Here is a 72,089-nt window from a genome sequence, read left to right as displayed (position 1 = left end):
CAATGCATGTGCGCGAAAAGTGCGTTTCCTACGGAACCATATCATGCGGAAAGTACTACTTTTCCGCACTAGTGCTTTTTGTTTTCAATTTTTTTTTATGAATTTTCAAAAATGCTGAAATTATTTTTCTTATATTTTAATAACATATCTTTTCCCGAAGTTTCAAATTTGTAGCTTAAAATAAAACTTGAACCCCATACAAACTTTGAACCCTCATTTCATCCCCTTAGGGGATGAATTTTGAAAAACCCCTTCTTAGTGGATACTATCGTTATAAAAACTACATGTTGTAAAAAATTCAGCTCTCTAGGTCTAACGGTTTGGGCTGGGCGCTGATTTAAGTGAGTCAGTCAGTCAGTCAGTCAGTCAGTATAGATTTTGGGGTTGTCATCATATCATATCATCATATCATATCATATCAAAACATATCATATCGTTTTATTTATATAATAAGATTTTACAATCTCTTTATAGGTAGTTGAAATTATTTCCTCATAACGAAAACTATCTACATATCAAATTTCAACTAAATTGATTGGTTTAGCTGTTATTGGTTCCCCATACGAACTTCCACCCAAGGGTTCACCCCCTTAGGGGCTAAAAATTTCAAGTTTTTGAATTTTTTTGTTGTTTGTGTCTTACGTACCAAATTCCAAGTGTTATTTTAAGGTGATATATATTTTGTAAGTAGCTAATGAAGCTCTTTAATCAGACTCTAGTGTGTAAAGTACCTATTTAAAAACCCGACAAGCTGGCTTAAGGTTACAGTTGAATAGTTATTCAGAATCTTAAAGAATAATAAGCTTTGTTTCGGTGTACGAGGATCGCTTAGTTCAATGTTTTTCCCTACTAATATTGTCTTCGGTTACCGCGACAGTTACTCATGAAATAAAACTATGAAAACGGATTATATCGCGTATATTGAATTTATAATACATCCCGACGTTTCGAACCCTTTACAGCGTTCGTGGTCAACGGGTGACTGAGGAAAAATTACAAAGTGCAAAAATACCCACATACTAAAAATAATGAACAATCATAGACTATAAACTTTAAGGCTGGTTGTACATGCAAAATCGGTTCATAAGGCTAGTTATACACTACAATTATTTTCAATATGGGACCGGCAACAAACTCGGCGGGACACATCTTTTCAAAACATATTATACTCAGAATGTCCAACATCATCCAACACTAAGGTCTCACAGTCTATGTCTCGCTTGCTCCTTTATCAGATGGACTACAGGATCCCAAGCTGGTGGTAGAGAAAAGCCATCTTCCCTATTAAAGTTTGGATATTTCTTAATCTCAATGGCCTCGCGCAGCATTCTGGGTATGTAACGCTTCTCCTTGGCAAGAACCAGAGGCTTATCAAACTTGATTGAGTGATTGGCTTTATCCATGACATGCTCACAGACTGCAGACCTAGGTCGACGGTGCTTGACATCAGCTATGTGTTCCTTCACCCGAGTGGAAATGCTCCGTTTCGTCTGCCCGACATATGATGTTTTTCCCTACTCTTAGAAAATTTTAAATTATTAAAATAATGGGGCAATTCCTACGAGGAAACAGAGTTATTACGACCGTTACCCAGAAACCTGAACATATGCTAAATCATTTACTATCTAAACAGAGCAAAGTGAAGCTGAATTATATTGAACCATGTTCGCTCTTAGAAAATATAATAATTAGTTTATATAATATTGTCTTCGGTTACCGCGATAGTTACTCATGAAATAAAACTATGAAAACGGATTATATCGCGTATATTGAATTTATAATACATCCCGACGTTTCGAACTCTTTACAGCGTTCGTGGTCAACGGGTGACTGAGGAAAAATTACAAAATGCAAAAATACCCACATACTAAAATAATGAACAATCATAGACTACAAACTTTAAGGCTGGTTGTACATGCAAAATCGGTTCATAAGGCTAGTTATACACTATAATTATTTTTCAAGTAAAGATATATATATATACGCGATAAAAATAAACTATGCCGGCTCCAACCCTACACCACGGACCCGAGAAGATTTAATTCCCTCCTAAATTGTAGGAGGGTATCCCAATATGGGACCGGCAACAAACTCGGCGGGACACATCTTTTCAAAACATCAGAATGTCCAGCATCATCCAACACTACGGTCTCACAGTCTATGTCTCGCTTGCTCCTTTATCAGGTGGACTACAGGATCCCAAGCTGGTGGTAGAGAAAAGCCATCTTCCCTATTAAAGTTTGGATATTTCTTAATCTCAATGGCCTCGCGCAGCATTCTGGGTATGTAACGCTTCTCCTTGGCAAGAACCAGAGGCTTATCAAACTTGATTGAGTGATTGGCTTTATCCATGACATGCTCACAGACAGCAGACCTAGGTCGACGGTGCTTGACATCAGCTATGTGTTCCTTCACCCGAGTGGAAATGCTCCGTTTCGTCTGCCCGACATATGATAGGCCACACTCACAGTCCAGCCTGTACACTCCTGCAGTCTGTAGAGGGGTATTGCATTTTACAGGCCTCAGGAATTGTGACATCTTCTTCATTGGCTTGAAATATGTTTTTATAGAAGCACGCTTCAAGATGTGGCTGATCCTGTCCGTGACCCCCCTGACAAAAGGCAGAATGGCAGGCCTGCGCTCGACTGTGGGGATCTTAATGTGGGACCTCTGGTTGACCCGCGGTATCCTGAGCTCGTTTGCCTGGAGCGCGCGCCTGGCATGCTGGAGCTCCGCGGCCAGATGCTGGTCATCACATATCCTCTGGGCTCTCTGAAACAAAGATTTGCCTACTGTAACAAGTTGACTGGGATGGTGATGCGATTTGCCATTTAAGTACCTATCAGTATGAGTAGGTTTCCTATACACAGTGCGACCTAGGGTGTTATCAGGATTTCTTTTTACCAATACATCTAAGAAGGGGAGAGAACAGTCTTTTTCCAACTCCATAGTAAATTTTATTTTGCTATGGATGGAATTTAGGTGATCCAAGAAAGTTGAAACACTACTTTTTGGAAGTATAGTAAAAGTGTCATCTACGTATCTTTTAAATATCTTCGGTCGCACAGGAGCCAATGAGAGTGCCCTCTCCTCGAAGTCCTCCATAAAGATGTCAGCGACTACTGGAGACACCGGAGACCCCATGGCCACGCCGTCGACTTGAAGATAGAATTCACCATTCCATAGTAAGTAGCAAGTAGATAGATGCTCCCACATATAAATTGGCTCAGTACCTCGCGGGAGCCCTCTCAGCATTACGTGGTAACACTAGCACGCATACAAAGGATTCTTACCATTTCATCGGTGAGATTAAAGACCTAACATTGACTGATGATGAGATCATGGTCAGTTTTGACGTCCAGTCGCTATTTACAAGCCTACCGGTACAAGACTGCATTGAAATTGTCAAGAAGAGGTTATGTGAGCAGAACATGTCAGAGGAATATGCTAAGCTGTTGGAACATTGCCTTACATCTGGCTACTTGCTATGGAATGGTGAATTCTATCTTCAAGTCGACGGCGTGGCCATGGGGTCTCCGGTGTCTCCAGTAGTCGCTGACATCTTTATGGAGGACTTCGAGGAGAGGGCACTCTCATTGGCTCCTGTGCGACCGAAGATATTTAAAAGATACGTAGATGACACTTTTACTATACTTCCAAAAAGTAGTGTTTCAACTTTCTTGGATCACCTAAATTCCATCCATAGCAAAATAAAATTTACTATGGAGTTGGAAAAAGACTGTTCTCTCCCCTTCTTAGATGTATTGGTAAAAAGAAATCCTGATAACACCCTAGGTCGCACTGTGTATAGGAAACCTACTCATACTGATAGGTACTTAAATGGCAAATCGCATCACCATCCCAGTCAACTTGTTACAGTAGGCAAATCTTTGTTTCAGAGAGCCCAGAGGATATGTGATGACCAGCATCTGGCCGCGGAGCTCCAGCATGCCAGGCGCGCGCTCCAGGCAAACGAGCTCAGGATACCGCGGGTCAACCAGAGGTCCCACATTAAGATCCCCACAGTCGAGCGCAGGCCTGCCATTCTGCCTTTTGTCAGGGGGGTCACGGACAGGATCAGCCACATCTTGAAGCGTGCTTCTATAAAAACATATTTCAAGCCAATGAAGAAGATGTCACAATTCCTGAGGCCTGTAAAATGCAATACCCCTCTACAGACTGCAGGAGTGTACAGGCTGGACTGTGAGTGTGGCCTATCATATGTCGGGCAGACGAAACGGAGCATTTCCACTCGGGTGAAGGAACACATAGCTGATGTCAAGCACCGTCGACCTAGGTCTGCTGTCTGTGAGCATGTCATGGATAAAGCCAATCACTCAATCAAGTTTGATAAGCCTCTGGTTCTTGCCAAGGAGAAGCGTTACATACCCAGAATGCTGCGCGAGGCCATTGAGATTAAGAAATATCCAAACTTTAATAGGGAAGATGGCTTTTCTCTACCACCAGCTTGGGATCCTGTAGTCCACCTGATAAAGGAGCAAGCGAGACATAGACTGTGAGACCGTAGTGTTGGATGATGCTGGACATTCTGATGTTTTGAAAAGATGTGTCCCGCCGAGTTTGTTGCCGGTCCCATATTGGGATACCCTCCTACAATTTAGGAGGGAATTAAATCTTCTCGGGTCCGTGGTGTAGGGTTGGAGCCGGCATAGTTTATTTTTATCGCGTATATATATATATCTTTACTTGAAAAATAATTATAGTGTATAACTAGCCTTATGAACCGATTTTGCATGTACAACCAGCCTTAAAGTTTGTAGTCTATGATTGTTCATTATTTTAGTATGTGGGTATTTTTGCATTTTGTAATTTTTCCTCAGTCACCCGTTGACCACGAACGCTGTAAAGAGTTCGAAACGTCGGGATGTATTATAAATTCAATATACGCGATATAATCCGTTTTCATAGTTTTATTTAATTAGTTTATAGTTTTACTAATTATATTGTAATGGCGTGAGCATATTAATATTGTTGTTATGGCGTCTAGTTCTAGTGAATAATACTCTCCCCTCTAGTACTAAAGTAATTAAAATTATGTTAAACACACCATTCTTATTACGATGTTGTTAATCTCTATGGAGGAGCGGTGTCTCTTGACACAGGTGTTTTAATACTTAAGAGGCCGGTGTCGATTTTAGTCGCAAAAATATAAAGTTGATAGATTTAGTCGGTGAAATTGTACACCTTTTGTTACCTAATTGAAATAACAAGTACTGGTTTCTATTAGCACGTCTTCTTATCTTGCCTTTTATCAGATATTTTTTCTGAAAACAGACTCAATAAATTAGTAATGTTTTTTTTTTTTTCTGAGGGACGTTTAGGTAAACGCGCGTATAGCACTGATTTTGTCGCTCTTATATGTAAATTTCGTAAAGTTTGGACTGCTAAAAACGGTAAATTTGTATTACACATATTCTGTACTTAACCTTTATCAGATTACATTTTTGTTATATGACTTAGAGGAAATGAAAGTTAAACGAATTTAATTTTCTCCGGAACTTACTTTAAAACAAGTGACAATTTCTCTGAAAATCTACTTAATTTCAACATAATTTTGATACTTAAACAATCTACAACATTTGCTGAAACTATTCTTATACATCAATTTGTATAATTTACCACCAATTTTTTTGATGAATTTTTAAAAACTGCCCCTCCCCTTATATATTACCGGTGACGCACGCTCGCGACCTCATTATTAAAAGGCAAGATGAGAAAACGTGCTAAGTAATAGAAACCAATACTTGTTATTTAGATATTACGTAACCAAACGTGTATAATTTCAACGACTCTTATCAATTTTACATTTTTGCTCTAAAATCGATTACGGCCTCTTAAAAAGAGGCACCATGATTCACCCTGATTCTTGTTAAATAACTTGTGCTACTGAATAAAACATTTTTAATTTAAAGTTAAATCTCTAATTCTTGTTGGGCAAAAACCAAAATTAATCAGGTCAACAGGTATGAGAACTACCTAAGCAATGAAAGAAGTGTTAACATTAGTATTTGGGTGAATTGCAAAAAGATACATAGTTAAGGACCTGTAATTAGTCTTAATTGATTAAATTTTGTTACGAAAATTAAGCAGGTTCTATTTATGTTACATGAATAAACATGTACATATTGACATAAGCTATAAACTTATATATGTATGAATTACGTACAATAAATATAATAAAATACAAATTACATAGAATAATTAACTTCAGACTATTTACAAATTGTTAGCTACGCTTAACTACGTTTTTTTTTGCAATTCATCCATTAACATTAATAAATCTTGAATGCTTAAACTTTACTTATTACAACTAATTACTATTTTAATCAATGTCTTAGGGAACCAGTTAAATGACTACTAGAATACAACATAGTACCTAACTCAACGTAAATCAGCTTAAATAAGGCCCTGTTTGTCTTAAATCCGTTGCCCTATATAATCCATACAAATTGCTTGTTTTCGTTAACGGCGTGCGAAGCACTCCCAATACACTCGTTGTGTGCTACCGTGCTATCAATTCACAGGCGTGGGGTCACCAGGCATTCAGAGGGAGAGAGACTGTCTCGTTTTAATGTGTATAATAATAGATCTCCTTTTTGAGGAAAACTCAGGAAACCTAGCCGAACTTATTTACTTGGGCCTGGGAATGAAACTTGGTTGTTTTTTCACCTTTATAAATCCCGTAAATATTTTTAATCCTCCAAAATTGAACATATTATATGTCTCTGTTTGACCCAATTGTTGACTGGTAGAGAATGCTTTTTGCATTAAGTCCGGCATTTGTACATTTTTCTATGTTAGTGCAATAAAGTTTAAATAAATAAATAACATGTAATAGTAGTAGTAGTTTCCTTTTTTCCGTAGGAAACGAGCCATTGACTTATACAAAACAATACATATACTTACTTAGGAAAACAGATAAGTTTTGATAAGGCGAACAACGAGTTAGAAATTGAACGGAGAGCACAAAAGACCTGGAACAAATACTGGCAGCTAAAAGAAGTATTTAAGAGTAACATGCCCGTCAGCTTGAAGACTAAAGTCATGAATACATGCTTATTACCCTGTCTGACATACGGCTGTCAGACATGGAAATTTACTTAAAAAGCTATGAAAAAATTAGGACTTGTCAACGCGGAATGGAGCGTAGTATGCTAAACATCAAGAAAATACAAAAAATCAACCATACAAAAATAAGACAACACACAAAGAGCATTGATGCTCTCAGCTATGCAAAAAACTTAAATGGAGGTTGGCGGGCCATGTAGCACGTACTCAAGACAGGCGCTGGACAGCAAGGGTGACGTCATGGAAAGGACCTCTAGGGATAGGAAGACCTACTATAAGATGGCAAGATGATATCACCAAAATTGCCGGGCCAAATTGGATACAAGTGGCCAAGGACCGAGATACATGGAAGGCTTTGGAGGAGGCCTTCACCTGTGAAAACGGGGTTCTTGAATAATATTATATATATATAACGCTTAAACAAATATGAAAAAATTTAAAAAAGTTCGAGAAATAAAAGGCTTTTTTTATTTTATTATAGTAGTATTAGTAATCACTTTATTGTACAAAAATAGGTTAGGGTGTCATTTAATCGATCTGCAAAATATTCCTATTTTGATGAACAAAAATATATATATTTGGTCAGCCAAAATGTATACTTGGTCAGCAACTTAAGGTTAGCAAGTATTTCTAAACCAGTTCACAATTACAAACGTTAGCCACCATATTAGATCAGATTACCATTCCTTTAATATGAATACGTCTTAATTAAACTGCTTAGAGACATGATTTTTCTACCAACCAATTTTTAAATCTTGCTGACCAAATAATAATTTTGCAGCTCAACTATTTATTAAATTGTATAGCAGAAGCAGACCGATATTGGTTATAATGTTGACCGTTTGTGAGTTATTTGCTGAACAAGAGTTGTAGCTCGATTTTTATTTATAGCCAGCAAAAATTTTGTATGTTGTCCAAATGATTTAATGACATTTTTTTTGCAGATCAGTTTTAAAAACGGCTGATCATTTGATTTCTTCCCATTTAAATACTTACTTAAAAGTATTTGTGTTTGTACCTAATTTATAAGGCATGCAATGTACAACTGACAAGGTTTCTCAAGTTAACTCCACTTGAACAACATGGCCTACAATTTTGCTGCTGCTATTTATGCCCACGCCACGCTAGTACTTATACTAGTTCAAGTCGGGTAATACTCTTTATAAGCTAGTTATCTGTTTTCTTGTATCATTGATCATATTACAAAAAAATATCCTAATAAAATAAATTAAAATTGGTTACCGTATCTGTTATATAGGGCTCGTGGGACCAATGTCTACACCGATGTATAAGTCAGCCGTGACGTGTAGTCTCCCTACATTGATTACAAAAAGAATCAAAATAAAATTGATCTTAGTACCAAGCTGTACGGTCAGAAACAGATTGGATTATTTGGAAGCTTTTCTAGGATATCTAAAATTCTGTCTTCTATTTCTAGATCGCTTTGAGTTACATTTGTGTGATTTAGAGCACCAAATTTAAGACAATTTTTATTTATTATATTAAAAAATATATTTTGTAATAATAATAAGTGCAATTTGTAATGGGTCTACATAGTTGATCAGTAGAATTATGTAGCTGATGTATATTGTTATATTGCTCAATAACATAAATTATGTGCAGAAATTCGTTACTCTAAACAACTATCAAAAATTATGTAGGTAAGTCTCTTTTTAGGGTTCCGTAGTCAACTAGGAACACTTATAGTTTCGCCATGTCCGTCTGTCCTTGGCTTTGCTCCGTGATCGTTAGTGGTAGAATTTTTTGGTAGAACAATTTGGCATGGATGCATAAATCATGCATGGCGAGAGAACGGTAAAGTAAAACGTACAAAAAATATATTTAAAAAATATATTTTAGGGTACCTCCCATAAAAATTTATATTTTGAAAAAAAATATCCGCTTAAACCCAATGGTTTGGAGCATCGTTGGATAGGTCTTTCAAAATGAATAAGGGTCTTCAACAACCACTTTTTGATAAAGTTCATAATTCCCTCTACTTTTGAACCATGGGTCCAAAAAATATGACGAAAATTGTAAAACAAAAGCTCAATAAATACTATCAAAGAAAACTAAGTATAGCGAACATAATCGGTCGAACCGTTTTTGAGTTATTACAAAAAGTCTTCTCTCCTTAGTAAAAATACGTACAAAGCGTTGCGAAACTTAGTACTCCCTTTTGCTTGTAATATAACCCCCTTTAACCTATTCCGACAAAATGGTAATTACGGAACTCTACACTGTGCATGACCCGACATGCTCTTGGCCAATTATTTCATATAATTTTTCCTTTAAAGTGTAGTCGTGATTTAACTAATAGTAGACCTCTTTATCGTTATTTTTTTTGTAATCTTTACCCCTCGGTTGCTCTTCAGCGTTGTATTTAAATTTTTATATTTTCACCGACGTCATAAATAACAATGTGAAACGCACAATCGCACCAGACGGTCAAAATGGCTATGATCTACGCTGCAAGTTTGTCGCTGCTCTGTACCGTAACTTTGTATCATGTCCATTGCATTTTAAGAGCGAACACAACAATGAAAACTGGCATTTACTGGTACTACATAGAAAAATAAACTCTATTTCCTTCTACATAGGATTTTTGGAGTGCAGTGAAATGTTTGATGTTATTGCCTCGCAACGTTAACGTTAGCTCTGAAACAAACGAAATTAAACTCTAAGTTTGGAATGACTTGGAACAATACCTTGGTTTTGGTAAGGTAGTCGTCCACATGACTGACCGCATTTCATCGTACCTACATGAAAGGTTACCCTGCCCGTTTGAAAAGTCTTTGCTCTCGCAATGTTATATATTAAGTCCTACTTATTTTTACTGCGTTTGTCTTGAAATATATTAATATAAACACAGAAATACACGTACAAAGATTCCGTGAATTGTTTTCTCCTGCTGTTAAAGATTTGTGATCAAAAAAGTTCCGAAACGGAAAGTGAATCTAAAACTTTAGGGAAAATAAATGCACTAAAAATAATTTCATATTTTTCAGTGAACTATATATTTAGATATATGAATAATAAATTTTGTTCAATGTTTGTTCTATTGTTATCAACGAAACTGTGCTGTCTTTACGTTGAATTAGCTTAATCAGTTCGCCGAAAATAGTTTTCACGCCGGCTGTATATACTCGCCGAGTCTCGGCACCGCTACGACCCAATCGAAGAATGGCGAGACGAGACGAGTAAGGACGAGACGAGACGAGTAAGGGCGAGACGAGAAGAAGGGAGCAGTATGTACCATCAGCCGTAAAAGTGTAATTCCTTCATAATTTCTGCATGCAATTTCGCAGCTCACTGTACACACTCGTTCTCGGCCGCTCTCGACGAGTGTGTACTGTACACTGTATAGCCCGCATTAAAGAAAGAATACGGAGTAGTTCGTTATTTCGTACAGGTGCTAGTAAGTATTGAAGTTTTCTCGAGACGATCTTTTGTTTTCTTAATTGCACCAGCGTGGCTACCACCAGTTAAGTACGGCTACCATCAGTTTTGCACTGACATAAACGCTAACGTGAACGTAACTTACTTTATATGCGTCTCGCTCGTACTGACATATTAGTGCGAGCGAGATGTATAGAAAGTAAATTACGTATATCGTATATGTCAGATTTGACACTGTCAATGACTCATGGTACGGGTACTGTTCTTTTTCTATTAGGTATGTACCAAAATAAAAGTGAGAAAGAAAATAAATGTTATATTTTTCCTTGGCGAACTCCAGTATTTACTGTTTAGTAAAAGCTCATAACGCAATAGTAATTTGTTAAAAAAGTGAACAATAGTTATTTGTTTTACAAGGTTGCCCCCTTGTTGTTTAACCTCTCGTGCTAATATTGATACCCGAGCAAGCGAAATATTCCAAAATTGCTCTCGCCATTGCCAAACTCGCTACGCTTTTGTTTCAAAAAGTGGTATCTTGAGCGTTGCGAGAGTTTCAAGGCACGAGGGTTAAACAAATTTTGCCCCCGAGTGAAAGACAAAAAATTTCACCACACCAACGCAAGGAAAATACTAACTGTAAAATATCAAACAAAATCCATTCTAAATTAATGTTGATAAATTTGTATCATTTAAATTCATCATTTCAAAGTCAATTCTACCAGCCCACATAAGAAAACTACTCGAAATTTGCATTTGATTACTTTGTATGACATGTGGATAAAATGCAACTTTCTCATCAGTTTTTCATCAAGAGAGCCTTTACCAGCTGGTGTGGTGAAAAGTGTTTTTTGCCTCTCGAGCTTATAATTATGGAAACCTGAGAAAACGAAGGATTCCAAAATTTGAAAACGTAGTTTAAAAACCCAACTTTCACTGCTAGCGCGAGTTACGCGCTACGAGCGTAGCCGTGTAGCCGTGTGAGCGTAGTCCCTTTGTAGCAAAATGAAGTTCATAGTATGAACAGAGATCCCGCCTAGCGGGTTTAGTTTTCGCTGAGCAAAACATGTTTTGGTCTTAAATTAAAATGACCATTTTTTTCGTACAGAATACACTGCGAGGAACAAAAGGACATAAGTACGTAAGTCTCAAAGGCCCTGACCCGCCGTAACCATGATATACCTACAGTTAGAACAAAAAGATTCGGGAAAAGACAATGCAATATACATTTAACAAAATACTAGTGTAGCTATAACACTTGTATGTCTATTCGTAGTTGTAAAATATTCTAGCGCGTGCCACTTAGATGTCCAAGATGGGCGGCCATTACTTACCAAAGTTACCTATTGAAAGAAGACGTGAAAGTAAAAGCCTTTTATCTTCTTAGACTTATCATAAAATTGAGAACTGTACCAAATTCAACCTTATATTTGAGCGTGTAAAGAGGTATATTCTGATTGGACGTAAATGTAAGTCATAAAAGTTATTACGTTGTATCGTAACTGGGATTTTTACGTAATTTTAAGTAAAGTTTTTACGATGCTATGCGCCGCCCAATTTAAGTTTGTCGATCGTTGATTTGTTTTAAAATGAGTTTTGTTTAGCTTAGGGAGGAAGCTTATTTTTTCCAATCACAATCAGTTTGTGTCTGTGTTCGCTACGCTCGTAGCGAAAATCCTCAACAAAAATGTAAAACAGGAAACCAATTACACTTTGACATTAAAATGATATCAGTTGCCCGTGAGTTTCGCTCGCGCCAAAACATGACAGGACATCATTTTGATGTTAAAATAGAAGTTTGAATTGGCCTCGCAAATCTCTTTTTATTTTATTTTATACTGTTATTGTGTACCGTCGACGAGACAAAGATAAACCCACAACGTTTGGTGACGTCAACTAACCCGTATAAAACCAATTCCGATAACGCTTCAATCATTTACAATGTTTATTTTAATGCCCTCCTCGGAAGTGGACAATTTCCACAGCATGTTACAGTTTCCACGGAGAGCTCCAGTGCTTGGTACAAGATATGGAAGGAAGCTGCGGGTTCTGCAAAGTAGTCACGTGCTGGCAACCGGGAAAATAATTGCGACCCTTAAATAAACGTTACCACTCCTTGCAATGTTACAAATTTTCTAGACATTTCCCTCCTTGGTATACCTATACCAATTATTTATGAAAATGTCATCAACATCTTTGTTTAAACTTTTGTTTTTTTCGGTTTATAGTTTAAATACTAGTAGTGACTTGATAAAGGTCGAACACGGCAAAAGTGGGGCATGTAAGATTGACTATTGTAAAAAAAAAAAAAAAAGGTATATAAACTTTTTAAGCAACTATTTGATCACAAGGAACTGGCCTACAATATGTCAATGTTTTTTTTTAAATTTTATTTATTCGTTGCCAAAATGTCGACCAAACAACATAAGCAACGTGAACGTATTTTGCACGAATATGTAGAAAATTCAATGCTCAGCTACAGAGACATCGCGAAAAGACTGAAATTTCCTCAATCTACGGTTTGTCGCGTATTAAAACAGTTTCGTGAACGCCTCACAATAGATCGCAAGCCAGGAAGTGGTGGGTTACAGGGAATCAAGAATAAAAAAAAGGAAGAGAGTGTTTTAAGGAATTTTGCCTCAAATCCAAAAATCTCATCTCGTGATGTTGCCAAGAAAGTTAAAATGTCTCAGTCCTACGTTCAAAAAGTAAAACGTAGGGCAGGGCTTAGAAGTTTTAAAGCCCAGGCCGCACCAGATCGAGACTCAAAACAGAACTTGTCTGCTAAAAAACGGTCACGAAATCTCTATGAAAATTTTATTACGAAATTTAAGTGTGTAGTCATGGACGATGAAACATACATAAAAGCGGACTTTAAACAAATTCCTGGGCAAGAGTTCTATACTAGCACAAGTCGAACAGATGCTCCTGAAGAATGTAAATTAAAAAAACGGTCTAAATTCCCCAAAAAATTTCTTCTCTGGCAGGCAATATGCAGCTGCGGAAAAAAAAGTCGCTCGTTCATTACCACCGGGACCATAAACGGCGATATTTATCAAAAAGAGTGTTTGCAGAAACGTTTGCTGCCTTTCATAAGAAAGCACGACTCACCGCCGCTGTTTTGGCCAGATTTAGCCAGTTGCCATTACGCAAAACCAGTGATGGAATGGTACAAAGCAAACGGCATCGTGGTAGTACCCAAAACATGCAACCCGCCAAATAGTCCAGAACTCCGGCCCGTTGAAGAGTACTGGAGTATTATGAAAGGAATCTTAAAAAAGAAAGGCGGTCAAGTAAAATCGGTCCCTGAGCTTGAAAAAATATGGACCTGGGCGACTAAACGGTGTCCTAATGAGATGGTGCAAAGTCTTATGAGCCGTGTGCGTAGAAAAGTTAGGAGTATGGGTTACTGTGTAAATAATATTTAAAATAAGAACTGTTATTTTAAAGTCCGTTAAATTTGTCATTAAATGCAGTAAACTTCATGTATTTATTTATTGTAAATATTATTTAATATTAATTTTTGTGTGCCCCACTTTTGCCGTGTTCGACCTTTAAAACACAAATTAAAATATTTTCATAGAAAGTAATTTAATTTGTTCTTAGAACATCTTTGTTCTTCATGTGCACATGAAGTGTTTTATATATTAATATTTTTTGTAGGGTACTTTAAACAGTGCTTGAATAGGTATTTAATAGAGTATTTTACAAACCCTACAGCTAATAAACGAAACAAGGAATGAGGATATTCATGAAAACGAGCACGGAAAATAATGTTATTCTTAACCAGGACTGCAAACATAATAAGCCCACCCAAACAGCCAATGTGTCGAAAGTTACGTCTAGTCTTAATTAACTGTTATGCCTTACGTACTAGAGATGCCAATGGTTCACCAGAAAAAGGCAACCATCCCGCTAACGTAAAATAATAAGAATTATTTGTACTTCAGCAAGATCGCTAGCAGAAATCTTATCCATAATTACTGGAACGTAGCCAAACTTGCTAGAGCCCAAAAAAAGGAGAACTGACTAAGTACCTATAGGGCGGTATCGTCCTAGGTAGAAGTGTTCGCTAGCGGTATCGCTTAAACCTTAACCCGCTTTACAGACTGCAGCGTTACCATAAAGAGACCGCTTTATGGTCCCACTTCCGCAGCTCCAGTACACATATATAAACTCGGTACATCGCGCCCAATGTAGTGTTGACTTCGCACACGTGCGTTCAGCTAGTAAGTAGAAGTTCGTAGAAGATACAGAATAAGAAAAACTACTCCATCCAAAATTCATTCTAATCCACACATGATGTATCGACGAAAGACATGTGTGGCGAGCACTGGCTGATGCGCGCAATCGCGCAGGCCTGTCGAGCTGACTTGTCTTTGTCACGTCAAGTAAAAATTATCTCTCAGATATCTTCCGTGTTATTGTGCGAAGGAAAATAAAAAGTAGTTAAGATTGAAGAACGGTTTTATTATTACTAACTACTTACACATCGACTTCCACACATGCATAACAAAAAAAAAATATCAGTCATCTGAAATATTGTTTGCAAATAGATTCGGCGATTAAAATAATTATTACGACGTAAAAATGTTTGCTTCTACTACCTATGTTTTGTTTCGTATGGTTACTTACACAACGTAACGAATAAAATTTTGTATTATTTCCATATATTCATGAGTTTCATGACCAATGACCATGTAGAAAATAAAGACCATGAATCAATAAGCCGAGCCTAATCACCAATTATTTTTATTATTTTTATAAAAATTTACAAAGACGCATCTAGAAACACGAGGAATCTAAAGTTTAAAATGCAGGTGTTAAGTAGGTATGTTCTGTTGAAACTTTTGAAAACGAATAAGAAAACAGTCGGATTAGCTGGCTTTCTATTCTCAACTTTATACAATACAAAACTCAGTCACAGCACTGTGCTCACACTCACTGTGCTTGATTCGAGCAAATACGATATTTGTTTAAAACATATTTTCTCCAATTTATATGACTTGAGAAGTTGAGACTTGATATTGTGATATTTGTGATTATTGACACGTATAAGAGATTTTTTTAGATTTAAATGTCTTTTTTTGCAGGAGGATTTGTCTTGTGAATGAATATTATTATTTAAATTAGTAGTCCTGAAATTAAGAAAACCGACCAAGTGGGAGCCGGACTCGCGCACGAAGGGTTCCGTACCATTATCTATGGTTTTTAGTATTTGTTGTTATAGCGGCAACAGAAATACATCATCTGTGAAAATTTCAACTGTCTAATAGATGTTACGGTCACGGTTCATAAAATCCAGCCCGGTGACAGACAGACAGACAGACGCACAGTGGAGTCTTATTAATAGGGTCCCGTTTTTACCCTTTGGGTACGGAACCCTAAAAATTATGAAGATACAATACTGTCTTTTAGCCAGGCCTTAATCTCCCAATTTTAATGATATGATAAATCTCGATATTGGACTATCTAAACATTTTTCAAGACATTTAATTATTTTAAAATAAGGTACCTACCTGTGCCGGTTCTTAAGCTTGCCTACTTCCATAATTTCATAATTTTATAAGTGTGAATGAATGGGTTCAAATTTTGCGTCCATGTTCACTAGTACCTATAGTAGGGAGCGGGGACAAACGCAACACTTTGTACTTTGACCTTATTTTCTGGCTAACCGTTATTATTTTGATGAAATTAATGTCTTCATATATAACTTCAGTTCATGTTCTGTACATAATTCTTGATTGACCTTATAATTGTGTATTTTGTATGTAATAGAGTGACTTTAAAAAAAAACGTTTTTTGTTAGTTATGACCCCGTTGGCGGGCCGAAAGTAACACCTTGTGGGTCAAAAGTAACAAGACACAGAGGTTTGTAATGAATATAATATGACATATAAAATAAAAAAGTACTAATTATGTAAATTATTATTAATAAAACTCTTTAATATTTGCATTTTACCTACTTATTTAAACATTAGCATTATAAGAAAGAAATCAATATTAATTCCTCGTTAGAAATTATTTTTATTTCAAGTGATGAGACAAATTATTGTGTTAGACTTAAACATGTTTTCTAATCAAATAATTCAGGGGCAGAGTTCTTTTCACTCACAGATACAGCATAGTATCTTTAAATCATCATTGACGCATTAAGCATGTGTCCCCATATTAGATCCAATACATTGTATGGGACGTAAGTGTTACTTTTGTACCCGACCGCATTTTTCTGAAAACGTGAAAGATATCATTGAAATGGAACGTGTCAGAGAAAAAGAAATGAAAACATTTTGCAATCAATCTAATCAATAATCAATATGCCAATATTCAGATAAATGTATGTATTTTAATACAACTTAAACATTAAATAACTAAATCAATACTTACTTTTGGTTCGAAAAATCATGTTGCGTCCTCTCTCACAACCTAATAGCATGCCGCCCGTTTCAACTGAATTCAAGTGAAGGGGGCGCCACCGGCTGTCACCTAACAGCAGCGGAGTGGTGTTTTGACTATTGGATAACCCTACAGAACAATAGTTACTTTCCACCCGCCGTTACGTTTGTCCCCGCTCTCCCCATCAAATAGAATTAGTTAAGTAGATATAGAGTGCCCACTCCATACATCAGTTTTTTTACCAAAAACACTATTTTCGTATTTGACATCTAGGTGTTGAGATGTAGACTACGAATAGCACAATAAAATCACCAATAACACAAAACACTTACAAAATATTTTTTTAAGAGAAATTATGATAGAAGCAAGCAATTTTTTACGGTACCTGTATGAACCTGTTGTTCCTGCGGGTGAGTTGACAGTGAATTAACCAACGTATCACTAACGGTTTTGCCAGTATAGGTAATCATTCAATTTCCTACTAAGTTTTGTCTCATTTTATGCACCAGTCTATAATTCCCCCGTTTGACGGTAATTGAAAAAGGATGAAAATAATTGATAAGCGATTTCCATGGATTGGGGGTTCAAATTAAAAATAAAGAATTTATATGTAAGTCAGTTAAAAAGAGCTTATACGCATTAGCGATGCGAGTACACGTCCAGCCTTTTGTGTAGTTTGTTCGTCCTAGTGAATCTAAATCGTCGCGATAGCTATTCGTTCAACCGGTCATTCGTTCACGGTCTTTCGTTCAATCGGCTCATTGGACCGATGCTGCTGAGTCGCCAGTGTTTGTCTACATTCAATCGGTTGCCGCTTGTTCATTCCGTGATTGGAAATTGGGTTCGAAGTTTGGTTCATTTATTCAGATTGTATTTCATTGATTAAAGAACAATGTACTTACAACCATGTACCTGCTAATAAAAAATCACTGTATGTACTGGAGGGCGCAGCATTCTAGAAAACTTCCCTTGTTCCTTGTTCGAAAGTCAACGCGTATCTCATCGAACGGGTATTATTGCCATATTCAAAAACATAATTGAATACATACGAAACGCACACACACACATACACAAAGTTTTCACGCTATTGAATGTCGAAGCCAAAGTCAAAATATTCTTTTTAATACAGTTGCCCAAAAAGTGCTACTTTACCTACGTAGCTATTTAGCGTGCGGAAAGTTGGTTTTCGCGAAATAGTGCTTTTTACTTTTCATTTTTTTTTTTATTTATACTTGTTCCAATTCATGACTACTTATTGATGAGTGTTAATATTAGTTTCCTTTAAACGTCGTAATCTACATAAAAACCTACTGTTAATGTAAGATTACGAAAAATAATTATACATATTTCATATTTTATTATTATAACACGTTTATTTTTTAATATTGAAAATTGAAAAATCGTTCTTAATAAGATGTCTGAATAGAACGGAATAGCTATGGAAGGTAGAGGTAGGAATAGCTGCCGAAACGCCTGTCAAAGAAGAGGCGTATTTTTTTACTGCAAGCATGTTTTAAGTTTCCAAAGGCAACATTCGATATTGTTTCGCAACTGTATTAAAAAACGTCGTTCGATACACGTGCGGAAATGTCATGTGATATCTCGGTACTCGTGAGGCAATGACATACTTTTCGCACTAGCATCGAAATGTACTATCATTCAAATAGGCCTAGCAACAAGCACTTCTAAATTACAAGCATTTTTTTTAAATGTTCACTTTTTACTGAGGAATGGCTATCTCTTCTCTCCTCTTCTTCTTCTTATCCCACGTTATATGTCCTCTCTATCTTTCGTCACCTCAGCACTCACTCCTTTCTTTCTCATATCCTCTTTCACACAATCCATCCATAGTTTTTTGGGCTATTACACCCTTGTCTTTGTTAATTCAAATTAACCGTCAAATTCAAAATCAAACAAAGCCATTAGCGGCAGCCCAAACAAAATAGTAAATGCAGGTCATATTAACCGAGACCTTTATTTCAAATTCAGTCATCGGATTCAGAGTATTCAGACCTCATCTTTGAAAGCTTTTCATTGTTTAATGTAGAAATAATCTCACTTCAGAGGGAACTTTGAAGCCGGTCATCAATAAAATAAACAGTAAGTATCTTCAGCCTTCAGTCCCGGGTATAAGACATTAATGGCAAAACGGCCTGACCAGATTTCAGAAATTCTGCAGCAGTTTAGGATTTAAAAGTAAACCTGTACCTATTTGGTAACTCATAGAATGCTTGGCATTTAATATAGTGGCGCTTGATAATTGTGTTTGTAGAGAAACTTAGGATAAATATACAAAAAAGATTGTCCGTCAATTGTGTCGTAATAGTAAACACTATGTTGAATCAATGAAAATGCAAAGGAAAACATAACTAACAAACTTACATCAGTTTATAATATTCTGATATTAAAATATCAAGCTGGTGGCTGCTGGGCACGAGCATCCTCTCATTGAACACGCTAGTCCAATTGACATGACTTATAACTTATTTAAAGATATACGTAAAGGTATAGTAAAATACTAAGTAATGCGATACGCATTAAGCAGAATAAAATTATCGGTGATAATATTTTCGTCACTATTCATGCCGGTCAGGTTTCTAAGGAGTACCTACTGTAAAAAAAAATTCCCCTCACTAGCTCGGAAAGTTGTCGTTTATCCTTCAATACAAGCGGGGAAAAACGCGTTTTATCCACTAGTGGGGAAAGTAATTTGACCTTGGATGGAGCGTGTTTAAGTAGCTTGACAGATAACAAAACGTAAAACGCTCATGATAATGGTTCGTTCGATATTAATTATCATTAAATAAATGGTTTGAGAATCTAATAAAAAATACCAAATTTAGCTTTATTTAATGATTTTAAGTCATAAACCTTAAAATTCCATAAGAAACGTTTGTTTTTTTATAATGATGTTAAATATAATTCTGAACGCACAAGTTGAGTCGATGCAATGAGGGCTATCGTTTTTTTGCTCACCAGTTGGCGCCTCTGTTGATGGTGGTCCAAAAGACTAAAGAACAGCTGTCAGTCATTGAAGTGACAAGTGACATTTGACATTTCGAACTATGGAAAAGACCACCATCTACACTAGCGCCCCTAGCGGCGAATTCATACGCGTTAGCCCTCATTTCAAAACGCATCGTTGACATTTCATACATCAGAAATGTCAACTTAAAACCTTTTCTCACCGACTCGCGTAAAAATACACAACTTCCAGAGTTTTCTGTTATAATATCGTAAAGAAATGAGTGATTCCAGTGATGAAGATGATCTAACGCCTGTGGATGTTGCACTTTCCTCGCTATAGTGAGGTGAAAAGTTTTGTGTTACACACGGGCGCAAATGTATTTTACTTCTCGTGTGTTGAAACACTCGCTACGCTCAGGATTCTATTTTAGAACCACTCGCTTCGCTCGTGGTTCACCTATAGAATCCTTTCGCTTGCTCGTGTTTCAATTCTACACTCGCGGGTAAAATACAACTTTGCACCCTTGTATAACAAATAACTATTTCTACGTCCGAGCAATATTTCTCCGACTGACCGATATATTCCATGCATGAACTTTAGAAAGGGAAGCGACAGATTGCGATAACAGTGTGCAATAGACTTCGAGTCTATTCAGGTCTGTATCACAGCGGACAGTTGAAAAACAGGGGACTAACAGCCTTTCCAAACGGTAGCTGCTTTTCGACCAACTGTCACACGAAACAATAACTCAAGATTAAAAATATTATTTATTCAAGTAGGCCTAGTAATACTAGAAGTAGTTAGTAGACATATCAAGCAACATCTAAATGTAAAAAAAAACACAAAACAAAAGTAATATACATATGAATTTACGACTAAGTAATAAAAATTGCAAACATACACGATCTGGAGAGTTATTCTGATTAACGAGTTATGAATTTGACCTGGATTTGTTATGGACAAACACCGGATTGACGGGGGCAAATCTGAACTGACGTTTAATATAACGTGCGAGGACAAATTAAATTAATTTGATTACTTGATATCGATTAAAGTGACGTACAACCGTTGTGTAATTTTAAGAATGTGAAATAATGGTATATTGCAAGCTAAAATAAATTTTAGCAAGTCCAGGTTAAATACGTATTAAATGAAAGAGGTTTGCACATAATTAAATGTATTCAAACTTAGCCATTAGCCATTTAGATAATGATGGATAAAATTGTTTTTTACGATGTCGATAAATTTAGTCGATTTTTAATTAATCACTAGCACTGGTGCAATTTGCCCCCGTCAATCCGGTGTTTGGTTATGGATATGATCTGTCAGTGTCGAAAGTGACGTTGTTGGTTGAAGAAATGTCTTTTTTCACACTTTTGATGCTGACTGTACATACACACCAGTCATGCATGGCACGCTTCAAAATTTGGCTTGGCACCGACTTCAAACATCAGTTGGTAATTCATATAAATAAGATTTTATTAAGTTTGGAATTCCAATTCTCAATGCATTCTATTTTCTAATTTGCCGCCGTGCTAATCATACTGTTTTGTTTTTATATGCTGCCGTCGAATATAGGTCTCGACTCTTGCCTGAATGGAAGAACGGGACAAAACGTTTCTTTATTTCATTAGAATGCATTCACGGGGAGTCTATTGTGAAGGTGTAGTATCGCTCGATATCTACCTAGCGCCGTTTTTAAAGAAAATACCTCTTTAAATAAACATAAGATACTTAATTGGTATAGTGTTTGTTTGTCGTTTGTTAAATACTAAGTACGTAACCATGTAACACCTAAATATAAACACCGGCTCGGCAATGCCCTCGCAAACAAAATAGGGTATTTGAATACTAGTTAAATCAGTTTCTTTTTCCTTACTGTCAAAACGATTTTGCTACTTAATATATGGAATTTATATGAAGTGACAGTCGCTAATATGATTGGTGGGAAAATTGAGTAGAAATATTATCTTTCTCGACACAGCTAATTTGCTAAATTGATAAAATTAAATGTTACTTCTAGAACATCCTAAAAACTACACTATTAAAGAACCATTTTTCCCTTCTGGCTAATCAGATAGAATTAGGTAAAAGGAAAATTGGTTGGAATGAAGTGTCCGATGGCGCATCTTCAAAGCTACGTTGATGCATTGAACCGCTCTTGTCAACAGTTCGGCCTGGTGATAAGTGGTTCTAAGACGCAAGTCCTCCAGCAACCACCCCGGGGAGTTGAATCTGATTCAACACCACTGAATCTAGGTGGGAAACCACTAGATGGTACCATTATTTTTTTCCTATTTGTAAGTTAAAAAAAAAGGTTTTTTTTTAAACGGTCATATTTTTTAATTCCCATATATTTTTTAAGTTTCCAATTTATTGTGATAAATTACTCATTTTCTATCTTTTTAACTAGATTTAGTTATAAAATTCAACATGTGTCAACTACCCTATTACAAGTTTCTACAAGTAGATTTAAATTATCTCATTCCAACTCAATATAATACCTACCCGTAGGTACATTGTACCTCCAGCACTATAGCGACAAAACAAAAGGAGTCACAGAACAAAATAAACAACTTCAAAGTTCCCAACGGAGCAAGACCAAGACTTATTCTTTGAGCTCTACAATAACTATTTTCATTGATAAATTTATAACTTTTATAACCGTCTGCTGTATACTGTATCTGTGGTTGAAACGTTTTATTTATTCAAAAGCAATAGAAACTTTATTTTCTCCTCCACTCGAAACGACCTGCTTGAAAACTTTGTAAAATACGTATCTGAGAAATGAATTTTTGCTTGATATTTTCCTGGTACAGTCGCCATCAGATATTTTAGAGCGGCCAAGGTACTCACTAATATCTGAACACGCCTCTATTGTCAAGGCGTTAGAGTGCGTGTTCATATATTTTTGTGCAACCCGGCAGCTCTGATTTATCAGATGGCCACTGTACCTACGGTATATGATACAGTCTGGATCTAGATAGTCTAGGTAGCTTGTGACTATTCTCAGCATCCTTCTCTGTTGTAGTTGTTCAGCGGTGAGATGGAATGGCTGGTTCAGTAAGGCGAGGAAGGAAAGCCCGTCTTAATGGTCAGCAGTTATTATATTTAAAGCACAATATTAAGCACCTGTAAGGTGAATGTGAAGGAAAGATTCTTATGTTATCCGTTTACATGGAAACAGAAAAAAATAAATAACAGTGTAAAAAGGAGTTATGGTGGAATAAAGAAACTCACATACATACAAACATGAACGCTGAAAACAATACACTCCTTTTTTGGGCAGTCGTGTAATAAGTAATTCATTCAAGATTTTCGATGTTGCGGTAGGGGCAGGTTGCGTTGCAACCCGAGGGGCAGGTTTATAATAACAAAAGACATATACTAACTATAAGCTAATTTTGCGGTTTTACTCACGTATCACTCTTAGTGCTGTGATGCGAAACATGTTGCGCGAGTGACTAAAAATACGTGAGTGAAACCGCAAAATTAGCTTATAGTTAATAACAAAGTACTTATAGGTAGGTACTTACCCTGATATGTTTGTCCGTTGCTCGTCAATACATAATAATCACTGTCCACTGACACTGACACATTACTTTAAAAAACACCCACACGCGGTTTGCACTAGAAAGTACTTATACGGAGACATAGGTAGGGTAAGCTGGTTGACAGTGGGTTAGTGGTTCAGAGTAATAGGGGATATAACTGCAATGTTCTGCCACCAGAGTGCAGCACTAGCCTTTTTGGCAAACCATAGAGCAACTTATACATACAACTTTACCTTTAACAGGTTTTTGACACGTTTTCAGAGATAATAAAATATGACATTGATGCATCAAGGCGGTTTGTTTACAGAGGACCTACCGGGAAACGCGAATCCGAAATTTCTCTATCTGCCTCTTTATCACTCGAATATGCAAGAGTGACAGAGATGTTAGTTAGCGAAATTTCGATTTTCTTAATTCGCGACAGACCCTCAGATTGTGGTAGTGGCGCAACTTACGCAGAGCTTCGCGTAATATTCCCTATTATAGCAAATTCTGAGAAAACGCAAAATAGTTCTAATACTTTTTTCCGCATAAAAAGTGCCCCTTGGCAACAAGTTTTTATTGACCTAAGTACGACAATGAGATCTGTTGGTTTAAGTGAATTTGCTGCGAGGGCAAATAATTATTTATGATTGATTATTCGTTTACTTATATTTTTTATTAATAACTAGTTTAGTAAGGTGCTTTTATATGACAATGTTTATTATATTGACTCATTGTTTATTTTATTTTTTCAATTTATTTATTCTGTAATCGATCGACTGAATTAGGTTGACAGTGGGCCACAGAACAATTTTCTTTTACGAACAAAAAGTTAAATTTGTTTTAAAACTGCCTGGAGAAGTTTCCTAAGTAGGAAAACATTGTTATATGGGCTTAAAACTTGTCTAATTAGGATTTTTCCTTATCTAAAATTACAAAATTTATAATTGTAGTGTATGCGATTATGCGAGTGGCTTAAATAGCATACATACGCCGTCTCGTGTGTCCTTGTGTTGGCGGCAAAGCCGTAAAGAAGTAAGTGTCACTGTCTATGGTACGATGGCCGCAGGCTATGGGATTACTGTTGTGGAAGTGAACTTAATGTGTATGCGAGGGCATTGCCGAGCCGGTGTTTACAATAGGTGTTGTATAATTACCAATTTAGCAAACACTATAAGTGGCGACGAGAAAAAGGTAAGCTTTATTGCTAAAATCTTGATGAAAAGAATGACCGGTTTTGGTAGGAAACTTAGGTTATAATTGCATTCCAAAATCATAATAACATCGTTATATTGCCAAGCTTCGTATACAAAACACTAATTGCACAATATATTTGATCGTTCCTACCATTAAATGCCAGGCATCATTATGTAAATAGGCTTTTCAATGCAAATTTTAGGTTGTTTACCCGGGTTGTACATAAACAAAGTAAGGAACCTAGACAGCGTAAAATAGTAAAAGATAATGTTCATTTTGCATTCTCAACAGGAATTCTTGCAATGATATTAGATTTTAATGTTAGCATTGCATTTAATATGTGTTTTTACTTTCCTTCTACTATAAAGTAAAAAAAAAAGTGTACATATTCGCCATATCATATACAAAATGGCTACCGGTTTGTTATGAATCTATATTTATTTTATAGGTTATTACAATTTATCATGAGAATGTAGCATTTGAACTGCTAGTGTCATTAATGGTAATGTTGTGTACAGTGTAGCTGATGGTGCAATAATAATCAAAATTAAGTTCTTATTTTGCAACAAAGTTCATCTCAACTAATATATATGTATATTTATTCTAGGTTATTAAATTTAGTACAAACTTTCATAAATATTTTATCAAGTTAAACTGGGTTGACAAAACCTCCATTAAATTGGAAATTGTCGGGTAGTTCAAATGAATACCTCCATTAAATTGGAATGGGTCGGCATAACCTCCATTAAATTGGAAAATGTCTGGTGGTTCAAATGAACACCTCCATTAAATTGGAAAGGGTTGACATAGCCTCCATTAAATTGGGAATTGTCGGGTAGTTCAAATGAATGCCTCCATTAAATTGGAATGGGTCGGCATAACCTCCATTAAATTGGAAAATGTCTGGTGGTTCAAATGAACACATCCATTAAATTGGAAGGGGTTGACAACCTTGATTAAATTCAAAACAGTCAGGTGATTCACCTATTGGTTACCATGTTACTAATTTGATATTTCAGGTTGCCGTAGAGGAATTACATTACTATGACTCAACAACCATCACTGACCCTGGAGGGGTTAGACTTGGATGGTGACCGAAGTTCCATCGGCTGCAAATGGGAGAGATGGAAGCGGTCATTGTATATATATATTGACGCGGCTGATGTCAAAACAGATGTGAAGAAGCGAGCTACATTACTGCACTTCGGGGGAACAAGCCTGCAAGATATTTTCTACAACTTACCTGGTGCAGAGGTTGAAGCTGCAGCGGGTGTAGATGTTTTCGACACAGCAATAAAAAAACTTGACGAATACTTTGTTCCCAAGACTAATCGAGTCTTTGAGCGTCACATGTTCAGACTGATCAAGCAGGAGGATAAAGAAAAGTTTGAAAGTTTTTTAGTCCGACTTCGGAAACAAGCTGAAAAATGCAGTTTTGACAAAAAAGATGACCACTTGATTGACCAGATCACGGAAAAATGTAATTCAGCTGAACTACGCAAGAAAATCCTTACAATAGGTGACAGCATTACTCTAGAAAAGATAGTGACAGAGGCGAATACATTAGAAGTTGTCAATGACCAATTAGAAATATATGAGGACAAGAAAACAGGAAGCCTAGATAATAAGAAAGATAACCAAGAAGTTAATGCCATTTACAATAGAAATAAGAAGGATGGTGCTTACGGAACTAAGAAGGATGGTGCTTACGGAACTAAGAAGGAAGAAACACAGAGAAAGAATAATACAAATTGTGGACGTTGCGGGAAGCATCATCAAACAGATTACAAAGAGTGTCCCGCGTTAGGTAAAACTTGTTATGGATGTGGCAAGATGGGGCATTTCCGTCAACACTGCAGAACAAGTGGTACAAAAAGGAAATTGGATAATCACTCGAGTAAAAACATAAAGGGAAACAAAAAAGCAAGAGTTGAAGTAGATTATGTTTTTAATATTGACAACGATGCCATTATTGAATGCACCTTGGGTGGAATCAAGACTAAATTGCTAGTTGATTCTGGTTGCAAACCCAACCTTATTACAGGAGAAACTTGGGAAAGCTTGAAAAGTTTAGGAGCCATAGCAACCAACCAAACACCCAACCCAACCAGATCTCTTATGGCATATGGCAGTCACACTCCACTCAATGTTAAAGGAGCATTTGACACTACAATTGAGGCAAATGGCCGCGAAGAATACGCAACAGTTTATGTTATTGCGGGAGGCACGCAAGACTTGTTGGGCAGGGAAACTGCAACACGTCTGGGCGTTTTGAAAATTTGTGTAGATGTAAATAAGATTGATGAAGATGTCATGTCACAACCGTTTGCCAAGCTCAAAGATGTACTGGTAGAAATCCCTATTGACAAAAATGTACTACCAGTATCACAGCCATATCGGAGAATACCATTGCCTATAGAACAAAAAGTTGAGACCAAGATCCAAGACTTACTTGCTCGAGACATCATTGAAGAAGTTAATGGACCTTCACGATGGGTGTCTCCAATGGTGCCCATTATGAAAGAAAATGGAGATTTACGGCTATGTGTGGATATGCGTCGTGCCAATACTGCTATTTTAAGGGAAAATCATCCTTTACCATGTATGGATAAACTATTACCAGAAATTGGAAAAGCTAAATATTTTAGCAAGCTTGATATCAAGGACGCTTTCCACCAGTTGGAATTACACCCAGATTGTAGACACATAACCACCTTTATAACAGCTAAAGGGCTCTACCAGTATAAAAGACTCATGTTTGGAATTTCTTGTGCTCCGGAAATATTTCAAAAAGTTTTGGAAAAACTCTTAGTTAAATGTGACGGAGTGTTAAACTTCATTGATGACATATTAGTTTTCGGAGACAATGAAGAACAGCATGACATGCGACTGGCAATGGTGTTAAAAGTGCTTAAGGAGAATGACATACTACTCAATGAACAGAAGTGCATATACAAGGTAAGAGAGGTCCATTTCCTAGGACACGAACTATCAGCAAATGGAGTGAAACCATTGCCAAAGTATATGGAGAGCATTTCTAACTTCAGGCTTCCCGCAACAATAGAAGAACTACAGAGCTTTTTAGGACTTGTGAATTATGTAAACAAGTGGTTACCTAATTTAGCCACCAGAACAGAACCTTTAAAAGAATTGTTAAGGAAAAAACTGGGGAGAAAGACTGACATCAAACCATATTGGACAAGCGAACAAGACAGGGCATTTACAGAGCTGAAAGAGGCACTAAGCAAAATACAGTCGCTGGGATATTATGATATTAATGACAAAACCCAAGTTATTGCTGACGCGAGCCCTGTTGGCCTTGGAGCTATTTTAATACAAATTGATTCAAATGGCCCGCGAATAATCGCCTATGGAAACCGGACACTGACAGACTGCGAAAGAAAATACAGTCAAACCGAGAAAGAGGCTCTTGCGCTAGTTTGGTCTGTTGAACATTTTAATATTTTCCTTTTCGGCAAGAAGTTTGATCTCATTACGGATCACAAACCATTGGAAATATTGTTTGGACCAAAATCGAAGCCTTGTGCGCGCATTGAGCGTTGGGTGCTGAGACTCCAATCATATGATTATAACGTAACCTACAAGCCAGGAAAGGTGAATATTGCTGATCCGTTATCTCGCCTATGCAAATTGATGGATGCACAATCTAAAGGAGGAGATGAACACATACATCAAATTGTGGAGGAAGCAAGACCCCATGCGACTTCGATGTCTGCTATTATTCAAGCTTCTGTGAATGATGAAGAAGTAATAGGCGTTAAAAAGGGAGTCTATGAAAAAGAATGGAATGAGACTGTCAAAGGTTATAAAATATTTGAGAATGAACTATGTTTCTATGGTGATATTTTACTTCGAGGAAACCGAATTGTGATACCCCAGAAATTGAGGAAAGGAGTACTAGACGCTGCACATGAAGGCCACCCTGGGATTGTCGCAATGAAGGGTAGGCTCAGATCAAAGGTATGGTGGCCACGAATCGACAAGGATGCAGAAAATTTGGTCAAATCCTGCAAGAGTTGCACCCTAGTAGGACTGCCAAATCCTCCAACACCCCTGAAGAGACGCGAACTTCCTTTAGCTCCGTGGGTTGATGTCGCGATGGATCTTTTAGGACCTTTACCTAATAATGACTACCTGCTAGTTGTAGTAGACTATTATAGCCGCTATAAAGAAGTTAAGATCAGCAAGATAGTAACCAGTTGTCAAATTATAAAGCTGCTCAAAGAAACTTTTAGCAGACTAGGTTACCCTGTCTCAATAACTGTAGACAACGGCCGGCAGTTTGTGAGTGAAGAGTTTCGATCGTTTTGCGAAGAATGCAATATCATCATTCACAACACAGTACCATATTGGCCCCAAATGAACGGAGAGGTCGAAAGGCAGAATCGTGACATAATGAAACGCCTCAAGATTAGTCATTTGGAGAAAAAGGACATTAAAGAAAGTTTGATGGAGTACCTATTAATGTATAACAGTACGCCTCATTCATCCACAGGCAAGTCGCCATCAGAGCTGTTCTTTAGACGGCAGAATAGAGACAAAATTCCATCTATTGATAGTCTTGAAAGCACTAATGTTGACCTGGATGTGCGAGAGCGTGATAAGATACAGAAAGAAAAAGGGAAAGAATATGCAGATAAAAGAAGAGGTGCTACTGAGTCTAGTCTAGCTGAAGGAGATAAAGTATATGTCAAGAATATGGATAAAGGCAATAAGCTCAGCTCAAACTACAATCCAACACCTCACACTGTACAGAGTTCTAATAGAGGGGATATCTCAGTGAAGAATGATGTAACAGGGCAAGTACTGAGGAGAAATGTAGTTCACCTGAAAAGAGTAGAAGGACAGTGGGAAGCTGTTCAGAGGAAAGATCAGGAAGAAGGAACTGATGGGGAACAAGGTGATACTAATAATGAGCTGTGATTTACTGTGCCATGATTCGTTTATTTTTATTTCTTAGTTTGTTGTTGTTAATTACATTCATACTTTATAAAAAATATAATACTTGTTTAAAGCCTTGTAAAAGTGATATAATATGCACTGTTAATGGTTAACTTGGAGACTGATTCTAGTATAGTAAAATACATTGATTTAGTCACAAAAATACTTGTTGTTATTTATTTAATTTAACTTCAAGGGAGGGATGTAGTGTATGCGATTATGCGAGTGGCTTAAATAGCATACATACGCCGTCTCGTGTGTCCTTGTGTTGGCGGCAAAGCCGTAAAGAAGTAAGTGTCACTGTCTATGGTACGATGGCCGCAGGCTATGGGATTACTGTTGTGGAAGTGAACTTAATGTGTATGCGAGGGCATTGCCGAGCCGGTGTTTACAATAGGTGTTGTATAATTACCAATTTAGCAAACACTATAATAATATTAATATTTTTTTTTTACCTATTTACTTAGTGTATTCATTGATCAAATATTTATTTCCAAGAAGATCGCAAGTGGTTTGAGTATAAAAACTAACTAGTAAAATAATTTAGCAGACGATTTCCATATTTTTGTGTCAATTTCCATACTGTCGAATTAGGATTTCCTGTAATTGATGGTTGTGTGTATGTAAATAAATATATAAAAAAATAAAAAATATTTGACTTACTGTAGACCACCGGGTGATTCAGTGCACCCTACCCCCTGTTGCGCAGTGAGTCAATTCCCATTTTTCATTAAAAGCGTTACTGGCGTTAACTTAGGTTCGAAATTTAGATTTTGAAGTACCTGTTTATATAAATAATGATTATAATGAAACTTGAATAAATTTAGTATGTCTACAATAGTTCATGAATCAAATATGTATCACCGTTATTACTCGAGATACGGGCATTAGAAAACGGGGTGATCCAGTGTCAACCATAGGTACCCTACATATTTAAAAAAATGTCTCAGAAACTTATAAATGGTTCCACAAATACTCGCTCTATTGTACCCATGTGATCCATAGAGATGACATACGAAACAATGAAATTGTCGCAAACACAACCAATACCACGCGACTAAAGGGGCGCGGGATGCCGCGTGGACGCAAGGGGCTGGCGGGACGCAGTCTGTTTGACTTCGCTAACCCGTTAGCATGGGCGGCGGTCGCGCGGCCTTGTGTTTGGCCAAGCCTTAAAACGTCGTAAGCGCCCTAAAATTCATGGCGCTTACGCGTTTATGTCGCGAGATTCACGCTCCGCTTCTATGGTTTCATGCCAAAACGGCAGCAGGTCATTGCGCAAATACTGGTTATCTGTGCCGTTTCTATAGCTCAATGATTGTAACTACAAGTTCTACAACCTACAATAATTTTACATTTCCAAGAGTTGGTGCGTTTACCCTGAAAACTCGATCGTTACTGTATAACTTAACATCACTAAACAGTCCATTTATAGGGTTCCGTACCCAAAGGGTAAAAACGGGACCCTATTACTAAGACTCCGCTGCCCGTCTGTCCGTCCGTCTGTCTGTCACCAGGCTGTATCTCATGAACCTTGATAGCTAGACAGTTGAAATTTTCACAGATGATGTATTTCTGTTGCCGCTATAACAACAAATACTAAAAACAGAATATTATAAATATTTAAATGGGGCTCCCATACAACAAACGTGATTTTTTGCTGTTTATTTCCGTAATGGTACGGAACCCTTCGTGCGCGAGTCCGACTCGCGCTTGGCCGGTTTTTATTAATTTTTGTATTATAAACGATTAAAAACCATAAAAACGCAATTTAGGCGCCGGCACCGCGCTATATATACATCAAAATGACAGGATTGACAGGTAAAAAAATTGGAGGATATAACCAAACCAACGAGGATATAATAAGATAGAGCGGTACTGTCATAGTAAATTTTGTAACCCCAGTAAATTCACTGCCATCTATCGACATTCTTTAAAACTAAAAATGAAGATTTATAAAAATACGTTAAAATGTATTTAAATATGGATAAATGATTTTTTTATTTGCATTAATTATTTTTATATGATTTTGACCCGTTCTTTCACTGGTACGCGTTAAAATAAATAACAAACGAAACAGTCAACGTCCTCTATACGAGAGTAGGCCAAAACTAGTGGCGCCATCTGATCGACAATCAAATTTTCGTGATTTTCGAGGCACGTTTTTTTCCTTACACTGTATCCATCTATTACGGAGTTATATCTATCTTTGACCAAACGGAGTAGGTAGCCATTAACAGGCGTTCCCCCAACGTTCCCCTCTGTCGAATTGAAACCCTATGACCGATCAAAAAGACCCTCCACACTAATCAGCGAAATCGACTCCACGCTAGCGTTCGCGGCTTCGCGCCGCGTAGTCTGGAGCGAACTTTACACTAGTACTAGGAGGATACGGAGACGCCACGTCTGTAATTTTCTGTACAAAAAAGTCTGCCGATTGGTTTTTGGGGGGGAAGGGGAACGTCAAATGTATGGGTAATGCATAGACCTAGCATTACATATGAGGAGTAATATGTTGGCCCGCAGGTTTGCTCGTTGCTCGGATCAAGTTAAGATCACGCTTTTTAAAGCGTTCTGTCAGAGCTTCTATACGAGCAGCCTGTGGTTCAACTGCACTCAGAAGGCGCTCAGTGCCCTGAGGGTTCAATATAATAACGGCTTTCGGGCGTTGTTGAAGCTGCCCCGCTTCTGCAGTGCTTCTAAAATGTTTGCGGAGGCACGCACAGATGGGTTTCACGCCATAGTGCGTAAAAGAACTGCCTCGCTAGTTAGTAGGATGCGGAGCAGCTCTAACGGCATCCTAAAAATGTTTGTAGAAAAGCCTGACTCTCCCATGCACAAACATCTTAACAATTTAATGGTCATGGGTAGCTGATTTTGTCAAATTTAAGTTTATATTTTTAATTTAATTATTTTAATTTAATGTACTTGTTATTAATTTTTTACAAACATTAACAATAGATTTTAAGTAATTATGTACTCTAACCAATGGATCATAGAAATCTGAATAAAGAAATTATATTATTATTATAGACTAGCTATACGCGTGCGCCCGTAAGGGATAGACATAGATGACGTCATAAACGTAGGGATACCATATTGGTAAAAATTACCCCAATATTTGATATCACGTTGGGGCGATTACCCTGGAGGCAAAGTTAGCTTGTTTGACGGTATTAAAAAATTGTTAAATAAAATGTCAATGTTCTTTTTAGGCGTATAAACAATGAAATACCTCCTATAATTCGCGCAGGTGGTACAAAACTAAACATGTTTAGTAAATAAAACGTAAAATAAAATGTATTATGGGTTTTAATTTAAAGAAATCACAAATCGCAATTACACCAATTAATGTACACCACATTTAATCTTCACAACATTTGTTTATTTATTTTTTGGAATTAGAAGTACGAAAAAACTTCGAGGTCAAAATTACCCATAAAATTATGATATTTTCATCTGGTATCCCTAACATGATTGTTATGCAGCTAAATTAAGAAGAAGTTTAAAAATGGCTGACCTCTGACTCCTACCTACCTACGTAATTTGGGCGGATAATTTTACAAATAATGTTTTGTTAATTTGCGAAAATAATTGTGATATTTTTATTGAAATCGTTTGATTCTACATTGCTTTGAGTGTAACGTAATTTTACGATGTTATTCTCACATATTGCGTTAAGAGGAAGGTGTAAAATACCGTACTTACGTGTGAAAGGTTATTATCTCATATTTTTGCTCAGAGCGGCTATTACAGCCGATTACAAAACAATTCATCAGTATTTTATCAAAGTTCAAGCATTCAAAACGCTAACCATCACTATATTTCATAAAAGAAAGCACAATTTCATACAAAACAACGATAATTAAACAAGCAACGAACAAACATGACATGTCACGTACTTATTTGTTTGCCACAACCTCGGTTGTGGCAGCGGTGGAAAAGTGAAACTATGACAAGGACAAACAATAACAGCGCTTTCTCTGCTACTCCTACTGAAAGATAGATAAGACTATCCCGTTCGGTCATTTTCCCCCACCCCTCATGACCGATCCAGTTATACTAGATTCATGGGGTAATGTCAAAATAGCCATGTCAGATAAAAGTCAGTCCATAAGGGCCCTCCACACTCATACGCGAATTACAGCGCGAAGCCGCGTAGTCTGGAGCAAGCTATACATTGCGTATGACCATTCAGACCATTGGCCGACTATTTTCGACAAAGGGGAACGCCTGTTAATGGCCACTCCGTTTAGTTATATATTATCCTCCTAGGCTTGATATGAGAATATATTAAGCGTTGCATTAACTAAACGTGTCTTGTCTCACGTCAACCTAAACGTCAAAATGTCTGTGGTAAAACTTAGCAATATTTTTAATGCAATGTACGACGTAGAATACCAATTTTTTCACAAAATATCACAGTTAATTACGATATCACGCATTATTAATATTTGTTTTAGTGCTAGTAACTCGCGTTAGTGCCTTGGGTTTATAAATAATCCATAGTACCAATTTATTGTATATTTTTAATACCTACTTTCCCGTACGAAAACAAAATTGGTCTTTTTGGATTCAAAACCTTTCATCAGATCTAATTGAAGGCTCGGAAATGGATTACGTGACTGCGTTAAAGATTTTAGTTATCGGAGAAAGTGGTGTAGGCAAATCTAGGTGAGTTGTATTAGGATGTTAATTGTATTTTTTGGACAAAGGAGTGTGTATTGCTATTGCAAGGTTACCATGACTCATTATCGAATCGCAAAGTTATTTAAGCACGTTAAGAATCATTTCATCAGTATCTAATTTTACTCTAAACTTTAGGAAGCATATCATGAATTCTACTGTCATTTATGAGTTATAGAGTTGTGCAGTTATGGGGAACGTTCCCCATTTTGTGTGGGGAAATTTCCCGTGTGGGAAACTAACGTTATATACCAGGGGTATATATAGGTAAATAACCTTTGAAATAGTTAACAGTAGCTGGGTTCAATACATTATAGTTTTAACGCTTATTATGTTTTTGCCTTCAATGTCAAAAACTCAGTAATCATTTCTTCACCTAAGCTTCATGTTAATTTTTATTGTAAATATATCAGCCTATATCCACATCTTGCAATTTCTGAATTACTGCTATTTATCAACAGTATCATCTTGGCATTTACGACTGGTGACTACAATGCATCATTCCCTGCTACCATTGGAGTGGACTACAAATGCAAGATCATGGAAGTGAATGGAGTTAAGGTGAAGTTAGGCATATGGGACACGGCTGGCCAGGAACGCTATAGGACACTTACTTCGAGTTTCTACAGGTTATTAACTTTTTCTATTATGTGCATTTTTTACTTCAAAGGTTGATGACCTGTGGAACTACTATCAAATGAGCCATTGATATTTGGAATTGGAGTACATTTTAAACATTGTTTACAAGCTTGTATTCCCTCACATATCCTGGTCCATGTTTCTATAGCTTGACAAATCCGTATGTGATACTCCCATAGCCGGCGGGCAAAGGGGACAAAGGACAGCGGGGGTGGGTATGAAGTGTGTGGGTGGAGGGGACTGACAGCTCCGCTGCCCACATGCAAATTTGTCAAGCTATAAGTTATCCCAACCAAATGACTGTATTGCAGATGGTGCAGGCTAAGTCGCAAATTGCAAGATGTAAACAAATAATGTTGCCTTGTTGCAGAGAAGCGCATGGTGCTATATTAGTGTATGATGTATCAGAGCCAAAGACGCTAGCTAAGCTAAAGGAGTGGGTGGAGGAACTGCAGGTCTACTCTACCAAAAAGAACATAGTTTGTTTAGTTGTTGGCAATAAGATTGACAAGGTAAGGTTGATTTTATTCTTTCTGTTTATTTGTATTTTTCTTACATCTTGTTATTCACATATAATGTGGTTTGAAACAAGAACAAGAGCATAAAATTGCAATCTTAGGTAAATTATTAATATGTATTTATTATATTTATTATTAATTTGGTTTGTTAGTCTTATCTTTTATTTTTCATCATTCAGGCTCGGCAAGTGACCAGGGAAGCCGGGCAGGAGTTTGCACAAAAGCATAGAATGCTCTTCATTGAGAGCAGTGCCAAGACCCAGGAAGGTATCAACTTGGCATTTGAGGAACTAGTACAAAAGGTAAGTGTCTAATTTTGGGACAATAGCATAGTTGTACATTGTATTGTGATCGCATTATTGTCCATTGCATTAAAAATGCTATCAAAAGTGAAATGATATCATTGGCGACCTGTCCTTCCACGGGCATTTGGACAGCCATAGCTTGTGAAGCCAACAATTTGGTCATGTTACGAGTTGTTATAAAGGCAAGTTATGCACCTATAGGTAGATTTTTTTACCAGATATTTTTCAAGAGATATTTTCAGAGAATTTCAAGTAGGTAATCACTAATCAATTAATCATTTGTGTGTTAGTTTCGTACCAAATTTCTAATGCAAATATTACTGAATAATGGATTTGAAAATACCACCGATAGGCCATGGCTTTGTTTCATGGAACATCTCGCCTTTGAAACATGTGGAGTTAGCAGATCTCTCTAAGACGTTTGTATATGGGCATTCAGGATTTGATTATATTATCTGGAGTTGAGTCAAGTGATAATTCCATTATGCCAAAATGTTTTGTAGATAATCGAGACACCAGGCCTCTGGGAGTCCAGTCCCACTTCAAACATCCGCGTAGGCAGTGACGAGCGACGGCAGCAGGAGTCATCTTGCTACGACTATACGTGTACCATCTAAAAACTGTTTCAGTAACATCCTGTATATTTATCGTAGTACTATAAATAAAATGAAATGGATTTTTCACCAAAAGGTCACTAGCTCACAAAGTTTTTTGAAACTTTTTTATGTACCTACATTTAGTTTGCTATAATGGGATTAAATATGGATTTTATCACATATACCTATACTTATCATTATCAAAGGTTTAGGGAATTCTGTTGTATTTTTTTTAATAACACAAAACATACTCGTGACTTTGATCTCAACATACACTTATTTTGCGACTGAACTTACGTGTATGATGTGTAATAAAAAAAAACTAAGTACAGAATTCTCTGGTGTACCTATTCCCATTTCTTCCCGCTCCACGTGACCGCCGCCATACATCAGGCGGGGAAAGAAGGGAATGACTCATATGAATGCACATATTCCCATTTGTTCCCGGTGGGAACAAATGGGAATACACCAATTTCCTCTGTTTAACAAAACCGACGTTTGACAGCGAAATGCCACGAATAACGTTTCCCCTCTTGTCTTGGACAATTTAATTCGTGTTCTTATATAAAGCAATAAAAGCTGACCGCTTGTGAAAAACATCGACTGCATTGCGCGCCCTCTGCCCTATACGCATTCGTTATACGAGTAAGTAGTACACAACGACAATAATGTTACACAGATAGCTAGAGACGCTAGAGTCGTACTGCACATAATTAATATGCTGTCTGCTTTGGCATTTAGACAAGAGCTTTTGATACCCATCCATGTTGCACTTGAAGTTAAATAATCAGCATACCTATACCTTTTAACGGCCTCTAAGACGAAATTGGAACCCGCTCGAAATCGCCTTTTCATGCAAACGTAGTCCTCATTTTCCTCTCTTCGCCCCTAATTTTTACAAAAACAAAAAAATCAAATGTGGGGACATAGGCATTGGTAAATATACAAATACATCAAGTTATGCAAAAACATTTTCCATAATGTCACCATCCAGGGAGGAAAATGGGGACTACGTACTTTCCTTTAAAATTTTTGGCGACCGTATCTAAAAAAAGCGCTTCATTCACAACTGCTGGCTGAACCTACTGCACCTTAACACAAATATATATTATCGAATATAATAATAATAAATCCATTTATTTTAGACAACATAGGCCCATGCCCATGTACGGGGACAACTCCTATTTAAACAATTTATTTTTTATCAAGCAGATACGTCTTCAAGCAATTTTCAAATTAATGGAAAAATTGAAAAATTCATCGCTTTGGGCAAGATTCCAACTTGTGACCTTTTGGAACACCGGTCCAATCGCTCTTAGCCAACTGAGCTACCGTAGCCAAAAAGCAAGACGAAAAAGAAAGCAATCTTGCCCGAAGCTGTTTTTATTTTTATTTTTCCTTTAATTTAAAAATTTGTAGTAACGCCAATTTAGTTTGTAGCTCAATCCAGATCTATTAGGGTAGTCAGACTTAATGTTTCATAGTTTTATACCTAGATACGCGGAACCCTCGGTGCGCGAGTTCGACACACACACTTGTCCTGTAGCAGGGGAAATGTTTGTTGGACTTAGTCAGCCATTATGGTATAAATATTTTATATGATATCAATATCATAGTAGGTAAGTGTATCTAGATGTCGAGCGGCCAATATCGGCTGGACATTCTGGGGAATTTCCTGGCCGTTTCCGGTGACACAAGTTAAAAGGACCTAAATAAGGTCAATCGGGGCAAATGCGGTACTGTTTTTTCAATATTTTTTTACTCTCCTTTAACCTCTTATTATGAAATATTTAATAAGTGTATTGAAATATTCTTTTCCCCTCACTAGCTCGGAAAGCCGTCTTTTATCCTTTAAAACAAGCGGGGAAAAACGCATTATATCCACTAGTGGTGAAAGTAATTTGACCTTGGATGGAGCGTGTTTTAGAAGCTTGACAGATAACAAAACGTAAAACGCTCATAATAATGGTTCGTTCGATATTAATTATCATTAAATAAATGGTTTGAGAATCTATTAAAAAATACCAGATTTAGCCTTATTTAATGATTTTAAGTCATAAATCTTAAAATTCCATAATAAACGTTTGTTTTTTAATAATTATGTTAAATATAATTCTGAACGCACAAGTTAAGTCGATGCAATTTCAAAACGCATCATTGACATTTCATACGTCAGAAATGTCAACAAAAATTTTACTTAATAACTTCTCACGTGTCTTCCGGTTCGAGCGCCATCTTGATAGTTAGCATCGTGATTAATTACTTTGTTTTTTGCTTATTAATATTGTTTAAAGTGTAATATCGATAGCTTATTATACAGTAAACTAATGTGGTAGTGTGCAGTGAATGGAGAATTAATTTTGAAGCGCGTTTAACCAACATCTTGGAGTCAACGGCCGGTAGTCCACGTGCTTCTTGTAAAGTCTAGCTATCGATTTACAAGAGCTAACAAATCACCGTACACTGTCTTGTACAACCGTACAATTTTTGTCGTTTGTAAACCTCTCAATACCTTGATACTGGCGAAATAGTCCCACTGGGCTGAAGCCATAATTTTAAAAGAAGAAGAAGAACTTCTCACGTGGACTTCCGGTTCGAGCGCCATCTTGATAGTTAGCATCGTGATTAATTACTTTGTTTTTTGCTTATTTATATTGTTTAAAGTGTAATATCGATAGCTTATTATACAGTAAACTAATGTGGTAGTGTGCAGTGAATGGAGAATTAATTTTGAAGCGCGTTTAACCACCATCTTGGAGTCAACGGCCGGTAGTCCACGTGCTTCTTGTAAAGACTAGCTATCGATTTACAAGAGCTAACAAATCACCGTACACTGTCTTGTACAACCGTACAATTTTTGTCGTTTGTAAACCTCTCAATACCTTGATACTGGCGAAATAGTCCCACTGGGCTGAAGCCATAATTTTAAAAGAAGAAGAAGAACTTCTCACGTAAAAATACAGAATTTCCAGAGTTTTTTTGTTATAATATCGTAAAAAAATTAGTGATTCCAGTTGATGAAGATGATCTAACGCCTGTGGATGTTGCACTTTCCTCGCTATAGTGAGGGGAAAAGTTTTGTGTTACACACGGGTGCAAATGTATTTTACTTCTCGTGTGTTAAAATACAACTTTGCACCCTTGTATAACAAATAACTATTTGCTGTGTGCTTTCTACAATTCTTTGCTAAGATAATTAGTGAAGTAACTTTTTCGTTGCACTATAATTACAATATAAAGAGTATAATTAAATTACAAATTAAATAATAAAAAACAAGTGCGAGTCGGACTCGCCCACCGAGGGTTCCGTACTTTTCAACAGAAATACAGTATCATCTGTGAAAATTTCAACTGTCCTGCTATCACGGTTCATGAGATAGAGCCTGGTGACAGACGGACAGACAGACAGACATCGAAGTCTTAGTAATAGGGTCCTGTTTTTACCCTTTGAACCCTAAAAATAAGGATGTACACGAATTATGTTGACTCTCATACATAGTGTAGGTCTGGGCCGCTGGGGTGAAACTAATTCTCAAAATAGCCAACTAAAATACGATTCGGTAAATGCCCTCTATGTTACGTGTTGTCCTCCAAGTAGTTCTGGCCTTTTTCACTAGATGGAGGGAGCTGTAGTAACTATAATGTTGTTTAAAAAATTACTCAAATAGACGCAATAACCCCATAGTGGCAATTATCCCGGTTAACCTTAATAGTTTCCTTTTGTTGTGCTCAAATGAATGGACATTCATTCCATGCATTCGTTCTTCTTTTTTATTACCTACCAATTCTAAATTTTCTGGCGTTTATTAAATAAATTATTTAGATTCAAATGATAATTATTTTTTTAATGATCGGGATCGGCCACTTAATAAATTAATGTCCTTTAACAGTCCCTACAAAACCCTTGTGAAGTCGCATTCACATCCCTGCACAAGTTCATACAATTCGCTATACATGCGACGTCTATTTAAATAATACGTGTCCATGTGTGTGATGTACGCCCATACATCGCCTCTATACCAAGGACCGTCCACTTACATTAGCCTCTACCACATTATGATGGAGTGGCCAAGACATTTCCATTTATCAAGACCCATCGGACAAATAAGCCTGCCCTCAATGGCCCAAGATGGAGCCCCGCTAATGAGTGGCGATCGCTCAACAACTTGGACAAACGTTGACAAATATATAGAGGAAGCTTTTCAAATGATTTATATGAGATAGACACGATTTTTGAGGTTGAATGCGGCAAGCACTTGGGCGAGAAATCAGAATGATGAACGCGCGGGATTAATGTTGCTTGGGTTGATGGCGTTGATGCGTAAGATTGGATGCCGAATATACCTACTTATGGCAAATGGTTTACAGTAAAAATAGCATTCATTTTTAAGTTATATGTAAAACTTGATGTATGATTTCACTTCAATGATATTGATAACAAGCAATCAAATACCGAACCCTAAATACCTACCTATTTGGATTGGACCAAGTTTACTTTGTAAAGATTTTGCAACGATAAAGTGTGGAGTTACTAAAAATTGTATTCGGGAAAATTTAATCATGCACGTCACAATAAAACCGGACAAGTGCGAGTCGGACTCGGCCACCGAGGATTACGTACTTTTTAGTATTTGTTGTTATAGTGGGAATAGAAATACATCATCTGTGAAAATTTCAACTGTCTAGCTATCACGGTTCATGAGATACGCCTGGTGACAGACAGATGGACAGTGGAGTCTTAGTAATAGGGTCATGTTTTTACCATATACCCACGGAACCCTAAAAACACCTATGCCCAGTACGACTCAAACTAATTTGTAATAGGTACTTCAATATCGACGAATTTTAGGCATAAGTAATGCGTATTATCTTTTCACGTCACTCGTCATTTTGTCTTGTTAAATTCAAAGATAGGTACTAACGATATTCCATAGTATTTGTATTTAATAATGAGTGAAGCTTGATCGGAACAGGATTTTTATTTAAATGGTTCAGTGGATGTTAGATGATAACGAATAAATCTTTCCTCCGTGAATAAATATGGAGATTGCAAGCAGGGAAGCAGGAACGATTATATAAGGCGTAAATACGTTTGCGCTGGTTTCCGCTACATTTCACATGTTGTAATCGATTTAAAAACATCAACTGAATTTATTGCGTTTATTTTTCTAGGGAAAAATATTTTATGATCTTAATAAAATTTTATTTCAGAATATTTCCCCATTGATTCAGATTCGAGAATTCCGAAGCTGGGAAAGTTCGATAGTAGGCACCTACCAAAAAGCCGACGTTCAATTTATTTTAAACTTAATGTAGGTAATTAAGGGTATTAGGTAGGGTTAAGGTTGTCTGGAAGAGATCGCTTTTTAGCGATAAGATCGACTGTTGTTTACCTCTGCTTGTGTTTTTGTTTTCTTTTTGTATTATTTTACTTTATTGAGGTGTGAAATAAAGAGTATTGTATTGTATTGTAATTATCGGTGCCTTGAGGTCTATGGCAGGCCTACACTTTTGGGTTGATAACAGTTCCTTTACATTAACTTGGATAGCGTAAGTACGATCGAATGCGTTTTCAATCTAATTGAAGTACGCTATTTTACTTGTAGCACGCGTAAGAAGAGACCCAGCGTGTAGTGCCCCTTAATGCCCCGTTCACATCTATTCCAGTAGCATTCCAGTCCAGTGATCGAATCCGGCACTGAACTGGATCGAATCGTTTACTAATTCCGGACACTTTCATTATCCAGTGAATTTATGGAGACTGTTACCAAAAAACAATACGTTTTCACTATTTAACGTTTAATCCAGCACTGGATTGGACGGTCTACATTATTCCAGTGGCGCTGGATTGAGCGAGCTGGAATCAAAAGTAGACCATCATTCCAGTCAACGTTATAGGTATTTGTTAACACTAGACATGGTAATGTGATAAAGCAAAACATGTTTTGTCTGCCTCTGCCCTGAGGCCGATCAATGTGGTTTATTTATATTGGTTTCCACATAAAGCTTTTTATCCACCTTTCTAAAAATGATAAATACAAGATGAATCGCCCGGGAGCGCTCCTCATTTGTCCGGGCTAAACCCAATTTGATTGATGGAGGCACGGTCGATCATGCAGCCGCTACAAAAACGGACATAAGTACGTTAAAGTTTATCAGAATTTTAGACACAGGACATAGGTTGATCGTGATTAGGTAGGAAGTAAAACACCCGCCATTAAAAATCCCGGACCATGTTTGGGAAATAATAGTATAGTGGGCCTACCTTGGAAACCCTAGCTCATATCACACACAACAGATTAAATAACTATTCCTTCTACCAAGAATTTGCCTTAATTTAGGTACGTCAAAACAAAGAAAAAAGGTGTACCATATTTTTCATACAAATATCGGATGTTAATTTTGTGACGTTCCATACAAAATGTATATGTATTTAATAATATTTATCGATAGTCCTCGTGATTTTGAGTAGAAATAGGTAACCCAAAAGTTTATGAGTTTTCTAAAAAAAGTAATTGGTACTCTTTTTTTCTGAAAATGCTCATTGACGATTTCTCTAATATTGAACTGTTAATTGATGTTCGTTATTTCCATAATTTTTCACTGACATTTATTTCGTTTTGGTTGTGTTTTATTGCCATAATTAAACGTAATTTTTAGGGTTCCGTACCCAAAGGGTAAAAACGGGACCCTATTACTAAGACTCCACTGTCCGTCTGTCTGTCACCAGGCTGTCTCATGAACCGTGATAGCTAGACAGTTGAAATTTTCACAGATGATGTATTTCTGTTGCCGCTATAACAATAAATACTAAAAAGTACGGAACCCTCGGTGGGCGAGTCCGACTCGCAGTTATCAGGTTTTTTAGGGTTCCGTACCTCAAAAGGAAAAAACGGAACCCTTATAGCATCACTCGTGCGTCTGTCTGTCTGTCTGTCCGTCTGTCACAGCCTATTTTCTCCGAAACTACTGGACCAATTAAGTTGAAATTTGGTATACATATGTAAGTTTGTGACCCAAAGACAGACATGTAACGCAAACAAATGAATTTTAAACATGGGGGCCACTTTTGGGGGGTAAATGAGAAAATTAAAAATAAAGTTTTTCAACCTATATCGTCTATAAATTGTATATACAGATGTCAATCACAATGAAAAAATCAACGATGATCATCAAACTCTGGTCAACGTGGGACTCGAACCCACATCCTTGGATTGCCGGTTCAATGCGTTACCAATTGCGCCAGCTGACCATCCGTCAATCAACGCGAATTTAATCATTGCAACTGTGACGACGTCACTAGCGACATCTGCATATTAAGGTTCACAACCTTGACCACCTCTGAGGACATGCGTTAGCGCATGACTTACCTCCCGACCACACAACATGGTTGTATTAAGCCGGCGCGAGAGATGGCGTTGTTATCAACTTAAATGTTAATATATTTTTCCTTTTTTATTGTGGGACGTACCACATTATTACAATCTATAAATTGTATATACAGATGTAAATCACAATGAAAAAATCAACGATGATCAAACTCTGATCAACGTGGGACTCGAACCCACATCCTTGGATTGCCGGTCCAATGCGTTACCAATTGCGCCAGCTGACCATCCGTCAATCAACGCGAATTTAATCATTGCAACTGTGACGACGTCACTAGCGACATCTGTATATTAAGGATGGAAGGATGTGGGTTCGAGTCCCACGTTGACCAGAGTTGATCATCGTTGTTTTTTTCATTGTGATTGACATCTGTATATACAATTTATAAATTGTAATAATGTGGTACGTCCCACAATAAAAAGGAAAAATATATTAACATTTAAGTTGATAACAACGCCATCTCTCGAGCCGGCTTAATACAACCATGTTGTGTGGTCGGGAGGTAAGTCATGCGCTAACGCATGTCCTCAGAGGTGGTCAAGGTTGTGAACCTTAATATGCAGATGTCGCTAGTGACGTCGTCACAGTTGCAATGATTAAATCCGCGTTGATTGACGGATGGTCAGCTGGCGCAATTGGTAACGCTTTCGACCGGCAATCCAAGGATGTGGGTTCGAGTCCCACGTTGACCAGAGTTGATGATCATCGTTGATTTTTTTCATTGTGATTGACATCTGTATATACAATTTATAGATTGTAATAATGTGGTACGTCCCACATTAAAAAAGGAAAAATATATTAACATTTAAACTATATCGTGTTATATATCAAATGAAAGAGCTCATTGTGAGAATCACAAATATATATATATATATTTTTAATTTTAGGATAAACAATTTAGAAGTTATTCAATAAAATAGGCAAAAAATTACCATTCCCCCCCTTTATCTCCGAAACTATTGGATCTAAAATTTTGAAAAAAATACACAACATAGATCTTTACCTATAGATTACAGAAAAACCTATTAGAAATTGCAGTCAAGCGTGAGTCGGACTTAATTACTTAGTTTTTGATCCGACCCCTACGGGTTTTTTTAAAGACATTACACTCACGTTTCACAAAAAAAAATACATTGTTTAAATTTTGTAATGTACGGAACCCTAGGAATGCGAGTCCGACTCGCACTTGGCCGGTTTTTTTAATATCTTAAGAAAACATTAATAAAAAGTGATGAAGAATGATTTAATTTTTTCAGGTTGTACTTTTCCTCTAATATATGTTCTCACTGCGAAGATAAATAGTAGATTATTAACAAAGGGTGGAAAGTTAACCATACTACCCGAGATATTTTGGCGCTCGAACGAAGTGAGAACGCCGATAGTTCGAGGGTGAGATGATTACTTTTACCCGAGTTAAACACTTTTCATTTCGACTATGAGGAAAGTCAAACACAAGACAATATTTTAACGGTTAAGAGAATTAGGGACTGGAATTAGCACCATTTACATTTTGATCGGAAAAAAAATCTAAAACCATAGACGATCCCATTTTAAATTGGGATGTGTCTGAAATGACCTTAATGTATACGCGCCTTAAAAAAGTGAAACTGAATGAATTAATGTCATCATCATCATCATCATCATGTCAGCCGAAAAACGTCCACTGCTGGACATAGGCCTCCCCCAAGGCTCATCACTCCGACCGATCCTGTGCCGCTCGCATCCACCGAATTCCCGCGACCTTCACCAGGTCGTCGCTCCACCTCGTTGGAGGCCTACCGGCAGTTCCTCTTCCGGTACGCGGACGCCGCTCCAGAACCTTCCGGCCCCACCGGCCATCAGTTCTGCGAGCAATGTGCCCCGCCCACTGCCACTTAAGGTTTGCAATTCTGCGAGATATGTCGGTGACCCTAGTTCTACTGCGTATATCATTGTTCTGATTCTATCACGCAGAGAAACCCCGAGCATAGCTCTCTCCATTGCCCTTTGCGTGAACTTGAGCCTTCTTATGAGGCCCATCGTTAGCGCCCACGTCTCAGATCCGTATGTCATCACTGGCAACACACACTGGTCAAAGACTTTTGACTTAAGACACTGCGGCAATTTGAACGAAAAGATACTGTGGAGCTTTCCGAACGCTGCCCAACCGAGTCGGATTCGACGAGTGACCTCTTTCTCGAAGTTGGACCTACCTAACTGGACTGTTTGTCCCAGGTATACATAATCGTCAACAACTTCGAGCGCAGAGCCTCCGATTACTACGGGAGTTGGCACAACATGGACGTTAGATGAATTAATGTAATGTAATGATAATATTTTAAACATGTTCGTCATTGGTATTGATTTATTAACAAATATTTATGTTTATTTCATACATTTAAATGTTAAATACAAGTAATATATTTTTTTTAATAATGCAATGCAATTGACATTTAATTTCGATAATAATTGGTCTGAAAATGCGGAAGCTAATATGAGAGCTTTTAACTGAATACCCATATATGCCATATTATATGGCTGTTAGCCGATGCTCGAAGTACAAATAAAAAAAAATCTCCACCATCAGCCTATGAAAAATGAACTTTCCGAATAGGGGAGATGAAAAAGTTGTTTGAACTTGTTTGTGCTACATGAGGTCAAAGTTATTTGCATCCTCGTACTTTTGATTCCCTTTCATCTTAAATTTCTTGCACTCAGTTTTTTGCTTGTAGCTCGAAAACGGTACGTCCGACGGAAGATTTGTTCTAATCATGATGACAATTTAAGGATCCGGAAGGTACCTTAACTACCTTAATATGATTTCGTAGTCAAAGTTTGTAAAAAATAGCCGCCATTTTGTATTTCTTTATTTTTGATATAATCGTGTAAAAATACGAAAACTCCTTTTTACCAGTGTCTGATCTACAAAACCTTGCTGGTCACTACCAGAAGAAACCCACCATTAATTACAGTGGCACTCCACTGTAATTAATGGTGGGTTTCTTCTACACTGAGTGGTTTGGCAATCCACAGAAAAATGTATCTCCCAAGGCTCCCAAAATGTATGCACACCTCCTGGGATTGCGCAAACTCGGATTACACGCATTTAGAACCAAATGAAGATATTAAAACGATTTCCAGCTTGCTGGGAATTAATAATCTCAAAATGCTTTGGATCCAATTAGATTGGCTTAAAAAACTTTATAAGTGTTCAAATTATATCAAATTTTGGTAGGTACTTGTGTTAAAAACATTATTTCCTTTATATTTTTTGTTTGTTAAAGTTGTTTAAGAAAATCCAGCGGGCGGGAGACGGTCGCTGTTGTCGGAGTGACAAATCAGACATCATTCTAACGAGTTCTACTCTACTGCCCGCCTAAAGCTTAGCTACAAATATTTAGAATTCATACCTATCTTTTTTCCTGCTGATTAAATGACAAAAGTGTACACAACGACGGCGCAAAAAGCATCCTCTAATGTTACGCAACGCACCGAGGAGCTTTTATAACATTTTTTTATGATTTCTCCTTATCACCAGTTATGGGAGGAATCTCTGATTTGCATGGCAAATATTTTATGTCATCGTAACAATTTGCCACCGTAATGTTTGAGTGTGTTGAAAATATCCTATAAACTTCTTTTTTACCTTTAAAAGGTTTTACGTGTCGGGCAACAATGATCTGTGAATATTTTTCACTGTGAAAATACTTCACCGTTACTTTCTGATTAATTAAATAAGCTTTGATGTCATCGCCGTCAGCTAAAGTTTTATGTAGGGTAGGTATATCGCAAGCGTGTCAGGTAGGCACCTTTTACAGAACCAAATTATAATATAATACCTAATACTGGCCTCCCTGCCACTATTTAATAGTCCTACATCACTCATTGTCATATTCTTGTATCAGTTACTTTCTGTTTATATTTTTAATGGGTGTCGGGAAAAAACGATAAGAATTCATTCTATCTTTTGTTTAAGGTAAATTCTTTAAACTAGGTACCTACTCACTAAGTAATATAACAGGACGTCATGAAAGTACGAGTTACAATTTTACAGGTAGGTATAATTATCATTTAAATGCGATTGACACTTGACTGGAAACGTTGTTAGGAACACAATGTTTGACTTCCTAGCTTAGTTTGGACTAGTTAGGAGATGAACATATCAAAAGTCCCCGACCGTAACCCTGGTGCTGGGGGGGAGGGGGGTTTGAAGGTTCAATTTTTCGGTTTTTCGATTATATCTCGGAAACTATGCGTCTGAGCGACATGGCCACTTATACAAAATGAAAAGTGATTTGTTACAACTTTTATTAGGTCAAGTTTTTTGATATCTTGTATAGTTTTTGAGATATCCGCTCTTGAAGGTTTATTTAGGGCTCTCATTTTTATCTTGATTATCTACATCAGTGAAGCTGCTAGGCCGGGTTTCGTTACGTTTTCGAATAAATTAGGGGTGCTGAATTCATTTATGGTATCAAAATTGACACCTTTCCAAAGTAAAAACATATACTTTAAATAAATAACTTTTTTTTAATTCCTCTTCACGCTTAAACCGCTGAACCGATTTAGTTGAAATTTGGTAAATAGATAATGGTAAATAGAGTCCCGAGATATAAGATAGTTTTTATCTCAAAAGTCATACTTTGAAGGGGTGAAATTTGGTGTGAAGGCACAGATTAATAAATAGTTACTAGTAAAGGGAATTCAGCTTCTCCGCCGAAGTTGAATTCCTGAGGTTAATACTGTTTAAATTTAGGTTTGAAGTCATGTTTGGTATCATTTTCAACTAAATCAAACATGTAGACCATCCCAAATATTATTTAAATAGGTTCAGCGGTTATTGAATCCCGATACAAATTTCCACCCCACTTTTCACAAACACAAAAAGAGGAGCGCGCGCTGCTGGTAGCCGAGCGGAAGATCTACCGCAAGATATTGGGACCCACACGTCAAAAGGATGGAACCTGGAGACTCCGCAAGAACCAGGAGATTGAAGATCTGGTGTCCGAGCCGAACATCATCGGAGAAACGAAAGCCGCCAGGCTCCGATGGCTCGGGCACGTAGTCCGGATGGGGGAAGATCGCGCAGTCTGGAGGGCGTACTCTGTAGTACCAAGTGGCCGAAGACCGTCTGGACGCCCTAGGTACCACTGGAGAGACGAAGTGCAGAAAGACCTCAGCGAACTCGGCGCCGTCGACTGGACAGAAACGGCTTTGGACAGAGTAGCATGGCGGTCTTTGGTGTCGGAGGCCAAGATCCACTTCGGGTCGTCGCGCCACAGCAATAAGTAAGTACCCCACTTTTCACATCCTTAAAATATAATTTTTCCAAGCATTTCCCTCTATAACTGGGTAAGATACTGATCAGAACAATATATTTATTTTATATTTTATGTTTTTAGTTTTGGACCATTCTTATTGTATACTGTTTTCAACTTTGGACCAGATTAGTTTAGTACACGATAATGTATAGAACTTGTACTTTAGATTAAATTTGTCAGTCTGTACGTCTTAAAAATACCTATAGACAATTTTTAATTACACACTTGTATTTAAAATTGCCCAATTTTTAATGAGATAAAAAGCAAATATTTTATATTTTATTTAATTTCATACATCTTCTATATATATAAACGTAAAAGTCCTGACTGACTCACTTAAATCAACGCCCAGCCCAAACTGTTGGACCTAGAGAGCTGAATTTTTCACAATAGATAGCTTTTATGACGTTAGTATCCACTAAGAAGGGGTTTTTCAAAATTCATCTCCTAAGGTGGTGAAAAAGGGGTTGAAAGTTTGTATGGAGATCATAATTTTTTTTGAGTGCGGGACTTGAAACTTCGTATAAAGGCATATTATAAAAATACAAGAAAAGTGATTTCAGCGTTTTTAAAAATTAATCCCCTAAATGGGTTAAAAAAGGGTTGAATGTTTGAATCCATTACAAAAACTTTGAAACTTCTAGAAAGGCATAATAGCCGATTACAAAAAAAAGTTATATTGACGTTTTTGGAAATTTGAATAAGGGGGTTAAAAAGGGGATGAAAGTTTGTCTTGGGGTTCAAATTTAATAATATAAATGTTTATTAATTATAATAAAAAAACAAGAAAATTCATTTCAGCGTTTTTAAAAATTCATTCCCAAGGTAGTGAAAAAGGGGTTGAAAGTTTGTATGGAGATCAAATATTTATGTGAGTGTGGGACTTGAATCTTTGTATAAAGGCATATTATTAGAATACAAGAAAAGTAATTTCAGCGTTTTTTAAAATTAAAAGGGTTAAAAAGGGGTTGAAAGTTTGTATAGGGTCCAAATTATATTTTAAGCTACGAGTTTGAAACTTCGTAAAAAGGTATTTCATTAAAAGAGCAGAAAGCTAATTTCAGCGTTTATGAAAATTCATCCCTCAAGGTGGTGAAAAAGGGGTAGAAAGTTTGTATGGAGGTCAAACATTTTTTTAAGTGCGCGACTTGAATCTTTGCATGAAGGCATGTTATTAGAGTACAAAAAAAGTGATTTCAGCGTTTTTAAAAATTCATCCCCTAAAGTGGTTAAAAAAGGGTTGAAAATTTGTCGTGGCCTTAATTTTATTTTAAGCTATGTACTTGAAACTTCATAGAAAGATATATAATTAAAATAGAAAAATACTTATTTCAGCATTATTGAAAATTCATCCCCCAAGGTGGTAAAAATGAGGTTGAAAGTTTGTATGGAGATCAAATATTTTTTTGAGTGCGGGACGGGACGCTTTGAAACTTCTAAGAAAGGCATTGTATAAGATTCCAAAAAAGTTATTTCAACGTTCTTAAAAAGTCAATCCCTAAAAGGGTTAAAAAGGGGATGTAAGTTTATATGTGGTACAAATTTTCTTTTAAGCTAGGAACTTGAAACTTGGTAAAAAGGGCATTATATTAAAATAGACGAAAAATGATTACTTACACCGTTTTTGAAAAGTTTGTATTAATAGTTTCGGGAGCGAATTTTTTTTTAAATGTGGACTTGTAAATCTTCTAAGAGGGCCGAGAGATTATATCGGGAACAATTTTTTTCAGTTAGGGTCTTGAAACTTCGTAGTTTGTAAAAGACAAATTTCATGCGTTGTATAATAATTATTAACAAATGATTAGCCGTCCCTACTGATATCTTTTGCTGCATAATGTTCTATATTATGCTCATGTAGAATATATAACCACCAACATACAAATCCACGCGTACAAAGTCGCGGGCAACAGCTAGTACATATATATTTATAAAAAAGCTTAAAATATCAACACAAGATTTTTCCAGGAACAAAACGTTAATAAATCACAAAAAAACAGTCTCTTAGTGTGTAAGAAATGTCGTAAATCAACAAATGACTTTATGGGTTGAAACAAACGGACACAGTGAAACTTTGCGATAGCTCGGAAACTGGGTGTTACCACCTAGTTCCGTCTGTAAGGCAAGGGCAGGCTCAGGGACCCCATGCAGCAGCTCCCGCATACGCGAGCGCGCCTCGGAGAAGGAGCACGTTGCTACGAGCGTTGTTGTGAATTCGTGCGGCAAAAGTATTTTTTTTTATTTATGTTTATTTATGTTTCGCAAATTTTAACCAAGATATAAAATCGAGTTTGGCGTTATTAAATTTATTGTTGAGTTGTACTCGTATGTGTATTAAAGTTTATTTAGAGCTAAATATTTTTAAATTTCGATCACTCTTTGGTGTAGTTTTTTTAAATTGGTTTAAAAAACACCCCTAGTCTCATAATGAAATATTTGTATGTAGTATACAATGAAACAGTATGATGTTCACTGAACACAATTAACAAACAAACTCATTATTGTTATTAATAAATAAAGAAAATGTGCCAAATTTGTGAAGGTAAAACACCATAAAAATTGATAATAATTTGTCTATCATATGGCAAAATATAAGATACTTAACTTTAGAAACGGCTGAGATAGGATGGTTTATAATATGTTGAATGTTTTATTGATGGCAAGGTCACTTGTCTAACATTTTAACAGTCGTTTATAAAACACTATGTTGTCAGAAAGTGTATGATATCAAACATGGAGATGCTCAAAACCCTCCCGCGAAACTAGGTGTAGTTGGCAATCATGCTCTGTGGACATAAAAGGCGTACTTTTCTCGCAGCATGCCGTATGTGCCGACCAGATTCTCGATTCACAATGAAACTCAAGTTGTGTACAATGAAACAAGTATTTCGCTTTTATAAATTTCACTTTGTAAATGTGTGTTTTATCAATAAACCATTGAATTGAATTGAATTGAATATACATTTCAGCAATCTTATAATCATTTCATACATCGGAAACCTTTTAAATAACCTATTTCAGCCTACCACTATTTTCTCATTTCCTTTCTCATTAATTGATTGAAAACGTAAGTTAACAACTAAGTAAACTAAGTAATTTTTTTATTTGCCCCATGGGCAGCAAGCTCCGGCACATCATACAAACCTTAAGACCCATCGTTTATTAACAAAAATAGATGTAGAGATATGTGTTCCAATATGGTACATAAATTTCACGTGGTCATAGTTGAAATCAAAGTACGAAAATTAACTTTGATAATATACAAAAATAAACAAAACCATTTTACAAAAAACCTTCATTGCTAAAACACTACCTACTGGATAACTTACCTTTTAAATAAAATAATCAGCAATATGATTAACTTTTTAATTTTAACTTCACCGCCGAAAGTTCCGCGACTCGATATACCCGCACAAACCTGTTCAACTTGGCGGTGAATGCTGAGTGACTCGTAGTGCCGCAATCTAGAGTGAACCGATGCAACTATGAGGCTTAACCTATTGCTAATTGAAAAGGCACGATAATTCTAACAGTTGTAGTCACATAATTCAAAAAAACGTAACGAGGCCTGTTTGGGTCATAATATTTAGCCTGATTTTACGGTACGGAAAAGATCACGTCACTTTTAATCGTCATCCCGACATATTTTTATTTTTCGATTGGCGTTTGTCGATAATACGATTGTCATACCTAGACTGGAAGCCTTGAATCAATTCAATTTCAATAAAATATGTATATTATATCGCGAATTTATCACTATTCCGACATCCGCACACTGGAATTTAAAAATCTTTAGAATAATTGAAATTGTAATTCCGACTGCGCTGATTGGCTACGAAGTGAAAATTCGAAATGCTTATAATTAGCCTCTTCTTTGATTAACGTATTTAAGTTTCTGCTCGTTTACGAGTATTAGATTATATTAATACCTACCTACCTAGAAAGCGCTCATGACTTTGGTTGTTTGCCTGATGAGTTTTGTCGAGTTATATTATACATATTTGTTCTTCTACGCCTTATACACAATACGTTAAATAACATTTATACACGACTAAGAACTTTTATGACAAGAATACTTATTTTAATATATATATTTAATTTAATAATAATGAATTTTTAACGGGCGATGAGTTTCCGAGGCAACATGAATCATGTGTCTACCTGTGACCACGAACGTAACGTCACGTTCGAAACGTCAGGCCATAAATAAACGTAGGTTTGTACGCGATTAAGTCCCGTGTTAGTTTTAAAATTACAACATGAATCAATCAATCAAATACTCCTTCAATGTCCAATCAAAAATAAATAAGAACAATGTAAACTATACATATACAGGGTGGCCAAAAAAAAAGTGCATTCCCGTCCCGTCCCGTTGCCAGGGAGGTTTTTAGATTATACTTTGCAACTTTTACTATGGGACCAATAACGAAATCGCGAAAAAAAAAATTACCCTCCCATAGAAAATGCACCAGCCAAAATGTATGAAACAGCCAAATTTTTTTAGCGATTTCGGGGTTGGTCCCATAGTAAAAGTTGCTCAGTATAATCCCAAATTCTCCCTGGCAAGGGGAATGCACATATTTTTTGGCCAACCTATATAACGGTAGACAACAAGGGGACTTATCGCTTAAGAAGCAATCTTTTTCAGACAACCATTAGATACCATCGACTAGAACTTGAAAATAAAAAACCGGCCAGGTGCGGAGTCGGACTCGCCCATCGAGGATTCCGTACAAATTTAACAATTTTTTTATTTAATTTTTATTTTTTTACAAATTTACAGTTTTCAGATTTTTTCCCTGTATTTGTAGTGTAACTAGTGTAAGATGATATTTCTTGCCAAATTTCATAGTTCTAGGTCAACGGTTCCTATCAATTTTGATTCTCTTGAGAGTGTCAAAATATACGTTTTTTGTGGCATAGATTAGATGATTTATTTCATGAAAGACAATTTACATAATAAGTTTGCATTAATGTCAAAAATATAAGAATTTCTATCATAAACGCCCGTATCTTTTCACAGCTTTAAGGGACCGTAGACCTGAGTATATGGTTTTCAGCTCGATACCTCCGCGCGTTCCCGAGATAACAGGTCTAGATCTAGACAGACAGACGGACAACGGGTGATCCTATAAGGGCTCCGTTTTTTCCTTTTGAGGTACGGAACCCTAAAAAATTGTTCCATTCAATAAAGAGCTAATCTCAATCTAGATTTTCTATCTACTCACCGACATACCCATCCAGCCGTGTTAATTAACTCTAATTGCTTACTTAGAACTTCAAAAACAACTGCAAAACCCCGATTGCATTCGCTTATCTACCTTCGAAAACTTTCACTAGAAAAACCTCGCATTCCGGTAAGACCATAATCCTTATCTAAGGCCCTTGGGCAGCGGTTAGCACCCTATCAATTGGGCGAGCCACCCCCTATAAATTGTCGAGATAAAATACCACTTTCAATCACCGCCCTTAACTTTTTGTAGGAACTTTGTTTGAGATTTTTTCGCGACTATCGATTTGTTCTAGGCCAGTTTTGTAAGGGATCGGAACTTATACCTACAGGACTTTATTTACAAAGGTTAGTTGTCAACATGTGTTACCAGGGACCCGTTTCTCAAAAGCTTGTTTAGTTAACGCTATCTCTACTGAGCTCGTTAACTTAAATGTACTAACAATGGCATTCTGTTAAACAAAAGCCATTATTTCTTTTGTGTGAGCGCGTGGCCTTTGTGCCTGAGGCTCACACACAATTGGCCACGCGCGCAGGCACAAAGGCCACGCGCTCACATAAAAGAAATAATGGCTTTTGTTTAACAGAATGCCATTGTTTGTACAGGTAAGTGAACTAGCTCAGTAGAGATAGCGTTAACTGTAACTTGTAATACAAGTAGAAGTCCCTTTCTAACAAAAGCTGTCAGAAAGTGACATCCGCTTATATTACAAGTTACAAGCTTTTGAGAAACGGGCCCCTTTTTTTTTAATGTGATATTCAGCAAACGAGCAGACGAGCCGCCTGATGGGAAGCAGTCATCGTCGCCCATGGACGTAAGCAACATCACAGGAGCCACTTAAGCATTGCCGACCCTTGAGAACCCTAAATACCCGCTTCTTGAAGAATCCCATGTCGTAGCACAAAGGAAATACCTCAGGAGGCAACTCATTCCACATTCTGCACGTTCTGGGAAGAAACGAGCGGGATGCCCGCTTATTCATGGTGTGCCATGTGTCTAAGAAGTGAGGATGAGCTTTGCTCCTTTGGCGGGAGGTGCGGTGATAGAAACGAGACGATGGCACCAGATCAAAAAGTTCTTCGGAACATTCCCCATTGTACAGACGGTAGAACATGCAAAGAGAGCCAACGTCTCTCCGAAGACTAAGAGGTTCTAAGCCGTCAGTAAGTTCGGAATTGCCGACAATACGAACTGCCCGACGTTGGATGGAGTCAAGGGGAAGGAGCTGGTATTGTGGAGCGCCAGACCAGAGATGAGAACAGTACTCCATATGGGGTCGAACCTGCGCTTTATATAACAAAAGTCGGTGACCCGGTGTGAAGCACTGTTTGGCTCTGTTAAGCACCCCAAGCTTTTTGGAGGCCAGTTTGGCTTTTTGTTCCAGATGACTACGAAATTGGACTTCGTTCGTAATGTCGACCTGCAGGCATGGCTAACAATTTTGAAACCCAGGTTTAAACGTTAACAAAAATCTTGACACTCTACACATGTTTTCTCTTGATATCATTAAAAGAATATTCAATTGGAAAAGAAGGGATTAGAGTAGAAGGAAAGTGTAAGTAGTGTTGGAGGTGCCAACTTGATTTTTGCGGGATGTTGACCGATATAGAACCTTTCAGTCCGCAGGAAAAACTAGACCGTATTGGCATTAAGCTATTAGTCAAGTTTGTGGCCAGCACCTCTTAGCTAAATAGAAATTCTTAAGCTGTTACTTACCCTAGCTCGGTGTAAGGATAACGTCATAAAAACAACTTTGATTTTCGACTTTACCTGTTTAACAAGGATGCGCTGACTTAAAAAAACTAAAATAAACTATTCAAGGCTGTCAGCCGCCCGGTAACTTACAGTACATAAGTACAAATAATCTACGAAGCATTTATTGCCAACGAATGATATCCCTGTAACTACGAGTAGATTGGCACATTGATATTATTAAATTAGGTACAAATACTTTAATACTACTATTATATCTTTTGAACATTAATAAATCTAAAAATACCAAGAAACACTTTATTATTCGCTCGCGTCACGCCGGCCGCATTATCAAGAGTGCCACTTAAAGCTAATTTTCTATTCGAATATCTTATCCATTACCCGATTTTATTTACTCAGGGGATGATCCCGCTTTGAGGTTTCCGTTTTATTATTTTATGGTACCCAATTCGTCTTCAAGGTTGACAGGGTGAATTTTCACGCTAGTTCAGGGCGAATATTGGTTAGAAAAATCCTAAGAATATATCATTTTCACTTTTTTATATATATGAGACATTGTGTTTATTAGCCTTTTGCCAGGTGGCTTGTCAACTAGTGTTTTTTTCTTACACGTACGCTATCACACAGATATTTTTATTCAAACATCGTATGTACCCTAAGTGCCTATTATTGTAAATATAAAAGCAAAATAGCGAGCGAAGAAAGTAGACGGTTGTCTTGCAATTGATATTTTGGTTATCTACTGAACTCATATTCTTTCAAATGTAGATAATACGAGTATGATAAACCTTTGCAATTGGTAGATTTCCGGTTAACTGTGTGGATATATTGATGGTAGGTACTCAGTCAGTTAGGTAAGAGTCTTCATAAAAACCGACTTTAATAAGGATAAAATAATTATCCCTTTTATATTCATTTATTATTTATTTTATCCTGTTTGAAGTCATTTTTTTAAAGGTTAATTTTATTTTTAAGTTTTTGTTATGAGGGACGCAGCATTCTGCAGGACTCGTTCCTGTCTGGCCAAACAGTCATGTCACTAATAAGTTTCGCGCTTCGTCTTCGTTTTAAGTTTCAAGGTCTAGATCTCCATCCTCCATCCATCAAGATTTGAGAAGTTCCCTCAATTTCTCGTCGAACCCCTCAGAACTTGACCTTGACAAAAATGTTACGTAAAAAAGTTCCGTTTTGGTCTTCATTAGCAGTTCCACTTCACCAAATAGTACGTTTTGAATGAAAATGCTTGATTTGTCGATTAAAATACAAAATGTTCGTATTTCAGTAAGTATATGAAACTGAGTCGAGTACGTGTACTTATAAATTAGGTACGTATGTACCTATAACAAGTTTGCCTTGGTAACATTTGCTAAGAAAGTTGTGAAAGCATTGGAAAATTTGTTCTTGGTTTTATATGATTGGATAGTAGTCTCAGCGCTTTTCGCACATAATAAGTTACCGAGCGAGGTGTACAATTAATACCTAATGGCAAACTTCGAATGAGTCTCGAACCTGATGACTAGTCTTGAGACACTGATGTCGTAGAAAGAACTTGTGTCGTTGCCACGATTATTTCTATAATTAATTAATTAAAAGTCCTTAAATAATTATTTTGATCTGTATATATATTCTGCTAACCCTAGAATATTTTAACTAACGCAAAAACATCTTACACAACTTTATAGTATTATATACTATTCACTTTTCTCAGAAATAGATAAGAAGATATCCCATCAAAAACATTACATGTAAAAAGATGCCCGTCTCGCAACGCGATACTTCTACTACAAAAAAGTTTAGAGATATGTAATATGATACCAAATCGGTTATTTTAGCCAGTGTCAGGGGGTGTTAAAACCGCATCAATGTTATTATCTTTAATTTTTAATACGTATAATGACTTGGCCATGGGTATGGCCGTGCCTCTTTGTTTTGCTCGACTTGGCGGGGGCACTACCGTGCCCCAGATATTTCTTCTCCTTATGTCAATCCTTAATTATACAACATAATACGATCATGCTGAAAGTAGATGTAATTTAAATCGTACTGTCCTGAAATAAGTTATCATGTATCCAGTCTGATGACATTGCTAAATAGTTGCAACTACAACTTCGCTTATCAAATCGAGTATTCCACAAAGAGGCCTCTGCCCACCTCGGCGTGGCAATCACAATATTCGCCTAGGCTACCAATTGCTGTAGTAAATCGAACATTTGACCCTTGAACCAAAGTCATCAATCCACATCAGACCGATACCGTGAAATTGTTCGGCACACGTAAGAGCAGGTACCTTTCGTCATACCCCAGCTAAAATATATTTTCAACCCGGAAAATTATTTTATGGTACCTACACCTTTTATTGTTTCATGAATTGGTTTGTTTTATTCAACACAATTATTGATAAAGGATAGGTACAGTGGAGTTCATAATTATAATAATTTGTACATTTATTCACCTAAATCCATTGCAATAAGGTGAAAAAAGGTATACATATTTATGAACTCTACTGTACAAGTTCTCCCTGAAATTGCAGTTGTTTTTCAGACTGAAAATAATTTGAAGTTTCTTCATCCATAGCTGCCATTTCCGTAGGTATTATGGAACAGTTATTAAGGTGTTTTTACTGTTTTTATATAGTGAAATTTGTAAGCATGACTAATTAACTGAGCCCTTATTATGAAGGTTACTGCTTCTACGTTGTGTTGTGTGTTGTGTAGTAGGTACCCTATGTACATTGTACGTAGCTAATGAGTTTAAACTTGTAGCAAACTGGGAAAAGAACTGCAAAGATAACGTTATTCATATGCAGTTATTTTGCTTATACGGTTTTATTTCATATATTCTGAGGCTTAAATATCTGCGTAGCAGTTAATTGTCGTCATATTTTAGACAGCAATGCCTCGGGCATCAACATTAACCGAACGGTTGAGATAAGAGACACCATTTGACTGATAATCCTTGCCGTCACTGCTGAATTTCAACAAAACAAAATGTAGTCCCATGCACCGAGGATTCGCGTGTCCATCCTATGGATCCTAGTCGGTCATCTTAAGTTGATTAACGGGTAATACGATCTAATATATATATATTTACTAAAAAAAATTTTTTAAACTGGGTTTCCCTTTAGTTTTTTATTCAGTGCTTCCGGTGATAAGTCATGATTACTAGACTTATATTGACCGGGATATAGACCGTGATTACCTTTTGTATTATTTGTGAGCTCCCGATATTTCGACGCAGTTACATGCATCATGTTCACGGGTGACTGAAGATAGCGGGTGGGTGTCAAAGTTGTGTAGACAGCGCTCTGTCTACCCTCATTCTTGCGCGTCGGCTGCGTTCACTTTCAACGTTACCAACGGTCGCATTCACACTTGTTGGTCCGGTCGCGTTCACAATCATTGGTCTGTCCAAACACACTACACTCACGGTGTCACTACGCGTGTTTGATTCGGATATCACTGGTTGGCGTTCTGTCGAAATGACCACCAAAAATGGCCACTATATACCAAGATTGGTAAGAGAAGCCGTTGAAATTCACAAATACAAAAATTTCAATCGTGAAGATGGGTTTAAACTGTCAAATGTGTGGAATCCTGTGATTTGTTTGTGTAAAAAACCAGTGATATCCGAATCAAACACGCGTAGTGACACCGTGAGTGTAGTGTGTTTGGACAGACCAACGATTGTGAACGCGACCGGACCAACAAGTGTGAATGCGACCGTTGGTAACGTTGAAAGTGAACGCAGCCGACGCGCAAGAATGAGGGTAGACAGAGCGCTGTCTACACAACTTTGACACCCACCCGCTATCTTCAGTCACCCGTGAACATGATGCATGTAACTGCGTCGAAATATCGGGAGCTCACAAATAATACAAAAGGTAATCACGGTCTATATCCCGGTCAATATAAGTCTAGTGAAACTAACCGTGAATCATTCAAAACTCTAAGTCATGATTAATCGAGAATAATGTTAAATAAGATGATAATATGTCTTTCGATGGTCTTGATTTGTATTCCCTGTGCACGCCCTCTTGTCCCAATTGGTGATGAAAGCGATGTCAGTTGAGCTTGAGCATTAACCGCCCCATTTCGAGCAGCAATAACATAATAGTAAATAAATATTTACTCGAATGGTTATAGCTCACATTTTATTACGGTTGAATGTCTTTCGCCGTAGTACCCCAAATAGTAGTGATTTACCGACTACTTATTAATTTGACCGACTAGCCGACTAATCGACGCTCGGATGGCCTATTAGTCGGCTAGTCGGCCAAATCCATAAACAATTACATTCGGATGGTCACTGCGCAGCTTTGTCTAAGTTCGGATGCATTTGAAAAACAATGTGTTGCTCCTTGCGTCGCTTTAGCTTTTCGTGCGCAATTTTTGTACTTTTTATTTAATATTTTAAGCAATAAAATGTAGTTTTTATAAAAGAATTGCATTTGTAACATGAAATTACAGCAGCAAATATGCTAGTAAAAAATTATTCGTTAAATACAAAATTCATGCATGAAACTAATGGCCATTTGAGCATTTTGAGCAAAATCAAAATTGATTTTCCTTAAGAGACCCGCGTTTTGTGAAGCTGACATCTTAGCTAGGACCTTGTTTGGACCTACCTAGCAAATTGTATTAAAGACGCCTCAAATAATATAAATAAAAATTACCTAGATACTATACCTTATAACGTTTGTAATTCTTAGATATGTATGTAATTTAATGTTCCAAACCAATCCAATGACAAATATGGAATATGTACATCCGAACACTACATACAAGAAAGGTTTTTCTTAAGTTATAATAAGTCAACATTGTAAATTGATAAATAACCTAAATAAACCCGCGTATATTTCCGTGACCAATAACACTTAAAATACAGTAGTAACATATACTATGACATCTATGACTCTATACTCATACCTACAGAAAATGCTGCCAAAAACCAATGGGGCCGTCAAGGTTAAGACTTTTAATAATCAATAAATTAATTAATAAATACATAGAAAATATCCATAACAGGAAAGAATATCTGTGATGAACACACAAAGCCCGTGACCGTCACTACCGACTGGACTTGGGCTAAGAGGCCGGTAAACTTTAATTTTAATCAATAAACTTTTGCTCTGGACACCCAGTTACACACTACACAACAGTTATAGTTGCATGTTTCTTCGACACCCGGAGTTGTAGTCAAGCTTTTACCTATAAAAATTACATAAAATCACCATTTTACTAACCGTGATGACCGCACTTAAACTATCGTGTTACATATTTCAAAATATTTAGATCAGTAACATGTAACATGTCGCCAAAAGCGACTAAAAATAATAGTGAGTAAAAACCGTATACTGATCTAAATATTTTGGAACCGTGATGACATTCGACGAATGCTTTGGAACGTTTCAATTCATGTTAATGAGGTTTTTATCAACGTAACCCTAATAAGGATCATAAGGATCAAAGTAGGCCAACGGGAATATCCGACACCTAATTGTGGTATTTTCTATAAAAAGGGACCTTATTGTCGATGGCGCTTACGCCATTATAAACGATGCTCCGATATAAATACAATGCCGCGCGTCGCTATGCGGCGTAAGCGCTATCGACAGACCTTATTGTCGATTGCATATTGCCCCAATTATGTACATACTTTAGAACAAAGTCTCATTAATATTTAATTGTTAAGCTTTTAATTAAAGACCTGCTTTGTAGTTAATGGGGCTAAGGATTGGACTTAATATTGTAATGGAAGTTTGGTGCCCTTTGAAACATTTTGAGAAATTCTACAAAAACCGATGCAATTAAATTAAGTAAGTAATAAGTTATCTAAATAAAGTAAAGGATAACAGCTTACTGCTTGTCTCTGTCCTCTCAACTGCCTCTGAAGGGAAGATGATGTATGGGAGTCTATCATATCGCACACATATCTAGTCCTAAAGTTAGGAAAGGCTAAAAATATGGAATAATTTTATAGCACATAAAGTGTTGTTATGCTGGCACCACACTTCGCCTTATTTGGCAAATATTCGTGTTCCATCTCTTTCCTTTGACATACAAAACAAAAGGGATGCAACACGAATATTTGCCAAATAAGGCGAAGTGTGGTGCCAGCATTAGACCTACGGTTCTGTTGCGGGTTCGAATATTTCATTATGACGTAGTTACTCATATAACTCATACAATAGATAATATAAATTAATTTAATTAAACATACATCATTAAACGTACTTCACTGATATCATGGAGGAGCATGTTTTTCCTTATGCCAGTATTTTTGATGAGGAGTTCATCCTAATGCAGGATAATGCCCCGTGTTATACCGCTAGGGCCACCGCAGCCTACCTTCTGGAAGTGGGCATCGACACCATGGACTGGCCAGCGATGAGCCTGGACCCATTGAACGCGCGTGGGACTACCATAAATAAAAGGAGGGTTCAGAAGAGGAATCCTGCTCCGGCCAATGTTGAGGAGCTGACGAAGGGATCCTTGATTAAGGAGTGGGAGGCAATTCCTCAAGATCACGTTAGAAAATTAATTAGGTCTATGAAAAACCGCTTGATTTGTGTGAGGAGGGCTAGGGGAGGCAATACCAAGTATTAATTTAATATTAATAAATTTATATTGTATTTAAAAAATGACTTTTATTCTTAACTTTCCTGATTTATTTTTGGAGCATTATGCGATTACTTTGTTTTCTGATTTTTTTTTAGTCTACAGATTCGATATTTCGTTGAAATTACCAAAGTGATGCAATTCTTTTGCACGCGAATGTAGAACCTAAATAAAACATTCAATTTGTAATTTTTACCTATAATATTATAAATGCGAAAGTAACTATTGTCTGTCTGTAACCTTAAACCGCTGAACCGATTCAGAGGAAATTTGGTAAAAATGTAGTTTGAGGCTTGGGGATGGGCATAGTTTTTATCAATCATCATCATCATCATTCCACGCAGACGTGGTTTCAAGATGTTATAAGATTTTTAACCCAAACAAGATTTTGAATTTTCAATAAAATTATAAGTTCAGGGTGATAATGTCGAGTAGAGATCCACATTTCCAACCAATAACGTCAAGGTAATTAGGCTAATAAGAATATTATGAATTCCACTCATCTTTCAGCCCAGCTAATTTGCTATAGTCCATCGCCTACATGAAATTATATGACGAAAAATCAACAAGATTGGACCCAACATTAAGGAAAAGTTGGCAGAAATATTTCACAATAATATTCGTTAGCCATGATACCATCGCGGGAACAACCTCAATTGTAATAAAAATGTAAGTATTTCCCTAAACGCCGTCATGAAAAAATTTCGAAAGAAGACCCACCATTTTCTACTCTGATTTAGATCTCAAGGTTTAAAGAGGAAAATGGTACCTCGTGCAAATTCAAACTTAAAATCGTCGAAACAGAATCCTTTTTAGACTGAAAGAAATAGTGGCTTTACTTTCAATGTAGCGCAATTTCTAGCAATCTCGGATCAAAACGGCACGGAAATCCAATGTCTAAATGTAGAAAAAATGTGGATTTTATAGCACAGGTTAAAAGGCGAGGCTTTAAACGCCGCTAGCGTTTTGAGAGAAAAGGGCTGCACACATTCTTCGTTGTCTTTAGTATACCGCAAAACCACCCAACTATACAACAACGTCAACAGTCCAATACCTACTACTACTGTGGTCCACAGTTTCAATACTTAATTAGGTAAGTCAAAATTAATATGCTTTTTTGTTATATCTGAGTTATTTTTCTCATGTATGAATATAGGTGCTATATTGATTTTCCGACAAAAAATACGCCGATTTTTGTTTCGCCGACAATGCAACGATTCACCGACGGGTTGTTTGGCCGAGTAACGATTGGCAGAATCTCATTACGCATAATAGTCGTTTGCAAGAGTAGTCAATAAGCAGAGCATTGATACGCATATTTACTATTCGTAGAATAATCATTTAGAAACAGTCACAATTACCCGAGAAACCATTGGTCAAAACACAATAGGTCGAATGTTCATTTGCAGCACTTCTCTCAGCGATTACTCATGGTCCGCTATAAGTAATTATTTTTTTGTTTGAAAGAATTACCTACGACGTAGATGATAGAATCCATAAGAAATTGAGGGAACTCCTCAATTTTTAAAGGCACCGTGTATGGTGATTTCGATGTTTTCTAAAGTAACTCAAGCATTTCCTCCCGAAAATCACCAATTTGATGCAGTTCATCTGTAGCCTTACCACGAGATTACATATTCGCTAACGTCTTCGTAACTTACTTTTTATACGTATACTTAACGCATATACTTTAAAAATATAATATTTTATTTCATCCTGAGGTATTTCCTTTGTGCTACGACATGGGATTCTTCAAGAAGCGGGTATTTAGGGTTCTCAAGGGTCGGCAATGCTTAAATGGCTCCTGTTATGTTGCTTACGTCCATGGGCGACGATGACTGCTTCCCATCAGGCGGCTCGTCTGCTCGTTTGCTGAATATCACATTTAAAAAAAAACCTTTTTGAAGTCGGTTTTCTTTTTTTTTTGTAAAAAGTTTTTATTTCGAAAATAACGATGTGTAAAATGTGAAACGTTATTCGACTAAACATTGCTTAAACGAAAAGATTACTCTGCCAAATGAAAATATTCCAATAATAGTTCTGCTAATTTACACAGAAGCGAACTGAACTGTATGTGAACCAAGAGTCTGCGTAACGTTAGTCGACCAAAAGTTACATCTACAAATAAATCACTCTGCGAATCGATGTTCGACGAATCGTTGTCTGCGAATCGATAATCTGCTAAAAATTTCTCGGAGAATCATTAGGTACCCATAAAAATATTTTGCCTCAGATCTGCGTCGTTGTCGTTTAAGTAATAGTCAAGCTTAAACATATTCAAGGAGATTTAGTACCTATAGTTTTACGATATGTTATAATATTAACCTTGGTAAATAAGGGTAATTTATAGGTAGATACTTCTTTTTTATTTAGAAGAAAATTATATAGATAAATACCTATTATAGGACAATTTTACACATATCGATTATCGACCTAGCCCCACAGTAAGTCCAGTAAGGCTTGTGTTGTGGGTACTAGACGACGATATTATATGTAATATAAAGTTATATTCATAGAAAACATCCATCCATCATTCTCATGTCATAGTAGTAGTAGTAGTAGTAAACACTTTATTGCACAAAACAAGTACATAACACAGAGAGGATACAGTAAATGTGTACAAAGGCGAACTTATCCCCTTAAGGGATCTCTTCCAGCTAACTATTGCACGTTCGAATGGGCTTGATAGTCTTATTACCAAACGATTATGGTACCTATTAGCTGTTTAGATACTACTGTTGCGTTTACGCTAAGCAAGTACAATTTTTGGGTTTTATTTATTAAAAAATTCAGAAAACAAACCTCGGTCCCCGTAAAAAACGAAGCACGTAGGTAGCAAAAACGAAACTGCATAACCCAAAAACTGGAAACTTTTTGATTTGTCTGCTTTTGCAACAAGCGACGGATATGTGAGCGGCCGCGGGCGGAATATTAATGAATTGGTTACCACAGGCTTACACGAAAAAAAAAGGAAAATACGAAAACGTGAGATATCCGCTTTTTGATATACGCGTTTCGCTGTATCGCATGCATATTCATTATTTTGATGGATATTCTAAATTGGTGACACTAAATTGGTTGTTTGATAGGCTTGTTTAGTTAGGTTTTGGGTTAGGTATTTGTATGCAACTGCGCGGATATAGTTAGTGGAATTTTCCCGATTTGAATTAGAATAAAATTAGGAATTTAATAATTTGTGCATAATTAGCTAAGCGGACGAGGTATTTAAAATTACATAAGTACGCTCTTATTGTCTAAACAATAAAGACGTATATGTTACTGATTTTGAATACTAGCTTGCACTAGGGTATAGGGTATGAAGCGATTGTCATAAGGTTTAGTAATTATTGCGTCCTGTATACAATTTTTGTCCATACAAATACAAAATCACGAGTGGAAGAAAATAAAGTTAATATAATATCGCAACTTCTTTTTAATTAGATCCCCTCGACTTGTTTTCCATTTAATTTCATTTACTTTAGGTATCCACCCAGTTTTCGTAGGGTACCGTAGTTAATGCTATAAATTAGTTGATGTAATTTAGTCCATAAACTGTTGTTCCTCGTGGATTTAGGCTTAAACAAGCTTAAACTATCTTTCCGTTTTTGGCATTGATTTTCAAAAGTTGGAAACTTCAGGCAACAATATCATACTTAGATAAGTAATTAGTAGGTTGTACGTTTTTGAATAATTTAAATATACTTATATTGATTTCGCAGCCATTCGTCAAATCCTTAATTCGTCAAGTTAGCCATTCGTCAAATCGTTGATTCGTCAAGTTAGACATTCGTCAATTCCTTGATTTGTCAAGTTAGACATTCGTACAGACATTTGGCGGTAAAATAAAGATTCACAAACTAAAGATTAGTTGCGTTGGATACAAACAGGTTTGCTATAAAACGTTGCCGTGTTATCATTAGTAGGACAGTTTATTTTTAAATTATTACGGAACCCTTAAAAGTCCATGCTTATTCGTAATTCCGTATTTTTGCTTTCCATCTACCTACATGCTCCTCACCTTGCCACCTTTCTTTTAAATTATTTCGCTTAAAAGGCCTTGTAATGAGAAAAGTTTAAATGTCTGGGACGTTGATAACTCCGCCTGTAGCAAGTTATTGCGAGCTCAATGCAAGTAGGTACTCTGTCTGCTTTCAAAGTTGAAAAGACTTCAAAGGTTAACTGTTGATTAACCTAGACGCTGCTTGACACATATTTTTTTTAGATAAAAAAACTATAGTATTATTTGATTACTTGACAATAAATAATATAATTAATTGCAAGACTAGTGTGAGTTTTTGCTTTGGGTAATTCGTTTTTTATTATATTTTGTTTATCTTCCATTAGTAACCAGCTTGGTCATTAAGACGCAACTTATGTAAATTTAGACAAGCCAGTAAAATTTCGAACCAACATTTCTTATTTTAATCCCAGACTTGGTCCCTAAGATATTAGACATTTTAGAAAAATACCGAAATTGTTGAGTGACTGCGACATACATAAATATCAAGCTATCCTTAAGAATTATTTCAGTGTTCACGGATGTGGCAGTCACAAATAAAAATAGTAGTTTAAAATATAAAAGACAAAGAAGTCAAATTATTTATTAGGTAATCACGGTCTATATCCCGGTCAATATAAGTCTAGTCAAATTATTCCTATTAGCAACTCAAATTAAATATTTACAAAACTCACCCGATCCGGGGAAATGTACACGGCATCGGCATATTAAAGAGCAATCAGCAACACGCGATCATAATTGTGTTATCATCATCATCATCTGAGGCACTACAGCCGCGGGTGGGCCTTAGCCTGGTCAAGAAAATCTCTCCAGTCCGATCTATTTGTGGCTTTTCTTCCCCAACTTTTCACTCCTAAGGTCCTGATGACCTGGTATACGCCATCCAACCATCTGAGCTTGGGCTTGCCTTTACCTCTGCGGCCTTCCGGTCGGCCTTCTAAAAGGCGTTTGGGTACTCTGACCTCGTCCATTCGTAAAACGTGCCAAGAGTATGAATTGTCTTTAACCATTTCGACGCCGTGTCAAACACAACAGGAGCAGTCATCCAGACGCCACGTCACCGAAGTGTCAAAACTTAAATTGAACTTTATGCATATTATGCATGTAGGTTGCTCTGTGGTCTATGACCGATTAATCGGCCTTTCGCGTGGAACCTGCGGTGCGTATATATCGGTCATTGGCGTCCAAAAGGTTAAAAGAGAAATTTATTTATTTATTTTTTATTACAGAAATTATAATAGCAATTAGATTGCTGTTCAAATGTATGGCGAAGACAAACTAATTAATAATATACCTATAGTTTGACAAAGATATCATACTACATTAGTTTCAAAATGGAAACTTTTTAGTTTGAATTGTATTGAGGATTATTTATTTCATTGATACTGTTTGCCTAAATTTAATACTTTTCTAATTTCTAAAAACTAATTATGTATTTGCGGCACTTGCGATTGAAACTTTTGGTCCTTGCTCGTCAGACACCAGAAAACTAGTAAAATAAATTTCTACCAAACTAGTCTGGGTGTCTGGCGACCTACGAGCTAGCGCATTTTTTGCGCAGAAGCTCAGCCTCACTGTGCAGAGGGGGAACGCGGCCAGTGTCCTGGGAACAATGCCTCAGGCTAATTTAGGTTTAGATTTTGTTTAATCTCTGTTTTGTGATAATAAATTTTATTCTTTATACTTTTCTCAATAATTCAAATACCGGGACATATTTTTCATGCTAAAACATAGCATAAGTATATATTTCAGGCTAGTGTGTGTAAAGCACCATACCCGAAGGTATCATCCTACATTAGTTTAAAAACGGTATTAATTTGTTTTTAAGTAAACGTAGGTAATTTTACCAAATCATCAGTGGCGGATTTGCGGTCTTGGCCGCCCTAATAGGCCCCAGGCATTGTAGTAACTATAGTCTCATCTTGCTTGCTGCCGCCCCTAACGTCTTGCCGCCCTAGGCCCGGGCCTACTTGGCCTTAGGGCAAATCCGCCACTGCGAATCATGTCACTACTTCTTCATGTAAGTAGGTAGATACACCAAGCTGCAAAAGTGCATGGCCAGATGGTCACTTTATTCCATTCATAATGTGTAAATTAAGTTACGTCAAGATGCAGACGGAACTCAAATCTGAAGCGATTCAAGTCTTGCTACGGTGCGCATCTAACTCGCTAAGTTAATAAGATCCAAACTGGTCGGTGTTACTGAATTACAAACTGTGAGTCGGCGGAAGGTAAAGCAAATTGTAACAGGTAGGTTAGGTCTTGCGTTCAACACTTGTCTTGGCTCGTACGTTATAACAAGGAGTTTCTCGGAACTTAATAAGCACGGAAATAGTTTCATTTGTTTAACAAGGGAGCAAAGTAGTTGTTTATCCCGCTAATATTAAGATCCGTAAAACTTCTAAAATTTTAAATCGACAATCAAGGACAAATGCCATGAAAATAATCACACGGAAACTAAAAGAAGCGAATTTATATTTTCGCTTTTTCTATATATATACGTCGTGGTAGTTTTTATTAGCCCACAAAAAATAATAATATTGGTAGTAATTTGAATACTTGCAAAAATGTAAGCTATCGTTCCACTCAATAAGCGTTTGCAGACCTATGTACAAAAAAGTAGGTACGTAAGTATTCGTTTATTGCAGCAATATACCTACCTAATAAGATTTAATTTTTGATTAAAATTAATGAATATTAACAATCAATCAATCAATCAATATAGATTCCAATTGTCTTTCTGGTTCAACATCAACATAGAATTAAGGAAATTCTATGTAACCGACTGTTGGAAGTAATTTATAAACTAACCGGGCCTAACCGCCACGCACACTCGCTCACTCGTTAAGGTGAACTTGCGAACACGCCAAACTTGCAAGCATCGCCCGTCATTCACCATTAAAGGGATTTGTGTTACCTAACTAAGAACATTCATAACTCAATAGAAATTTCCACCCAATTTAGTTTTTTCGATCAACTAAAATAACATTGATTTAATCATTCACGATTTTTACACATATTTCAGTAATTAATAATGATAAAAATAAGAAATATCGATGGATTTGTTTACTGTTACACATTCACTGCCAGGAACCCGCCTAGTAAGCGCTAGTAACTTTTGCTCAGATGCTAGAAACACACTAGGCAGGTTTTTGCTATAGGTAGCCATAGATAAGAACAGGCTAACCAAAGAACCCACCTAGCAGGCACACGTAACATCGCGACGGCTATAATTATAGCAGGGTTGACACCACCTAAGCACCAACACTATATAATCAACTGTCTAGCTTTTGTAGTTTCGGCTCTGCGTTGATGAGTCAGTCAGTCAATCAGTCAGGACACGTGCATTTGTATATATATAGAAGATTGCTGAAAGCCACATAAAATAAAATCACATCGATACAATATCGCATACGATACATAAACGTTGCAAAATACCTGCAGTATAATTCGAATCAATAAAAACGGCAGAGTTATAATGACAAAATAATCTCTTTAGAACTTTGGTTGGATTTTTATTAATAAGCCGCGAAGGCTGGCAACAAAAACTTTTTCCATCATAAAACCTATTACTTAAATGGAAGATTATGAGTAAAGAATGGGACAGATTTCAATCGAAATGAAATTTCTTTTTGCGTTAATGAAACCTTAATAAATGGGTACTTTGTTTAACTCTTTGACTACACATTTTGTCAATTATCACGCATTACAATTACACCCCAGGCCAAAAGTATGGGAATCACGTTGTTTTCTTTAATATCTCATATTTAGTTTCCAGTCATTTATGTTTTGTGTATTAAATATATATTAAAACCAAATAAACTATTTTGTATTGTACATATATTATTGGTATAGGTACCTAACCAAAAACTTATATTAGGCAACCCCAAAAAATAAGATACACCCTGACGGGGACATAGGGGGGTGCGTGTGGTGGCCTATAGCGGTGGCGGTAGTGGGCGCAGTACATCGATGTATGCCTACACAGCTAAATAGTATACTACCACTGCTACCAGTGTATGAAATAATACTACGGACTCATCAACCTAGTGCCTACTATACTTTCGTACTGAATGATAAAATAACTAGTCACTCTAGCAACGGAAATCGATTTAATTTAAAATAAAAGAATTACAATTAAACGTTCAAATCTTTATTTAAGTAGGGGGGCATATTATAATGCGATTATGAACGTCAAACAAAGCTATTCCGGTTCCAACCGTACACCTCTTGACCCGAGAAGATTTAACCCTATATGGGACCGGCAACAAACTCTTTTCAAAACAACACTTATTTTCTAATTTTACAATAGTAAGCCTCTAATGACTCATAAGAAATCAAATTAACACTTGGAATAAAACACTTAGCTAAATGATTAAATAATGTTGGAATCTATAAGCTTTCAAAATAATCCTTCAGGTATAAGCCTTCAGGAACGTAGTGAGTTTAGGCACGAGGTTGGTTAACGTCCGATATCTAGCACGGTCCGATCGAGAATCTTTTAATGAATGAATGCCGCGGAGCGGCGGAGCCTAATCGCTCCCACCAAAATGAATGTAGGCCAACTTGCTTGACCAGTTACCAACAAAACTGCCAACTCGTACCTAACTTCACGCAAGCTAAACCACTTGACGTTCCGAAGCCTGTACCTAATCTTATTTCAACAAGAATGCCAATAGATGGCGTTACTCTACATAACTCGATAAATTACATTATCAACTAAGTAATACATAGCAAAACTTTGCTAATCGATTGTATACAGGCGTCTAAAACTGAAATGTAACGCTGCAATGTGTCCTTCTGGAGTCACGCTCCGACACGGCCATCCTGCGGTACACACGTCCTCGTGTGTGGGTGTATGCATTTGATTCTGAAACAAAACACACAGCAGAGTATTTCAATCGCTCGGTCATTCCTGACCCACAATTTCGGTCTCATTTGTCATCAAACAAAATCAAGGTATGACTCTACATATGACTACATATGACTACACATATGACTACACATGTGACTACACATGTGACTACACATGTGACTACACATGTGACTACACATGTGACTCTACATGTGACTCTACATGTGACTCTACATGTGACTCTACATGTGACTCTACATGTGACTCTACATGTGACTCTACATGTGACTCTACATGTGACTCTACATGTGACTCTACATGTGACTCTACATGTGACTCTACATGTGACTCTACATGTGACTCTACATGTGACTCTACATGTGACTCTACATGTGACTCTACATGTGACACTACATGTGACACTACATGTGACACTACATGTGACTCTACATGTGACTCTACATGTGACTCTACATGTGACTCTACATGTGACTCTACATGTGACTCTACATGTGACTCTACATGTGACTCTACATGTGACTCTACATATGACTCTACATATGACTCTACATATGACTCATATGACTCTACATATGACTCTACCAATGACTCTACCAATGACTCTACATATGACTCTACATATGACTCTACATATGACTCTACATATGACTCTACATATGA

General features: G+C 36.8%; 1 protein-coding gene across 1 annotated transcript; it reads left to right on the top strand.

Moving 5' to 3' along the window:
* Positions 1-33,896: 33,896 nt before the first annotated feature.
* LOC134753263 (ras-related protein Rab-18-B) lies at positions 33,897-36,470 on the top strand. Its single transcript, XM_063689098.1, has 5 exons — positions 33,897-34,218; positions 34,692-34,859; positions 35,240-35,381; positions 35,567-35,689; positions 36,196-36,470. Exons 1-5 carry the CDS (start codon positions 34,157-34,159, stop codon positions 36,307-36,309), a joined length of 609 nt encoding a protein of 202 aa, XP_063545168.1. The 5' UTR covers positions 33,897-34,156; the 3' UTR covers positions 36,310-36,470.
* The last annotated feature ends 35,619 nt before the right edge of the window (positions 36,471-72,089 follow it).

The sequence above is a fragment of the Cydia strobilella genome, chromosome 2 (assembly GCF_947568885.1).
Source record: "Cydia strobilella chromosome 2, ilCydStro3.1, whole genome shotgun sequence".
In the NCBI taxonomy this organism is placed as follows: domain Eukaryota; kingdom Metazoa; phylum Arthropoda; class Insecta; order Lepidoptera; family Tortricidae; genus Cydia; species Cydia strobilella.
Note: the sequence above shows the minus strand (reverse complement) of the source record. Positions and strands in the feature narration are given on the sequence as shown.

Coding starts and splice junctions, on each gene's coding strand:
- LOC134753263 (XM_063689098.1), top strand. CDS start 34,157: ATGGATTACGTGACTGCGTTAAAGATTTTAGTTATCGGAGAAAGTGGT. Junction 34,860..35,239: donor CTTACTTCGAGTTTCTACAG/GTTATTAACTTT, acceptor GCCTTGTTGCAG/AGAAGCGCATGGTGCTATAT. Junction 35,690..36,195: donor TTGAGGAACTAGTACAAAAG/GTAAGTGTCTAA, acceptor AATGTTTTGTAG/ATAATCGAGACACCAGGCCT.